The 72,089-nt window shown below is 39.6% G+C and overlaps 1 protein-coding gene across 2 annotated transcripts; it reads right to left on the reverse strand.

Annotated features, from left to right (window-relative positions):
- Positions 1-22,920: 22,920 nt before the first annotated feature.
- On the reverse strand, positions 22,921-52,765 carry LOC143887071 (protein phosphatase). Of its 2 annotated transcripts, XM_077391180.1 has the most exons (5): positions 52,561-52,759; positions 52,366-52,512; positions 52,127-52,211; positions 24,211-24,332; positions 22,921-23,156 (listed from the first exon to the last, which is right to left on the reverse strand). In XM_077391180.1, exons 2-4 carry the CDS (start codon positions 52,440-52,442, stop codon positions 24,225-24,227), a joined length of 270 nt encoding a protein of 89 aa, XP_077247295.1. In that variant the 5' UTR covers positions 52,443-52,512; positions 52,561-52,759; the 3' UTR covers positions 22,921-23,156; positions 24,211-24,224. The 2 variants fall into 2 exon arrangements, with proteins under 2 accessions (XP_077247295.1, XP_077247293.1); XM_077391178.1 differs by having other exon boundaries at positions 52,366-52,765.
- Between the last annotated feature and the right edge of the window lie 19,324 nt (positions 52,766-72,089).

Raw genomic sequence — 72,089 nt, forward strand, 5'->3', positions numbered from 1 at the left:
CGGCCCTGATCTTTTGCCAGCTCTTCTATACGATGATCTATTTCTTCTATTCTCCGTAGCATTGGATCAGCCCTCCGGTCTGCTCGGTCCAACGACTTGTTTCTCTTCACCGATGGGCTCGCAGCAGAGCCGGACTGACTTTCCGGACTCCTTCGATGAGGCCGGGATTTTTCCTGCGGTGCGCGGTCTTCCTGGGCTTGGTGCTTTCGCGCGGAGCTGGACCGTGACCTCCGACGATGGTGAGGCTCTGTATGGGCATGCCTGGTTCTGGAGTGATGGACTCGCCTTGTGGAGTGGTGGGTCCAGTCTCCACTGGGGCGCGTTGGCTCTCCCCTGTGGGCATTCGACCTTTCCTGTACAGGTCGTGGAGCTTCTGGAGGATGTTGGGGAGGAGCTTGGATCAGGTGTTGGTATTGACCGACAAGAGCCGTCATCTGTTGAAAGAGAGCTTGAACTTGATCCGGAGTGGGCGTGGGATTGAGGTGTTCCGAATGAGCTGGGCTATGCTCTGCTGTAGCAGAGGGAGCCACCTCCTGCGAGGCGATTCGCTCGCTCCGGGTCCTGCGAGGTATTACGGCTCGGGTAGTTCGTGCAGTTGGTACCCGAGCACTCTTCCGCCCTGCCATTTTGTATAGGGGATTCGAACAGCTTTTAGTTCGGAGTCCCACGGATGGCGCCAATCTGTTAGGGCTAAAATCGGTAACAGATACGGCAGTGACGTAAGAGCTGAGCTGGAGGATCCGAGGAGCCGAAGTGAAGGAGCTGAGTCCTGCACAAGAGCACACGAGGTCAGAAGACCAACCCGGAGTCGTTGCTCCGGACGGGCCCTTCGACACTCAAGTCAGTACGAGCAGGAGTGCAGAGCCAAAAATTAAGGAGTGGTAGCTTAGAAGTTATCACCCCTCGCTCTGAGCCTTGAGAGGCTTTTTATAGAAGGAGACTTGGGGTGGTTGGATTACCTACCCCAGGACAGGTGTCGGACCTTTTGTGGGTTTAGGTTCACCCACTCTTAGGCAATTACCGAATTGCCCCTGCGCAGCAATTGGGCTTGTGGTGGGGCCCTTCCGGGGCCATGTGTCGACAGCTCATTAGTTGCTGTTTTTCGTACCCCATCACACTACATATATGCTAATTCCACAAATGGAAAAAAAATTCAAGCTGCTTTAAAAAATGCCAAGAACACATATAGCCTAAATGGGATATAGTTATTTAGTTTCTCAAGACAACAAGTTTAGGGTCATATTCAATTGAGTTTTGCAACCAACTGCAATAAGAAACGTAATTGGAATTTCCGAGTCTGGGAAAAATGCTTATTAGGTGGCTCAAAACGAGATCATAAATCTGGTTTGTAATTCTACCATTTTGCATAGGAATTTCAGCAACTAAAATGTAGAGTAGAAAACTAACCGTCACACTTAATGATCTGGGCTTTCACCTATCCAGATGACATGGGCTTAGTCTACTTTTCAATCCAACCACACGAAAAAGACAAGAGGAGAAAATGAAAGTCTTCCTTGGTTTTTTTTCTATGATGAAGATAACAGGGCACGGTGAGGGGACACCGGGCACTTCGAAGAACAACTATTCTTGCAAAGTACAAGGAAGAGAGAGAGAGTTTGGGAGAGAAGGGGCTGCATTCAACAGTCCCAAAACCCTCTTCCCAAAGTAAGAGAAAACCAAGAGAAATCTCTCTTGTATAAAACCCCAAAAAGAAACCCTAAATTTTCATTTCATCAAGTGCCCAAAAGACAAGAAAAATGGGCTTATGTAATGCCCTATAGGGTAAAAAGACTTAAACACCCTTCTATAAAGCAAAAATGACTAAAATGCCCTATCACTTGAAACATGACCAAACTATCCCTACATAAACCAAAAGACATAAAAGGTCATGCACAAACACCAAAATGACGAGGCTACCCTACAGTACACTACCAACCATGACTAAGAATACAGTAAACCAAGTCTCACGAGCAAACATAAGCCAATGTAGCCCCAACCCTAACCCGAACCCAACCAGACCCGACCTAACCCCAGGAGCACTCCAGACAAATGCCAAAAATTTATTTCATACATGAAGCTTTCATTCACCCATTGGTATTCCTACATTGGAATTCACTCTTTGGGAGTTAATGTTTTAGATACTTTATTTCTAGTTTTTTGAATTGTGTAAGTGGGATTTGGTAGCTTAGGGAAGGCAAATATAATTATGACATGTGAATCTCGGATTTACAATGTAGCCTATAAATTGGGCCTTGTATCTTCTTATTTTGTAAGCAATTTTAGTAAAATTTGAAGGCTCTTGAGTAGTATAACAACTTGGGCTTCTTTCTATGTTTGCCTGGCATCAAGAGAACAATTTTCTTCTCTTGAAGCTCATCTTCTCCCTCCATCCAAGTTGGTTTCATTCCAGCTTGAACATGATATACCATTTGTTGGCCCCAATTACAGGGATCGATTATATCGTGTTGTAATCATAAGAGAAAGGTAAGGGAGCTTTGGAGATACACGGCCAAAGGGCACGTGTAGAGCTCCACCAAAAACACAAATGTAACATTAAAATAAGAACTCTTTATATATATCATAACAACTTACAAGAGATTACGACACTTGTTCTCCCTTAAGCATTCACCTTTGAAGCTTCTCCGTAAACTTTCCCTTGAAGTTCTTAAGCTTTTGTAAATATATCCGCAACTTGATCTTGAGTTTTGCAAAAACGAAGTTGATAACTTCATCCTTGACAATAACTCTTTGTAGAAAACTCTGATTGATGATCCGTTTTTTTTGTTGGAAACTAGACTCAAAAATCTTTGAATTGGTATATTATAAGCCATGTTTTGACTAAAAAAAGTTGCTTGGAAAAATAGAATAAAAACGTGCAAAAATCTTGCACTAGCGTTTCAACATAACACGCCCTATGCTCTGATACCACCTATTGGCATGAAACCAATTTCGATGGAAGGAGAAGATGAGTTTCAAGAGAAGAAAATTGTTCTCTTGATGCCAAACACACATAGAAAGAAGCCCAAGTTGTTATACTACTCAAGAGCCTTCAAATTTCACTAAAATGGCATACAAAATAAGAAAATACAAGGTCCATTTATAGGCTACATTGTAAATCCGAGATTAACATGTCATAATTATATTTGTGTTCCCTAAGCTACCAAATCACAGTTACACAATTCCAAAAGCTAGAAATAAAGTATCTAAAACATTAACTCCCAAAGAGTGAGTTCCAATGTAGAATACCAATGTGTGCATCAAAGCTCCATGTATGAAATAAATTTCAAGACATTGGGTAGTCCAACGGTCAAGTCTATCTTGCAAGCTCCCAATGAATAAGTAAATGAGTAGCAAAGTTCAAGTGGTTAAGCTTAGAATTCCAACAAATCTCTTTGTGCTAGGGTGGTGAAAATATCCAGATCTTGACAAAATGCAATTTAGAAGTACCAGGATCTGTGAAGTAATGGAGATTTCAGAAATTGAACAGAAATGAAATATGAAATAACCTCACCGGGAAAAATCAATGGAGCAAGTGGGGTTCATCACGCAGTCCCGCTATCGCCACCTGCCTCCAGGCACGCACATCCTCTCAAAGATCCAAAACTTAAAAATCTCTCTTATTTCTTCGTCGATTTTGGGGGTTCATTCATGACTGAGGGTGGAAACGGTAAAGAGATGCATTTGGAAATGAAGAAGGTGATGCTTGAATCGGTGGTGCTGACCATCGCTAGTGCCATTGCGTCGGCGCGCGAGAGAGAGAGAGAGAGAGAGAGAGAGAGAGAGAGAGATTTAATAAGCATGGGTCGAGGGGTCATAGTAGTCATTTTTTATTTTATTTTGAAAATTTGACACAGGGGGGACAAATAAATGACATAATATCACAGGGGTCAAGTGTTTGTTGAAAATCACAGAATGGGGTCAAAACCCGGTTTACGAAAATTCGAATGACGAGAATGCCCCTCTGGCAGAAACAGAGTGATTTGACTTTGAAAAATAAAAAAACATTTAAGTTTTCCCTCTTCTCTCTTCCCTCTTCTCTCCTCTCGTCTCTGTTTAATTTTTTCTCGTCCTCTCCTCCGGCGATCTCTACGGCAATCTCTCCGGCGATCTCGACGAAGGTGAAGCACGTATCAGACCTCGCATTTGAAGGAAACCCTACCTGGTACGTCGTTTCCTTCCCTTCCTTTGTTCAATCTCATTTTTATTTATTTTTTAAAAGGAAAATCAGGTTGAGAGAGATGCAAAAGGGGGGGAAATCCTTTTTCATGCAATATGTTTTTTATTTTTTTCAGTTCATATACATGTCAGTTACTGCATTTCATCCTACAGAGTAAAATAGTTGTAAATGCTTGTAAATGCTGTTTGTTGCTGCTAGGGTTTTATGTTTTACATTAATTTGTGAAATGGATAAACGTTCTACTGTTAATTTATTCTGGGGTTTTATTTTGTACATTAATTTGTGAAATGGGGAGATGGTATTTCATTTCATATATGCGTATCCACCTACAGAGTAAAATAGAGTTGCATGCTATGGTATTTGTTGATGCTAGGGTTTTATTTTTTTACGTTAATTTGTGGAATGGAGAAATGCGATTTCATTTCATGTACATATCACTTACCGCATTTCCACCTGCAGAGTAAAATAAATGCAAATGCTCGTCTGCTATTTGTTTATGCTAGGCTTTTATTTCTACAATTTGTGGAGTGGAGAAATGGGATTTCAAAAACACCTTCTTCAATACCATGTAGAGCTCCCTTATATTGCCATTCAAAACCCTCTTTAGGTACTAGTAACACCACCTAGGTAGCTGAAAACCTTTTTTGTGAACTTGGGGACCATGGTGGGCAGTTGATGGCCCCTCTATGGGGACTTCTTCTACCCCATTTAAGGACCCATAACACCTTCTTCAATACCATGTGGAGCTCTCCTATATTGCCCTTCAAAACCCTCTTTAGGTACTAGTAACTCCACCTCGGTAGCTGAAAACCCATGAGAAGCCCCCCTTAGGTACTAGTAACCCCATTTATGTAGCTGAAAACCCCTGAGTTTGAATTTGAGGACCATCTTCTGGATTCGATGGACCCTCCATGGATTCTTCTTCTACCCCATTTGAGGGCCCATAATCCCTTCTGTAATACCATGCACAGCTCCCCTATATTGCCCATGAGAAGCCCCCCTAAGGTACTAGTAACCCCATTTTTGTAGCTGAAAACCCATGACTTTGAACTTCAGGACCATCTTCTGGATTTATGCTAGGGATTTATTTTTTACGTTAATTTGTGAAATGGAGAAATGCGATTTCATTTCATGTACATATCACTTACCGCATTTCCACTTACAGAGTTAAATAAATGCAAATGCTCGTCTGCTATTTGTTTATGCTATGCTTTTATTTTTACAATTTGTGGAGTGGAGAAATGTGATTTCAAAAACACCTTCTTCAATACCATGTAGAGCTCCCCTATATTGCCCTTCAAAACCCTCTTTAGGTACTAGTAACCCCACCTAGGTAGCTGAAAATCCTTTTCTGTGAACTTGGGGACCATGGTGGGCAGTTGATGGCCCCTCTATGGGGACTTCTTCTACCCCATTTAAGGACCCATAACACCTTCCTCAATACCATGTGGAGCTCTCCTATATTGCCCTTCAAAACCCTCTTTAGGTACTAGTAACCCCACCTAGGTAGCTGAAAACCCTTTTCTGTGAACTTGGGGACCATGGTGGGCAGTTAATGGCCCCTCTATGGGGACTTCTTCTACCCCATTTAAGGACCCATAACACCTTCTTCAATACCATGTGGAGCTCCCATATATTGCCCTTCAAAACCCTCTTTAGGTACTAGTAACCCCACCTCGGTAGCTTAAAACCATTTTCTGTGAACTTCGGGACCATGGTGGGCAGTTGATGGCCCCTCTATGGGGACTTCTTCTACCCCATTTAAGGAGCCATAACACCTTCTTCAATACCATATGGAGCTCCCCTATATTGCCCTTCAAAACCCTCTTTAGGTACTAGTAACCCCACCTTGGTAGCTGAAAACCCTTTTCTGTGAACTTGGGGACCATGGTGGGCAGTTGGTGGCCCCTGTATGGGGACTTCTTCTACCCCATTTAAGGACCCATAACACCTTCTTCAATACCATGTGGAGCTCTCCTATATTGCCCTTCAAAACCCTCTTTTGGTACTAGTAACCCCACCTCGGTAGCTGAAAACCCATGAGAAGCCCCCCTTAGGTACTAGTAACCCCATTTATGTAGCTGAAAACCCCTGAGTTTGAATTTGAGGACCATCTTCTGGATTCGATAGACCTTCCATGGATTCTTCTTCTACCCCATTTGAGGGCCCATAATCCCTTCTGTAATACCATGCACAGCTCCCATATATTGCCCATGAGAAGCCCCCCTTAGGTACTAGTAACCCCATTTTTGTAGCTGAAAACCAATGACTTTGAACTTCATGACCATCTTCTGGATTTATGTTAGGGTTTTATTTTGAACGTTAATTTGTGGAATGGAGAAATGTGATTTCATTTCATGTACATATCACTTACCGCATTTCCACCTACAGAGTTAAATAAATGCAAATGCTCGTCTGCTATTTGTTTATGCTAGGCTTTTATTTTTACAATTTGTGGAGTGGAGAAATGGGATTTCAAAAACACCTTCTTCAATACCATGTAGGGCTCCCCTATATTGCCCTTCAAAATCATCTTTAGGTACTAGTAACCCCACCTAGGTAGTTGAAAACCCTTTTCTGTGAACTTAGGGACCATGGTGGGCAGTTGATGGCCCCTCTATGGGGACTTCTTCTACCCCATTTGAGGACCCATAACACCTTCTTCAATACCATGTGGAGCTCTCCTATATTGCCCTTCAAAACCCTCTTTAGGTACTAGTAACCCCACCTCGGTAGCTGAAAACCCTTTTCTGTGAACTTGGGGACCATGGTGGGCAGTTGATGGCCCCTCTATGGGGACTTCTTCTACCCCATTTAAGGACCCATAACACCTTCTTGAATACCATGTGGAGCTCCCCTATATTGCCCTTCAAAATCCTCTTTAGGTACTAGTAACCCCACCTCGGAAGCTTAAAACCCATGAGAAGCCCCCCTTAGGTACTAGTAACCCCATTTATGTAGCTGAAAACCCCTGAGTTTGAATTTGAGGACCATCTTCTGGATTCGATGGACCCTCCATGAATTCTTCTTCTACCCCATTTGAGGGCCCATAATCCTTTCTGTAATACCATGCACAGCTCCCCTATATTGCCAATGAGAAGCCCCCCTTAGGTACTAGTAACCCCATTTTTGTAGCTGAAAACCCATGACTTTGAACTTCAGGACCATCTTCTGGATTTATGCTAGGGTTTTATTTTTTACGTTAATTTGTGGAATGGAGAAATGCGATTTCATTTCATGTACATATCACTTACCGCATTTCCACCTACAGAGTTAAATAAATGCAAATGCTCGTCTGCTATTTGTTTATGCTAGGCTTTTATTTTTACAATTTGTGGAGTGGAGAAATGGGATTTCAAAAACACCTTCTTCAATACCATGTAGAGCTCCCCTATATTGCCCTTCAAAATCCTCTTTAGGTACTAGTAACCCCACCTAAGTAGCTGAATACCCTTTTCTGTGAACTTGGGGACCATCGTGGGCAGTTGATGGCCCCTCTATGGGGACTTCTTCTACCCCATTTAAGGACCCATAACACCTTCTTCAATACCATGTGGAGCTCCCCTATATTGCCCTTCAAAACCCTCTTTAGGTACTAGTAACCCCACCTCGGTAGCTGAAAACCCTTTTCTGTGAACTTGGGGACCATGGTGGGCAGTTGATGGCCCCTCTATGGGGACTTCTTCTACCCCATTTAAGGACCCATAACACCTTCTTCAATACCATGTAGAGCTCCCCTATATTGCCCTTCAAAACCCTCTTTAGGTACTAGTAACCCCACCTCGGTAGCTTAAAACCCTTTTCTGTGAACTTGGGGACCATGGTGGGCAGTTGATGGCCCCTCTATGGGGACTTCTTCTACCCCATTTAAGGACCCATAACACCTTCTTCAATACCATGTAGAGCTCCCCTATATTGCCCTTCAAAACCCTCTTTAGGTACTAGTAACCCCACCTCGGTAGCTTAAAACCCTTTTCTGTGAACTTGGGGACCACGGTTGGCAGTTGATGGCCCCTCTATGGGGACTTCTTCTACCCCATTTAAGGACCCATAACACCTTCTTCAATACCATGTGGAGCTCCCCTTTATTGCCCTTCAAAACCCTCTTTAGGTACTACTAATCCCACCTCGGTAGCTGAAAATCCTTTTCTGTGAACTTGGGGACCATGGTGGGCAGTTGATGGCCCTCTATGGGGTTAGAGACACGATACATATTTTCAGCTTAGTATGAGAATTGTAATAATTGTTGGTTTGCTTGCTAGCTTTTCTTCATAATAGTAGTGATTGGGAATATGAGTTTATGCTTTGGGTTGGATTTTATTGATTTTCTTCGTAATTTCTTTTAGAGATGATGAGGATCAGAATTTTAATGATGGTCAATATAACTGAGTTTTTGGGTTATGAATTGATCTCGGTGATTTTGATTTGGTTGTTCATTTCCATACAGTTTTTATCCGGTCAGGAGGCATTGCAAAGCCTTGAAAGATGTTGATGCGAAAGAGTGATAGACGGAAAGTAACAAAGCCTCCAAGAAGGTCAGAAAGGAGTTTAAAAGGGGAGGAGACGAAAATGGGAGCTGTGAAGAAGAGACAAGCACATGTAAGTGTGTATGTTGTTAATTGTATCAATCATAGTAAGTTAATTCATTTTTCACATATATTTTGGCGATGTAATTTGTTTTGTAGGCTCCATACGTCCCAGCACGATGTTCTCTAGCTTCTTTCAAATCGGCAATAGACAGGATAAAGTTCAAGCCAGTCCATTTTGATGCCATAGAAAAGACTCCTTTTCGACATCTGTTTGGCATGGAGGACATTATCATGCACAAGCCTCTCGTAAGAGCTATCCACGATAAGTGGACTCTTGGCAGTAAGACGTTCACATTAGGGAGTATAAATGTCCCCTTCCTTCCAAGAGATGTTGCATTGGCATTAGGACTGCCACTTACTGGAGAGAGAATGGAGGTGGTGAGGGTTCTGTCATTCGACAGGACAAAACCCCAACCTAAAGTGCCTGGGTGGCCATTTCCAGAGGCCAATGTGAAGGCATCGGTTATCAAGAATGAGATTACAGCAATAGTTAGAGAACGAAATCAAGCTTCGATAGAGAAGACCTTCAAATATGTTCTCCTGCATCTTTTTGCCTCTGTCCTTTTCACAAAAAGCGCACATCGAGCTGATGAGCTGTTCTGGCCCTACATCGACGACATAGGAAAGATTGGGAAGTATAATTGGGCGATGGCAGTGTATGACTGGCTCGTAGATTACCTAGACAGAGTCAGCAAGGGTGGCAGGTACCTTGGTGGCTGCTCGTTGGTGATTCAGGTAATATGGACTCGTGACGTTTAATATTCTAACAGCGCTGTTTATAGTATGATTAACATGGTGTTTCATATGTATGCAGGTATGGTTATACGAGCATACCACATTTTGGATTCCCACCAATCCAACTGCTCATCCACGTGTGCTTAAATGGGACTAGAAAGCAAACGAATCAAAGACATATCAATTAGTGGAGCAGAAGCAGTTAAAGAAATCGGAGGTGAGATATTAAAAATTTGTTAACATATATATCAATACTACTATCTTGTTAACTGACTATGTTTTCCAAATATTCAGGTGCTGGTGACATTGAAAGTATCTCTGTTAGAGAAGTCACAGTACCTAAAGGATGAGGTAATGCAGTCGAGCAGGACTATGTTGCGTACGTTATTTTATTTTACTTGTTGATATTTAAAATTTGATCATTGACTGTCATGTTTAAACACTAGGATGTTGAGGAGACAATGGAAGCCGATAAGGAACAGTTGGAGTCCGAGGGGATACTTTTGGGAGTAGAAAGTGAATTGAAGAACGGAAGTAGTGAAGATGACTGGAAGCATATAAAAATTTTGGCGAGGGAGAGAGATGTAGTCGATAGACAGTGGCAGATGATTAGAGCAGCATGGGAAGAAATAAGAAAAAGAGAGGAAGATGTGGGAAAGATAGAGGAGGAAGCGAAGGGGCACCCATCCAAGTAATTTCCCCACCGGTTGAGGCTAAAATTCTGCAAGAGCCACCATGCAGTTCCCAAGTACAGAAGTGCTGCTATCAGGGTACCCACCACCTGAAATTTTCATTCCATTCATCTTCATTGTCATTATTTACAACGAAAAAGATATTGTTAGGATGACATATTTGGTTATTAATTTCTTCAATTGGGTAAAGAGGAAAGGTGGAAGAGGAGAGGCACAAACCTGACCCATGAACATTGTTATTCGAGGAATCTTCATGTAATGACCAAGCTTGAAGTCTTGCAGAAATGTGACAGCCTGTGACATACTGATATACCCAAAAACCTTGAAGCATATGTTAGCGACGGGGTATCCTCGGTATATACTCTTTTTGAAGACATCGTATATTTTGTTTTAGGATTCTTCCCTGCGAAATAGACTCAAACCCAATAAAAACTAAGATTCAAGTACATTTTTTGAATTACAGTACACAAAAAAAGATACATATATGCACACCACTAATTACAGTATACCAAAAAAGGGTTTCACGTAACAAAAAATTATATACATGAACTAATTACTATGCACACTTTCAATTAATCCACTTCTCCTCCATCCAAGTGGAGCCTCCAATGCATTGTCTGCGGAGTAATTACGTGAAAAAATGAGCTGCACAAGGTACACCCGACCTACAAACACCACCACCACACCGAGTAAGTATGGAATCGGGGATGTTTTATACTACTTATTCACCTCCATAAATTACGTATCACGTACATATTGAAAACGGGGGCAGAGGGTCCAATGGCAGATTCATCAGGCAGTTGTCTCTCCATGGGAGGTTCTCTGCAAGTCCTTTTGTTGTGGCCAAGTTTTCCACAGATCGTACAGTTGCGATGTACTCCACTCTGCAATTCGCGGTCAGATCTTCTCGTACGAGGCCGTCCAGGTGGTATTTTCTCTATAGGAGGTAATACAGTGTTGAGAGGTTCTTGAGGCACTTCCCATTGAGTGCGATCTACTGTAGGGTGAAGCACCTCAGCGTACGTTTCCCGATACATCTCTATACGAAACCATTTATGGCAATAATCGTACTCATCAAAATCCGTGATGGCAATGGCTGCCATGGCATGTCCGCACGGCAGCCCAAGCGTTTGGAACTCACGACATGTACAGGTTTGTTGCAGCAAGTCTACGACATCATGATGATCACGGGACCATACTTCAAATTCGTGCACACCTACTCGATAAGCATCATATCCGCGACCCTGTTCCCTGGCCACACCCAAATGTTTTTCTGCATAATGCGTGCACTTTGTTTCCCATTCATGGCCCATCGCTTGACGTTTTTATATGTATTCGGAGCTCTTAAAACGAGTCAGCTCCACCGCAGCTGCAATCGGCAATTTTCTGGCATCCTTTAGCACTGCATTGTAACACTCTGATCTATTGGTGGTCAACACATCATATCTATCCCCCTTGAAGTAGAAACTAGCCCAGTTTTCCTTGGGAATAGCGGCTATCCAGTTGTGTGCATTTTCACTCCTCGCCTTAATTTTTCCCATTGTGTCTATGAAAACACTCTCTCTCAAAGCCCTAGCAGCTCTCCAGAACAATTTCTTAAGTAAAGGGTCTTTGAAGTCGGTGTACAAATTGGCGGCGAGGTGACGCATGCAGTAGCTATAGTTTGCAATAGGCATTACTTTAGGCACTGCTTGCATCAACCCCTTTTGTCGATCGGAGCATAGGGTCAATGCGCCTATCCCCTCTGGAAATACGTGCCACTTCACCAAATAGAGAAACCAGCACCAGCTATCTTCGTTTTCAGTCTCGACAACTCCAAAAGCTAATGGAACTAATCTGTTGTTCCCGTCTACCCCAACTGCGATAAGTAAGATTCCAAGATACTTTCCACATAGATGCGTCCCATCGACCAAAACTATCGATCTGAGTGTTCGCTGGAAAGAACGTATGCTGGGACCAAATGCCCAGAATAAGCAAGCAAATTTATCATCTCCCCCTGGACGTAGATCTCTCGCTCGAAAAACACGCATGTAGGTGCCCGGGTTTGTTCTCATCATCTCAACTATCAGTGCAGGCAGCAAGCGGTACGAGTCCTCCACATTTCCACACTTTATTTCAAGGATGATGTTCATCGCAAGGTGTGCTCTACGGTAGGTCATGGTTATACCCCAGTGCGACTTGATGTACTGTCTTATGATCCTTGTCCCGACATCTTCTAGACGATCAAATAGGGGTAAGCATGTCTCGGCAACCCATGGTGATGTAACTAGATGATTATCATTGCCCTTTAAGTGAGATGTACACGTATGGTCGCTGACAAACTTCTTCACTAGCACATAAGTCATACGGTTAATGCCTGATATACGCCACTTGCAACCTGGTTCCTTGCATACAACGGCATACTTCTTGGGAGTTGACCGTGACTTCTTGAACATGAATCGCTGCCGAATTGCATACTCCTTAACGGCCTTCTTGAACTGCTTCATATTTGGATACGTAGCCCCAACAGTTAACTCATCGAACTGAAGATTATCTGCATCTACCTCATCAGCCCCAACATACATGTCGTCTACTTCGACTGCCCAACATGTGCCAGCAGGTAGAAACGGCCGACCATTGCCGGTAGGAGGAGCCGCTTCTGTTGGCCTAAGGTTTTCTCCAAAATCTTTGTCATGAATTTCATTTCCATTATCATTTTCAGGATCATGGGCGGCCTCATCACCCTGCTCATCCTGAACCTCAGCCTCAGCCTCAGCCTCAGCCTTGTCATCATCCTCATCATCATCCTCTGCAGGATCATCATCATTGTCATCTTCAGTTCTAAATTCTTCCAAATCACAACCGAAGACATGAAAATCATCCTCGAAAACATTAATATGCTCCAACGGCACATCTGCATCCTTCCCGGGGAGAATGATATCTTCGGAGATATGGTTCCCATACATATCGTCCGAGAAGTTTTCATTTAGGTCAACTCAAACCCTACACAGTTGAACAATATAAAATCAGGATAGTAGATTTAGTACTTGAATATAAATAAAATTCTACAAGACATACCTTGAACTAAATTGTGCCGAGTCACCTCCTATGCTTGTATTACCCAATTCTGTTTCATATTCTCTTTGTAATTCTACTTCAAAACGGGAGTCGGGAGTGACAGTTACTCGTTTCGGTGGATATCTTAGGTGTGGAATCGGTGGAACAGAAGTATGAGGTATGCATGCATTATTAGAGGGATTTTGAGAGGGAATCGGTGGTACAGAAGTCAAAGGTATGGGCAGGTTATTAGAGGGATTTCGCGGTGAAAAGGAAGTAGAAGGTATGACATTGTTTAGGCCATTGTCAATTTTTGTTATGTATAGCATCACAGAGTTGAAAGTATCTTTCTCAAGCCCCTTAACCAACGTTTGGAAGATATCATCGCTATCGACGTCGATTAGAGTGCTTATATATGGATCAACAACATATCGACATTTGATGGATAGTGACACCCGTCCTGCAATACTCCCAATTCGACTTTGGATTAGAGCATCCAATTCTTTAAGATTCATTCGCGGACTTACCAATAAGAATTTCTTACTCCCACCAACATATTCCCAATTAACTTCATCCTTCAGTATGCCATCATAGTGTAACAGTAGAGAAAGCATTGTGCGTGCCACTTTACGAAGACCTGCAAAGGGCCAACAAGATATCATAAGAACCACTATGTAAAGGGGGCTTCTGAAGGCGAATAAGTAGAGGCCGGCTTAACCAAAACCTTCGGAGGCACACGTTGAGGAGGTGAACCAGACAACTCTGGTTTTGAAAGAAGAAAATATGAGCTTCCTGATTGAGAACTTGTCTGCAAAAGGAGTATATGATATGGTTAAGACTTAAACATAACAAGAAGATGATAACATTTTTATTTAGAGTACATTTAATACCAAACTAAAGCATGCAAATAATTGCACATAAGTGAACATTGCATTTCAAGTATACAGGTCACAGTACCAAATCTAGTTTAAAGACGAAATCTACCAGAAATTAGTTTAACATGTTAGAACTGGCAAGGATATAATATTTTCTTAAATAAATGACACCAGAAGGGATTATGGGCTCTTAAATGGGGTAAAAGAAGTACCCTTGGAGGGCCCATCAAATCCAGAACATGTTCCTCAAATTCAAACTCAGGGGTTTTCAGCTTTATAAATGGGGTTACTAGTACCTAAGGGGGGTTTCTCAAGGGCAATAGAGGGGAGCTGCGCATGGTATTACAGAAGGGAATATGGGCCTTCAAATGGGGTAGAAGAAGTACCCTTGGAGGGTCCATCAAATCCAGAAGATGGTCCTCAAGTTCAAAGTCATGGGTTTTCAGCTAGCAAAAAGGGGTTACTAGTACCTAAGGGGGGGCTTCTCAAGGGCACTAGAGGGGAGCTGCGCATGGTATTACAGAAGGGATTATGAGCCCTCAAATGGGATAGAAAAAGTACCCTTGGAGGGTCCATCAAATCCAGAAGATGGTCCTCAAGTTCAAAGTGATGGGTTTTCAGCTACAAAAACGGGTTACTAGTACCTAAGGGGGGCTTCTCAAGGGCACTAGAGGGGAGCTGCGCATGATATTACAGAAGGGATTATGAGCCCTCAAATGGGATAGAAGAAGTACCCTTGGAGGGTCTATCAAATCCAGAAGATGGTCCTCAAGTTCAAAGTCATGGGTTTTCACCTACAAAAAGGGGTCACTAGTACCTAAGGGGGGCTTCTCAAGGGCAATAGAGGGGAGCTGCGCATGGTATTACAGAAGGGATTATGGGCCCTCAAATGGGATAGAAGAAGTTCCTTGGAGGGCCCATCAAATCTAGAAGATGTTCCTCAAGTTTAAAGTCATGGGTTTTCAGCTACAAAAATAGGGTTACTAGTACCTAAGGGGGGCTTCTCAAGGGCACTAGAGGGGAGCTGCGCATGGTATTACAAAAGGGATTGTGAGCCCTCAAATGGGATAGAAGAAGTACCCTTGGAGGGTCCATCAAATCCAGAAGATGGTCTTCAAGTTCAAAGTCATGGGTTTTCAGCTACAAAAAGGGGTTACTAGTACCTAAGGGGGGCTTCTCAAGGGCAATAGAGGGGAGCTGCGCATGGTATTACAGAAGGGATTATGGGCCCTCAAATGGGGTAGAAGAAGTACCCTTGGAGGGCCCATCAAATCCAGAAGATGTTCCTCAAGTTCAAAGTCATGGATTTTCAGCTACAAAAATAGGGTTACTAGTACCTAGGGGGCTTCGCAAGGGCACTAGAGGGGAGCTGCGCATGGTATGACAGAAGGGATTATGAGCCCTCAAATGGGATCGAAAAAGTACCCTTGGAGGGTCCATCAAATCCAGAAGATGGTCCTCAAGTTCAAAGTGATGGGTTTTCAGCTACAAAAAGAGGTTACTAATACCTAAGGGGGGCTTCTCAAGGGCAATAGAGGGGAGCTGCGCATGGTATTACAGAAGGGATTATGGGCCCTCAAATGGGGTAGAAGAAGTACCCTTGGAGGGCCCATCAAATCCAGAATATGTTCCTCAAGTTCAAAGTCATGAGTTTTCAGCTACAAAAATGGGGTTACTAGTACCTAAGGGGGGCTTGTCAAGGGCACTAGAGGGGAGCTGCGCATGGTATTACAGAAGGGATTATGAGCCCTCAAATGGGATAGAAGAAGTACCCTTGGAGGGTCCATCAAATCCAGAAGATGGTCCTCAAGTTCAAAGTGATGGGTTTTCAACTACAAAAAGGGGTTACTAGTACCTAAGGGGGGCTTCTCAACGGCAATAGAGGGGAGCTGCGCATGGTATTACAGAAGGGATTATGGGCCCTCAAATGGGGTAGAAGAAGTACCCTTGGAGGGCCCATCAAATCCAGAAGATGTTCCTCAAGTTCAAAGTCATGGGTTTTCAGCTACAAAAATGGGGTTACTAGTATCTAAGGGGGGGCTTCTCAAGGGCACTAGAGGGGAGCTGCACATGGTATTACAGAAGGGATTATGAGCCCTCAAATGGGATAGAAGAAGTACCCTTGGAGGGTCCATCAAATCTAGAAGATGGTCCTCAAGTTCAAAGTCATGGGTTTTCAGCTACAAAAAGGGGTTACTAATACCTAAGGGGGGCTTCTCAAAGGCAATAGAGGGGAGCTGCCTATGGTATTACATAAGGGATTATGGGCTCTCAAATGGGGTAGAAGAAGTACCCTTGGAGGGCCCATCAAATCTAGAAGATGTTCCTCAAGTTCAAAGTCATGGGTTTTCAGCTACAAAAATGGGGTTACTAGTACCTAAGTGGGGCTTCTCAAGGGCACTAGAGGGGAGCTGCGCATGGTATTACAGAAGGGATTATGAGCCCTCAAATGAGATAGAAGAAGTACCCTTGGAGGGTCCATCAAATCCAGAAGATGGTCCTCAAGTTCAAAGTCATGGGTTTTCAGCTACAAAAAAGGGGTTACTAGTACCTAAGGGGGGCTTCTCAAGGGCAACAGAGGGGAGCTGCGCATGGTATTACAGAAGGGATTATGGGCCCTCAAATGGGGTAGAAGAAGTACCCTTGGAGGGCCCATCAAATCCAGAAAATGTACCTCAAGTTCAAAGTCATGGGTTTTCAACTACAAAAATAGGGTTACTAGTACCTAAGGGGGACTTCTCAAGGGCACTGGAGGGGAGCTGCGCATGGTATTACAGAAAGGATTATGAGCCCTCAAATGGGATAGAATAAGTACCCTTGGAGGGTCCATCAAATCCAGAAGATGGTCCTCAAGTTCAAAGTCATGGGTTTTCAGCTACAAAAATGGGGTTACTACTACCTAAAGAGGGCTTCTCAAGGGCAATAAAGGGGAGCTATGCATGGTATTAGAGAAGGAATTATGGGCCCTAAAATGGGGTTGAATAAGTCACCATGGAGGGCCCATCAAACTCAGGGGTTTTCAACTACATAAATGGGAATCCTAGATCGAAACTTGTGCAAAACAGGAGCCGATTCATGGGTTTATCTTGTGCATAAACAGAGGTAGGCTGCTCACTCCTCTTTCCCTATTTGCTTTTTCTTGCCTGGTTTAAGCTCGGAGAAAATGGTGGGAATGATGGCTGTAAATCTGTTTCGTTTTTTTTTCTCTAAAATCTGCAAATGCAGCTCCTTCATCATCCTCTAACAGGTTCTAAAAATAGGCAATGTTTAACGACCAGAGAGAGAGAGTGGGGTTTTAAAGTTTGATGAAATTGGAGATAAATAAGACCTGATCATTGTTAGAGGGCTAAAAGGTTATCAAAGCAATAGAGGTGATAACTGTAGTATAATGAAAGCCTGATATTGAAATAGAAAGATCTCGAATTGCTCTAGGCAATAGAATTGCAGATGCAACTGATGATGGAGTGCAGAAATAAAAGGGGCTGAAATTGGAGTTCTCAAAAATTAAGCTCTCAACAATAAATTCTTCATCCAATTGGAGCATTGCCACGACCCACCTGCATATTTTCTTTGCCTATTTTGATAGAAGCGAACCATAGACTTGGCTTCCTCAATCTCAAATGACTTGAATTACCGTCATACTTCAAATCGTGATGTTTCTCCTACACATTGAATCTACTCTTTTTCTCTTTTCAAATCGCCACATGAGACTTCTAATATGAGTTGCAAGATGAAATCATTGCCATTTGTTTTACCCAATGCTCAATAGAGAGGATATTTAAAAAAAAACAGGGACAGAATCTTTGATGTCACTAACAAATCACAACATGAAAAATTCAATCCCTACACTCATCAAACTCATGTCTGTCTTGTTTTCGCAGGCACTTTCACATTTAACACCAAAGCTAAATGGGATAGCATGAGTTTTAAATTACTAATATTAGCAATATCTTATGGACCACAACCACCCTTTGCGCATTATCATATCACACTGCGAGAATTGTCTTAAATAAGATCTTTGAAAATTAAATATTTCAGATAGTAAAGAAAATAATATGAAAGATAACAAGGGGATGAAGGCAACGGACAAAGATATGTGATTGTATAAGAATGACATCTGGAAACATGTACCCCAACTGTAAGAACGGTGTGTTTGCCACAAATGGTTTATTTTTTTTCTAAATATACACTCAACCCCTATTGTTAAAGCATCAATTTCCTTAACGTTAATCTTTATTTGTTAGTTTGAAGAATTTGATGCTCAAGATAAATGGATCTTAAGAAAGCTTTTATTCATGGAAAGTTCAAAAGCATAAATGCAACTAATTAGAGATTGATGTCATTCGGACGATGTTTGCACTTGAGATGAAGAAGTAGAAGACATATGAACCTGCTTTGATACCTTTTTTTCGTCAATGGTTGTTTTCTTTTGATACCTAATGTGGCCCAAAGAATGGTTGCCCTCGTAGCATAGTTGAATGTTCCCCTTTTACACCTTTTTTTTTTTAATGGTTGTTTTGTTTTCATACCTAATGTGGCCTAAAGAGTGGTTTCCCTCATAGTATAGTTGAATGTTCCCCTGTTAAAGAATGTTTCGAAAGTAAGATTTATGTTTAGTGATAACAACTACTTTCTAAGGTAAGATTAATAGCTCTTGGACAAAATTCTGTTCACACCGAAGACAAATCATGAAAAGGAACAAGAAGGAAACTTGGTGACATGTTTTATTGTGAAAATTTTGTGGAAGATAAGATATTGCTAAGTCACAACTTTCATCAAACACTAAACAAGCAGAACTGTTGGAAACTTTAGTCATTTCAATTGATTCAATCCGACACTCATCACAGTTCAAAAATTTTATATTTCAACCATGAAAATCCTATCACAAATCCAAGCACGAATTAGCAGAAAAATGGTTACAAATCAAAGATTACCCATCAAAAAAAGTTCACGGTTACATAGGTCAAGAAAAAAAAAAAAAAAACATGGCATGGCAGTTAGGAAAGGGAGAGAGACGAAATAACTCACATTTTTTGAACCGTAACCGTGTATATGCTTCACCTTCGTCGAGATCACCGGAGAGATTGCCGTAGAGATGGCCGGAGGAGAGGACGAAAAAAAATTAAACAGAGACGAGAGGAGAGAAGAGGGAGAACTTAAATATTTTTTTATTTTTCAAAGTCAAATCACTCTGTTTCTGCCAGAGGGGCATTCTCGTCATTCGAATTTTCGTTAACCGGGTTTTGACCCCCTTCTGTGATTTTCAACAAATACTTGACCCCTGTGAGATTATGTCATTTATTTGTCCCCCCTGTGTCAAATTTCCTTTTATTTTTTATTTTGAATGGCTGAGTCATAGCTGTCATTAATCAAAATAAATAAAGTAACTTTAATAAGCATGGGTGGAAGCTTCACAGCTGTCATCAATCAAAAGAAAGAAAGGAAAGTTCGAGACACCTAATCTATTAAAATAATAAAAAACTTAAAATACAAAAGGACCCGCATTTGGGAGAAAAGATGAAAGTTTTTTACCGAGGGAAAGCGCTTAAAGAAGGGAAAGTAAAAACATTTTATCTTTTTCAAGTTTTGGTCAGGTTTTGTGTCGGGTTCCTAATACCCCAACCCTAACCTAACCCGAATTCTGGTCGGGTTAGTTTTTGCCTGAAGGAAGGTTATCCCCTTCCGGCAAGATCGCTATGCGCAGTGGAACAAAAATCGCATAGAACTTTAAATTTTCTTTTCAATCTTGCTATTGCCCAAGATCATAGGGTCTAGATTAGTTAATTATGTTAATTAAACATAAAGAAATACCTCTTTGAAGAAGAAATCAAGGAACCACGCTGCTTGATCTACTCTTCGAATGGTTGCGATCGTTCTCAACGCCGCGAACCCCGCAAGTTGAACCGATGGATTTTTTTCTTTGTACCATTGATTGTGGATGTGAATAACATTTATTCACTTCAGTAAGGTCCGATATAATCAGTACCTTTGTTGAAGAGATCAGAGAATTGAATTGGAAGCCTTTCTCTTTGAAACTATGGAGTGAAATTCCAACAATAGGAAGAGATGAAGAGAGAGAGAGAGAGAGAGAGAGAGAGAGTGGAAACGATTTTTCCAAGAAGGGGTGAAGGGGATAACGAATTTTGGAGATCACAAGCTCTAAAATTCGTTCAACCCTTTCCCCTATTTAATCAAAAAGAGTTTTGGTTTGGTTTGTCCTTACTTCTCTCTCCCAATTCATATCCAATACGAAGACTAGTCACATTGAAACTCCTCGGGCAATTGGGACTCTCCCAACCGACCATGGCTGTGTGGGTCCAGATCAAATCTGGAGATGTGTGGTTGAGTCATTCTCCAGCCCATTATGATCTTATCTAACAAGAGTTAGTGTTAGAAACGAATTGCTTGCTTTGTAGATCCTACATTTTAGCAATTCCGATCCAAAGAGGAGTTTGAGTGCAACTCAAAGTCCTTGAGCAATTGGAAACGTTTTCCCCAGATGGAACTCCATCTGTGATGGGCATGTGGTGGGCCCCAAAAACCTTATCCAAATGTGTAGTCCTATCCCAATTCACAATTCCATTCAATTCTGCAACTTTTGCAAAACCAGTTTGGGAATAACTATCCTCATTTAGATTTCACATTATTATACTTATTATTAATCCCATTAATAATATATAATAAATGAATAATTAATTATCCACTTAATTAATTGCTAACTCGCATCCAATTGGAGTTATTTCTACTCCAATTTGTTTTAAAAAATTCTCTTAATGTCTCTTGTTACTTAACAAAAACATGTATATATACATATATCAACACACACACACACACACACACACACACACACATATAATATATATATATATATATATATATATATAATTAATATCCACTTTAATCTAACGGATCGTATCTGTTCATGCAATTACATAAAATGTGGAACCCTGATCCGTTGGATGCTACTGGGTCATTTGAGTTATGAGTGGGGATCGTCGCAGGGATCCGACGGTCGATCCTGCAAAACTCTATGGTGGGCCCCACTGTGATCTCGCTCTGTAGTTATACTACACTCGCATTAGGTCAATGGCCTCCATCGAGACGTAACCCTGAAGATGATAGTCAGATCATCTTACCCCTAATCACATCTTGTACATGTAAGTCCTTTCTGCTTGACTACATCCATTGATTTGAGTCATACGGGGGGTGGACATCTCTTACCTCCTTGGCCCACTCTTAGTATACCATTTTGGTCAAGCGATGTTCGACATCTAAATGCATTTGTAAATTCCTTTGAAAACACTTCAATGTTTCATAAAACATTTCGATAAACCTTTTATCAAGTCCGCTTGGCCAAGCTATTTAATAGGCCTACTGCTCTGACAAAATTGTAGATGTCAATCCCTAAATTTTAGGGCGAAGAATCCTATATTGAGTGATATAGCTCTATTCGAATGTGACTCTAAACTAGAATCACTATGAGATAGACTAAAACCCTAGAACGGGCCCACAGACCAATAAAATCCCTCAGGTCCAAGGACATGTGAAGGATCCTGTCTGGAAGAACAACTTTATACTTTTTCTTGTCCAGAAGTTGTTCTTTGTTTGATCTGGTTCAGTTGCGCGATCCAATCATCGCACCCACTCTTCTTGTTTAGAGTTCACTACCCAGATGACCGAGATAAGTCACCTCACGACACGTGCATGTAAGCAAGACTGGTACTAGTAGTATACAGAAAGAGATCTCCAGTCGCTCCCAACTAGCAACTATTAAGGCTTGCATAGAACCGAGATGCCATAGCTCCTTGCTCCCTTAGATCTGTAAATCCTTTGAGCATGGCATTTCTACTGTGCTGCCTAAGGACAAACATGTGTCAAACAACAAACACATCACACAGTCATTAATATGATTACGGATTTATGTCGTGAAATAAATTTTTATTGATTACTTAGTGTCATTCTGCTGGCTTTTCAGGGCATATACTCTAGCATTGCCAACCCGAACCCAATCCGAATTGTGTGAGGTTCAACCCAACCCGTCGAGTTCGAGTTGAACCCGACCCAAGTTGCACGCCTAAGGGAAATGGCATTCTCCTTGTTTTTATAATATTAAATGCTTTTATGATTGGACGTTGACAGTTTGATAGAATCTTTTGGGTTATTAATATTAGACACTAATAATGTTTGGTTAGACCAAGTTTTTTTTAAGGGCAGTGATATCTCCCCTGCGTAACAGAAATCGTTAACTTTTAAGTATTTTGGAGTTAACAGTGGCTCCTCCACCCCTTTGTATCCCCTAACGATATCTGTCAAAACGGGGGGGGGGGGGGGGGGGGGGGGGGGGGGGAGGGATATCACTGCCCTTTTTTATTCATTAAAAATTCCACAGAATATTTGTTGGCTCAATTGTGAGATCAGAGGTGAGGGGGAGGAAGTGGGCAGAATTGAGAAGAAAGGAGTGGAGATAGCACAGAGACAGCATGAGAAACCCCTAAAAACAGCGAAAAAATAGCTACTTCAAATTGAGTTTTTTTCCCTGTTTTTCAGGGGCGTTTTATGCTCCCCTCTCTCACAACCTGGAAGTCTCTCCCTCTCCACCCATCTCTCACAACTGGGCCTACTAATATTCCATGGAATATTTATTTCATGTTTGTCCCTAAGTGTTCCAAGTTTTAGATATATAGAGTAAGAAACTAAGTGTTCCTCTAAGATCTTAGCAAATTGTTTGACCCCCTTCATATAGGTGAGTCATCTCAATTTCAGTCATAATGACTTTGATATCCCTAATCAGGGTTACCCTTATTAGTGAGATAGAGTTATTGAGGTAATTCTTCTATTCTCTATAATCACATGCGAGTTTAAATGGGACTTAGCCAATTTCCAAGACATTCTAAAAAATAGACTAAAATACACCAATCTTGAGTATAATATAAACCATACTAAGTGTACAGATTGAGTCTCGCTTAGTTGGATCCCAAAAATAATGTTTCCTAAATCCCTTGCATGATCTGGAGGCTCCAAATATCTTCAATATGTGAGATCTGCATCGCCCCTTTAAACAAAAATTCAAGGTTAAAAATAGATTCTGTGCAAGCTCATTTTCTAAAAATTCCCAATTAAATATATATTTATCTAAATTAAAACAAAAAAATTCCAATTTAAATGTAAATTTGAAGAATAATTCATCAATTTCTCATATAGTATTTGTAAACATCATGGAAAATTCAAAATTAATGACAAAAACATTGTAGTGAAAACTGAACTCACATCCTAATCTAACAAACCTACGTACTTAACCAAACAGAAAAACATTCCCGAATCTTTCCAATATTTCCTTCGCAGGTCTCCAATCCGACGTTCGTAACTAACACAACTGTCCACCAATGGTCGGTCCCCTTTTCAAATCAATTGCATTTTGGGTGTAATTTGTGTATTGCAACCTAAATATGGTTCCTAGTTTGCAGTTTATACAAACGTTGCAGCCATAAATCAAGAGGGCTGCACAAACAAAGAGGATCTTAAGGGCCACCCATGATTCCATCAAAACTGGTCTTTACTTGCAAATAAGAGTATTTTAATTTGACCATATTTGCAAAAGGGACATTAATACCTCTTTGGAAGCCATTAAGAGTATCATTTCTAAAGCTATAAGAACTATTATTTGTAAATAATCGTATTTAACTTCAAAACCATTTGCTCATAGATTATAATTAATTAATTTTTAAAGGTATCCAAAGAGGCCCTAAAGCTCAGCAAAAGGGTGGTAGCCAACTCTAGTTCCCATTGGTGGGAGCAATGCAAACCCCAACATAATAATATTGGACTTATTAACCTATAATTTGGTGTGGGTCCCATTGCTACAATGAGAACAAATATATTTCAATTTGGTGAAGTCTCATGGATCAGTGAATGGGAAATCAAGAATACATTGATAATGTTCTAGGTTTTTCTCAGAATGGAGAAGACAGAACCAGAAAAAAGATTCAAGGGAATACGAAAATCAAGCAGGAAATTCATGCTAAGATCTACAAACATTCACTCAAAGATAACAATCAAACTAAAACTGGCCACAAATAATTGACTGAATGAAAATTAAGAAAAAACACCTGCTGATGACCAATTACTGGGAAGCACCATCTGCATCCACTGGATGGCCAGAATCATCTTTCCAAGAGTACGTAGCGGCCTCCTCCAACAAACGGCTCAGATGCTTGTCTTCCATATGTTGCTGTGAAAGAGAATTATGTTATCAGTCACATTCACAATGCGGTCGAAGGTTTCAACCTTTTAAGGCAATCCAACACCCACCAAGAAAAAAGGGTCAAACTATTAGCTGCCATGTTTCCAAAGGAATAGGCAATAAAGCTACCAAATTCAAAGACATACTCTTTTTTCTATTTTTATGTTCGCTTCGATAATAGATGGCTTTTTTCCAAACAAAGCAATCATCTACGGACAGATCAATAGCCAAATACCAAAGCTCTATAAGGTCCACATTTTGAAATCAAAGGGGTCATTTGGATATGCGGATTTTAGAATCTTGCATTTCCTCAAAGTTTTGGATGGGAGACGAGAGGAGACTGTCCGTCGTTTTCAGATTTCTTGCCCTTCTTTCCGTCAAGCAAGAGAGTAGGAGATCGTCATGTTTCTAGGTATTAGAAATCTCAGGATGGGAGAGAGAATTCTAAAACCTGGATTTCTTATTTAAAATCCAGGGCTAAATGTCAATTTTCAAAAAATATAAATATTTTTAAAATCCAGGGCTGTTTAGATACCAGGATTTTAGAATCCAGGTTTTTGAAAACCTGGACTTTAGAATCCTAAGAAAACCATGGCAGTCCTCTGCAGTCTTAGTTTCACTTCTCTTTAGGGCCGTTTGGATACGCGGATTTTAGAATCTTGGATTTCCTCAAAATCGTAGATGGGAGACGAGATAAGAAGACCAGCCGTCATTTTCCGATTTCTCGCCCTTCTTTCCGTCAGCAATAGAGTAGGAGATCATCCCATGTTTCCAGGTTTCAGAAATCTCAGGATGGAGGAGAGATTTCTAAAACCTGGATTTCTTACTTAAAATTCAAGATTCTAAAGAGAAGTGAAATCCAGGTTTTAGAAATCTCTCCTCCATCCTGAGATTTCTAAAACCTGGAAACATGGGATGATCTCCTACTCTCTTGCTGACGGGAAGAAGGGCGAGAAATCGGAAAACGACGGCTGATCTCCTAATCTTTAACTGAAGGTAAGGCTTCACTAATGATATCCCTGGTATGAGTTGAGAATGTCAGAGGAAGTCTCCTCTTCTAGGGCCAACTCTCTGTGTTATTGTAGCGAAGCTTTTCACCGACTGATAATACCACCAAGTCAGTACCAGTCCCAATAGTGGAATAGTCTATCCGATTAGACCTCTAACCACCCTGATCCTTTCCCTAGGTACTACTCCGCAGTACCAGATGTGAGTGAAAGAAGGGCTTTGCTCTAGCTCTATCTGCTCTAGAGAAAAGAAATGTATGGACCCGGTCAATGATTAAATTGTAAACAAATATAGTCGCACATGGAGATACCCTATCTGAAGGGTTCTCAGCTTCTTCGCTAACCGCTCTCTCTTCGCACTCTTTATAATCTCAGCTCTCTTCGTCCTCGGGGACTCTTCCGTTAACTGCGGCGACAATGCGTTCTTGTACTCGATTCTCAAAGGAATCTCGTCATCTTACCTCCGGAAGCCGTCGATCGGAGCTTCATTCCTGATCTCCTCGGTAAGCTTTTCTTCTTTCTCTGGGTTCCGTTTCTTTGATTTCTCTACTTTTGAAATGGATGGGTTCTTTGGACAAGAAGAGTATCAACTACCTACTTTAAACTGGCCAGATGAGAACATATTGACTCCACTCACACCCAAGAAGAGAAGCTAACCATCGACTTCAGTGCTTGAATTAGAAAGAGTCGGAGATTGCAAAGCCTAACATATCTTATTGAACGGTTGGGGCTCTGGTTTCAAGTGGAAGCTTCAACCGCCTCTGGAGAGGGGTTTTTTTAATCCGGTAGACCCACAATTAAAGGAGAAGGTTGCCAAAAATAGCTGGTAGAATTTGGATTGAAAGGCCCTACCAGTCCGGTGGACCGGGCGTAATCAGACTCTGATGAACCTACGGGCCCTTTGATTTGAAGATAAGCTTTACCTACCCCAACGTTGAAGTCAAAGCTAAGGCACGACTCACCCTTTGATTCGAAGAGGCTTTCTTGTCCATAGAGGACCTAACAGAATCCCTCTTAAGTAAGGCTCTGAAGCTATTGCACTGATAGTTTTGTTTTAAGAACACTTTACCTTACCCTTCTATTGAGCCATGTCTAGGTGGAATCGGCAAGATTGAACCAGGGCCCACCCGGCCACCGCCCTGAATGCGGAAAGTATGGAAAAACATCTCATAATGTATTTAACCAGAAAATCGGTTATGGTCCTGCGGAAGTATCTACTCGTTACGGAAACTCAGGTGTCTCAGAAAACGACAGCTGGTCTCCTCTCATCTCCCATCTACTATTTTGAGGAAATCCAAGATTCTAAAATCCGTGTATACAAACGGCCAAAGAAAAGCTCCTTTGAGGGAATGGAAATCACAACCATATGATTTATGTTAATTCAAGTTACAGTTGCAAAGTGCCACTTATTCAAATGAGAAGCATGCAATATTTAGAAACTTTAATTTTGATATTGTTAGAATACATGTGCAATGCCTAAGGGCATAGTTGACTTTGTACTCATTCTCTTTTATATAAATTCTAACGTGAGGGGGAGGTCTCTCCCAACTCACTCTTTTCTTCTCTCATTCTCTCATCTAACAGATATAAAACTTCAATATTATTATATTATCTATGCTGCACATTTTATAACCATAAAGCACGTTAAAAAAAAATTGCAGCCTGCTCTTGGGGGCACATGACATAATCTACTAAATTCAACCATCACTGCAGTGATATATTATATTTTGAAGAAAGTAAGGGTTAAGACTAGGAGATGAACGTTGAAACATCAATCTGCTACCCAAATGTTTACAGTAGCACACGGACAACAGTCCAATCAAAGCACAATAGTCCATGAAAACTATAGCGGTTCATATCACGAAACAGCAGTTTGTATGAAGGAACATCAGCCCACAAAGAGAGGAAGGGGCCGCCCTCGTGCAAAGCAAAAACAGTCTACAATTCTTTGTAGAAGAGACCCACATCACAATCCTCATTACGAATTATATTGTTTTTATTTTTTAATGCATCCTCCCTGAATGGCAGGAGCCTTGTGCACTGAGCCGCCCTTTTTTTTTAATGCATCCTCCTTAAATCAGCACTTACGGAGGAAGTGGGATGTGAACACTCAAGGGACAACAAAGCACCCCATGGATGGGCAAAGGAAAGAGAGAATAGGCAAGGATTATAAAGAGAGATGGGGCTTAGGGCTTTCAGGGTTTTAGGATTTTGAATGATTAAAAGTAGGAAAATTTGGGTTTCATATCTGGAAAAAATTGGGTTGTAGGGATTCAAATGGGGAAGAGGTGAAAATTAGGTTTTTTTTATGGATAGAGAAACAATAGGTTTACAAATGGGTATAGGTGGGTTTTAGGGTTTTGAATGGTAGAAAAGTAGAAAATGGAGTTCGAATGGGGAAGAGATGAAATTAGGGTTTGGTATGGGATATTTTGAGTTTTAGGTTTTCGATTGGGGAATAGATAAATAAATAGGGTTTCGAATATGGTAGAGGTTAGTTTTAGGGTCTTGAATGGTAAGGGTGATAATTTGGGTTAGGGTTTCAAAGGGTAGGAGTTAGGGTTTTGGGTTTAGAGTGGAGAAGAGATGAGAAAGTAGGGTTTCTAATGGGAAAAAGGTGGGAAATTGAGTACTGGATTTTCTAAGGGAAGGAATTAGGGTTTAGAATCATTAGTTTAAAATGAATAATAAAAAAATCTTTCAAAAAAAAATTAGGGTTTAGAGTGTTCGAAGTGAGAGAAATTGGGTTAAGGTTTTTCAAGTGGAGAATTTGGCGTCAGCATTTTGAATGGCGAAAGTAAACATTTGGGTTTTGAATGGTCAGAACTCAGAAGTATTTAAAGGTTTGAATGGTGCGTTAGGGTTTTCAGGACAACAAATTGATTGGCTGGGAAGGGAAATATGTCCAAGGTCTGAATGAATCCAATAGTGGAGAGCATAAGATCCCCAGTAAACAACTCTAATAGCGAAGAAGACAAGATCCACAAGACAAGAAGAGATCAAAGTAGAGAGTTAGTGATGCAGTGTCAACATGGCAGCCAGGTCATGCATGTTCTTATTTCTCTTCTTCTTCCCTCTTAAGCACCCGCATTAGTTAGGGTTCTATAATAAACACACCTTGGATGATGCTCTAGTGCCATGTTAGTGTTTAGAAAATCATCACCTAATTCATATGAAGGAGATAAAGAGAAAAAGAAGAAGAAAAAGATGATTTTTCATGGAGGTTGAATTCCAACCCACAACTAGCTTTTTTATATAGATTTCACTTAAGATGTTCACATTTATGCTGTTAGGACCATCCAAGATGGGCCCTATCTAATTAACATAAAATAAGTACTACACTTAAAGAAATTGCACTTAATGAAAATCTAACTTTAACAGTATGAACTCTCAACAAAAACAAATAGATGTTCCTTCACGTCCGTCACAGAAGGAAACATGAAGAAGTCGAGGCCAAGGAGCTCTCCTAACGTTGCAAAGAACCTTGAAGAACTTCCAAGGCATGGTGGTGTGCCAGCCTATGGCTCGCTGCGAGAGAGCTTGCCTTGAAGAAATAGTCATAAGTAGCTAGACTAAGTCATTAGGGCACTAATAAGTGCAATTGCACAAGACCAATTTGAATTTACATTTCAATTAGTTGTAATTTTCCAATTTTTTCCAATTGAATTTCAGTTGTGATGGGGCTATATAAAGCCTTCAATCCATTTGTTTTGGGAACTTTTTGCAACTTTTCAATTATAATTTGGAGAAGGGCTTTGTAAGAGTTTCTTTTCTTCTTCCTTAGAAGAAAATTCACTTGCTGAAATCGTGTACAGAAAAGGGGGGGTTCTTAGCTTGAATTTCAATCTCTCCTGATTGCTAACATCTAATCCTTATTTAGCAAGGACTTCATCTGTGAAGCAGATCTGAGTGTCATCTCGCTCAGCAATCTCCTTACAGATCCAAAAATTTGAGAGGAAAGACAGAATATAGCCCTCTCTGTTCGTGAATTCTCTTACGTGCATTTGCTTGAATTTATCTTATGTCAAGGAATTGATGTCTGAAAAGAAAGAGCCGAAATCTTCTCCATTGACTGTTTTAGTTTAAGTTTCTTCAAAGGAATTCGATCAACTTAAGAAAGAAACGATCTATCATCTATAGACAGAGCCGATTCTGGTGATTGTTATAATCAAGATCTGGAGTTTTGACGAGTTTCCTCTAGTCTTGACCATCGATTCTATCACTTTAATTTTCTTGGACAAGGCTCAGTCAATTTGATTGAGATAGCAAGCAACATTGGATTTTCTTGAGAGAGATTGTTTGAATCTGAACAAAGTTCCAATGCTAGGCATTTACCAACAGTTCTGAATCTCTATGTGGTTCGGCTTGTGTTTGACCTCTGATTAGTGTGCTAACGGACCAGATCTGGGGGTTGAATTTCTTGAATCATTACCTGAGCACATAACAAGGAATTCTAGCTCAGATCCACATTACAAGCAGCTCTAGCAAGCTGAATTTGAATGTGATCGTTTGAAAGTATTTGAATGGTATAGAATACCTCATTTCAACCATTCTAATGATAGGAATTGAGAATTTGAATGGTATAGGATACCTCATTTCAACTAGTGTGGAAGACCGGATGAATCTTCAACGTGGGGAGTTGAACTCTAAAGGAGACTTCCTCAACTCGTCCAATGATTGGAATCGAGCATTCATACTTTCAAATCAAACCATTGTGAACCTTCTGAGTGAACTTGAATTAGCTCGAGTTAAGCTTCACTAGCACCAAGTCTCCAAACTCCAACTTCCAAGTTTACCTAGTCTTCGGTCTTGGTCTAACAAAATTCTCAAAGTAGTCTCTTGCTATATTTGCATTCGCATGCGACATTGATCAAGCGATGAGCAAAGGGGTTGCTTCTTACATATCCGGCATCAAAGGCGTGTGGCATGGAAGGTTGTTGACTGGTTGCTAGTTTGAAAGGGCTCTAGTGTGATGTATAGCTCCTTTGCTAGTTTTAGCAAAATCGAGCCAAATCGAGCAAGTGCACCCAATTTCATTCGTACTTTGGTAGATGCACAAAGTACCTCAAATATTCTTCAAGAAAGGCGTTAACCCTTTTTTTGGGCATTAACTTGGAGATGTATGCTAGTTGAGAATTTTAACTGTCCCTAGCAATTTAAGAACTTCAGTTCATATGTGACCAATAAGTTGAGTCTCGATCACTGACAATACTTTGGAGCACACCCCAATAATTCACACATGCTGGTAGAACAATCCGACCGCCTCTTATGTACTATAATAAAAGGTTGTCGGGATAAAGGTTGTATAACTACCACCACCAAAACAGAGCAAAACACCCCCACCTTTGGCAAGACCACAATGAAATTCACAGCAACACTCTCCTAGGGCCTCTTTGACATAGGTAACAATTCCAAAAGCCCCATTGGTCTTGTCTACCAACCTTATTGTAAGCCCAATGGTTCCCACCTTGGCATTACCTTCTTGTTTTGATGATTCCAAACACAAGTTGATTTGTGTTGTTTATCTAATGTGTTTGATGTTTCAAAGTGCATGATTGGAAATCAAGAAATCAAACACCAAAGTCAAGGAAGCATGGATCGTGGCATGAACCAATTGAAGACATCTCATTGGAAGCCAAAGGAATTCGAAGGCTTGGAGAAATCAAGGAGACATCTTGAAGAGCCAAAGAATCAAAGAGAAGATCCATGGAAGTGACCATTTAGAGGCACAATCAATTGAGTTTTAAAGGCCTTAAAAAGTATTTGAAATTAACTTGAAAATATATTTGAAATGAACTTGAAAATGTATTTGAAAATATATTTGAAAGCATAGGGAAAAGCCCAAAGACCTTGGCCCAAAAGACCCTGAAGTTTTAAAGTTAAATGGAATTTTTACCAGGGCCGGTCGACCGGGGTTTGCCGAGCGACCGCGGAAGCAAGTCTGGAAATCCAGACTTGGCTTTCAATAGCGGGTCAGTCGATCGGCGGTGTTTCAGTCCACCTCGGATGTGTTTCTGGAAATCCAGAAACAATCCAGAAAGGTCGGGCCGGTCGAATGCCATAGGGCCAGACGACCGCGGATATAAATCTGGACAAAAATAAATATGTCCAGGTTGCTCTCCCCGGACGACCGTCATGGCCCGGTCGACCGTTGCGGTTTGAAATTTGAAAATAAAAGATATGCCCAATAAGGGTGGGCGACCGCCATAGCTCGGTCGACCGCGACAGCCTGGCAATATAGCTATTGGAGCCTGCGGGGCTTGACTTTTTCAACGTAGTTTTTTACCCTTTTGCCCTCAAACGGTCATATTTTCAAATGAGCTACATATACCTCATTTAAGACCTCTTAAGAGACAACTCTTATATTCTCAAACATGTTTTAATCTTGTGAAGAGTGATTAAACACCCTTGTGCCTCATTTGGGATATATCTAAAGGGATTAGATCAAGAGCTTCAATTTGTACATCTTTTGAGCAAGTTTTATTTGTATAAGCTTGAGAGCTTCATCCACCCTTGAAGAGGGTTTTGTATTTTCATTTTCTTTTATATATTTGTATATTCGGCTAGTGCGAAGGGACGCGGAGCCATCCCAAAAGCGAGTGTTGGAGACGCGGAGCTTTCTCCGGGTCGTGGCGAGTCTTGCGAGGCGTAGCCGAACCAAGTTGTAATTGGGTTGATTCCTCGCCATTAAAGGAATCCGTAGTGAAGCCATCAACGGTTTTGTTGGTGGAGTGGAGTAGGTCCGAGGTTGGGACCAAACCACTTAAAAATCTCGGTGCATTGTCTCTTTACTCTTGCCCCCCCCCCCCCCCCCCCTCGCCCTCTTGGGTTGCCATCTATCCTGGGATTTCACTTATCCTGTTGAAAAGAGGCATATTCTTCCATGTTAACTCTCATCATGGGCCTATAATATCCATCTTCCAACAAGGAAAACGCGTGTTGAATCCTTAGGTGCCCAGTCTGCAACGTGTCATACGCTTTTTCTGAAAAAACCCTGATTACAGGATGTATAATTGGTTTCTCTTGGTGACTAGAAATCCCTCTTGGACCCAAAATCAGCGAGTCTTCTCCTCCAAAAGTTGTATTAGGGTCTATTGCAAAAGGGGTCATATCTCTAGCCCTTCGCAAATCCAGTCATGTAGGTTGCACTTGAGTCTTCCCACAGCGACTTGTTGCTTGCTCCAACTTCAGAGATGCTAACTACCTTCCAACTTACCGCTTTTTACCACTTGGTTCGATTGATCTAGCTAGTTGCTGAAGTACAACCTCACATTGAGGCTGAGGAGGAAGTGGAGCCAAGGTTTTAAATTCCGGTGTCAATCGTTGCAGAAACAAAAACATTTTGGTTCGACTAGAAATTTCGGTGGAAAACCTGTAAAATCATGGAAATGCATGGAAACATATGCAAATGATAAAATTTTAAGATGAAACTTCAAGAAATGGTAGAATAAGCACAAATACACACATAAGCAAGTCAACCATCCTTAATGGTTTAATAACAACGAACACCTAGTGCCATGTGATGTACATGTTTGATAATTCAGTGCATACCATATTTCACATGTAACTCATATCAATCAATATGTAACACACACTGATGTAGTATACCAATAATACACTTACAATTTTGGTTTCATGGGTGTTCCGATTTCAGTATCGGTTTCAGTGGGGTCGGAAACGGAAACATCTAGGTTGTTTCGTGTCAGTTTTGGTGGAAATTTAAAACCATGAGTGGAGCAGCATATGAAACGGTGTTCTAATGCTGAGGAGGACGTGGAGCAACATTTGCAATGGTTAGAACAGCCAATGTACACTAAAACATACACAAGAAGTAAAGATGTTATTCATGATCTAGAACATATACGAGCCAAGGAAGAGAGAAGTTGATGTTCATAAGAGGGATTTTAATCTCGTTGGGGCCCATTCCAAAGCTTATGTGAGGCAGAATGTTGTTTGGCACAATCGGGGCCCATTTTTAGGTGTTGCATTTTGCAGATTTAGTTAGTTGTATTTATATTTCTGGTGTGAAGGTTTATGTTATCTTTAGTGGGGACCATCAATGTTCTAGTTTATTTCTTCAACAAGAAGTTTTGATTATATTGGAACTCTAAGTGGACAACACTAAGGGAGTTTATATATGTGAAACGACCAGTTATTCCAAAAGCTTAAGCTGTTGGAGAAGGCGTTATTTAATCTTTTAAACTTTAACACTCCCCCTCACGTGTGGCCCCTCTTTCTAGAGTTGGCCTACACGTGGCACATGTGGCCCCTCTTTTGGGTTTGGCCATTGCATGTGGATTTTTGCTATCAAGGAGGTTTGAACTCTAGAACTTTGGCTCTGATACCTTGTGAAACGACAGTTACTCCAAAAGCTTAAGATGTTGGAGAAGGCATTATTTAATCTTTTATACTTGAACAATATTAGTTGTAGTTATACACACACACACACACACACACACACACATATATATATATGAGAAAAGTGTTGGTTATAACGCCTTCCATTGGTTCGCTTAAGCGGGACCCAAACATATAAACGAATGGGAGGCGTTATAACCACTTAAGCGCACCAACATATTTCTCTCTCTCTCTCTCTCTCTCTCTCTCTCTCTCTCTCTCTCTCTCTCTATATATATATATATATATATATATATATATATATATATATATATAGCAGTAGAGAAAATGAGAGAATTATTTGAATTTCTCCCAAAATTCTATGAGAATTACACATCACTTTTTTTTTACTTTTTTTAACAAAGGCACCCATTCAACCCACATATTTTCAATCCTACCCCCTCCTTTATGCTTTTTAACAAAGGCACCAATTAAAGCCACATAATTTCAATCCTACCCCCCTCCTTAATGCTTTTAAAATTATGGAAACCTCTATAGATTGGAGGGCTAGGATCAGCCTATGGAAATGATTTTACGGGCACAACCTATTGATGTTGTGTCACATCACATGGACGGTTTGGATCAACCTATGATTACAGTTCTTTGTCGGCCCATACATCGCACGGGGTTTTTTACTAGTTTATATATATATATATATATATATATATATATATATATATATATATATATATATATATATATATATATATATAGGGAAATGATTTCAGCACTCCAATGTTTCGATAAACATGCGCTCACTTGTTTGTCGTGTAGTATTTAAGGGTTTTAAGAGCTTTTTGAGAACCGTAATATCCACTGACATCCCTTTAAATACTACACAACAAACAAGTGGAGCGCATGTTTATCAAAACACTGGAGTGCAGAAATCATTTCCCTATGTGTGTGTGTGTGGTGGGGGGGGGGACTTTCTTTTTAATGATTAAAAAAAATGGTGCATGGTTTTCTAGAGGTAATTGTTCATGGGGTTCCCTTGGGAAAGAAAATTCCTCATGAAAATTTCTGCAATTGTATTTTGCAAGATTTTCATCAGATCTGATTATGGTTGTAATCAACCTAGTTTATGATCTATTTTTGCAACAGTGCATCTCTTGGATTTGTTAACAAAAGTTGAGTTTCTGTAATATATTTTCTGTTGAGAATTATTTCTTAATTGAATTAAGATCTGGATTATCTTCTTAAAATCTGTAACCAAAAGCTACCCATCGACTTTTGATCCTTATTCTTGGTAAAGTTTTATCACTAGTACTCTAACACCATGCCAAATTCAGCTAGAAAATCTTCCCAATATTTCACTAAAGTTTCTTTTGTGTTTGAAAGTAGCCTGTGGCAACATTGTCTATTTTAATGACAAACTTGGAGCGTAGGAAGTAGTGCCTCTGGACCCCGTCGCTGCACAACCTTGACATCTCTTGCATCAATGTATTGTGCAACTCCGCAACTTTCATCTTTTGAAACTAATAGGATGCCCCTCTTGCATGAATACTCAGCCAAGGGAATAATTTGAGGCATCCGTTTGAGGCTCAAATGGTTTGAAATGATCAAGTAATGGTAGCAATGGTTCTTCCACCAAGAAAAATATTCAAGTCCTCAAGACCCTTGTCATTGATTAATGGTTGATTCAAAAATATTACATAATATCAATGATTTGCACAATTACTATAACGCCATTGTTCACTAATAATGTCCTCTCAAACACTCCCCCCTCAAGCTAAAGTGCCTTTGTTAACATTTCAACCACCTAATCTTTACTTGGTAGTATCACCTCTTTACTTTCTACGTTCTCATGAACGAATTGAAAATCTATCTCAATGTGCTCGGTTAGGGCATGAAAAACAAGATTATGTGAACCTAAAATAATTGGTAGATCTTGCAGTTGTCTAACTCAAGTGAGTCCAGTTCCATGTATTCCGGTTCGGCCTAGACGTGGCCAGAGTCCTTTGTTCCTTACCACTCGAAAAAACAAGGCATCATTTTATAACTACGCCGAACATGGGATCAAATCTAAAGGTTCAGCGACAGATCTACGAAACTAGTGGTCAGCTCTTATGGTTTTGGGGTTTCAAATGGCAAGAGGGAGTAGATCTTGAAAGGGTTGTAGATCTAGGGTTTCCTGGGGTGAAAGAATTGGATCCAGGATATATATGTGTGTGTGTGTGTGTGTGTGTGTGTGTACACACACACACACACACACACATACACACACACACACACACATACACACACACACACACACATATATATATATATATACTGGTAAAAACACCCGTTCGATGCACAGGGCGAGAAAAATATAAATGGTTAATCACTTTCCCATTTGATGCGGTGGAGTATTTCACACTCATGTTTTGACAGGTGGGTCTCATGCACCATCTATAGTCAAACCTATGCATTCGAGTGGGACCCGGAATATTTTGAAAGGTGGCCAAAATCCGTAATATTATGTACTAAATGAACAGGTTCTGCATTAAAAAATTATCGGGTTCGTCAATATTTTGAAAGGCGTCCTGAATTCGTAGTATTATGTAATATGTTCAGAAAAATCCGTTGTAGTATGTAACATAAGTAACAATCCGTAATTTTGCAAAGAAAAAACGTCAATGTGTTGACTTTGTACACTTTTTTTATTAAAAAAGCATAAAGGAGGGGGGTAGGATTGAAATTATGTGGCTTTAATTGGTGCCTTTGTTAAAAAGCATAAAGGAGGGGGTAGGATTGAAAATATGTGGGTTGAATGGGTGCCTTTGTTAAAAAAAAGTGATGTGTAATTCTATTAGAATTTTGGAAGAAATTCAAATAATTCTCTCATTTTCTCTTCTGTTATATATATATATATATATATATATATATATATACTAGTAAAAAAACATCGCAATGAACTGTACGGACCACATCATAGGTTGATCCAAACCGTCCATGTGATGGAACACAACATCAATAGGTTGTGCCCGTAAAATCATTTCCATAGGCTGATCCTAGCCCTCCAATCTATAGAGGTTTCCATAATTAAAAAAGCATAGAGGGGGGTAGGATTGAAATTATATGGCTTTAATGGGTGCCTTTGTTAAAAAGAATAAAGGAGGGGGTAGGATTGAAAATATGTGGGTTGAATGGGTGCCTTTGTTAAAAAAAGTCAAAAAAAGTGATGTGTAGTTCTCATAGAATTTTGGGAGAAATTCAAATAATTCTCTCATTTTCTCTTCTGCTATATAGTATATACTAGTAAAAAAACCCGTGCGATGCACGAGCCGACAAAGAACTGTACCGACCACATCATAGGTTGATCCAAACCGTCCATGTGATGGAACACAACATCAATAGGTTGTGCCCATAAAATCATTTCCATAGGCTGATCCTAGCCCTCCAATCTATAAAGGTTTCCATAATTAAAAAAGCATGCAGGTGGGGGTAGGATTGAAATTACGTGGCTTTAATGGGTGCCTATGTTAAAAAGCATAAAGGAGGGGGGTAGGATTGAAAATATGTGGGTTGAGCGGGTGCCTTTGTTAAAAAAAGTCAAAAAAAAGTGATGTGTAATTCTCATAGAATTTTGGGAGAAATTCAAATAATTCTCTCCTTTTCTCTTCTGCTATATAGTATATAGATCATAGTTGTAAATTCCGTTTCGGTCGCCATTTCGTTTTGGCCACCGAAACGGAATTTCGGTGGGATTTCGGTCATTTCGGTGCATTTCGGTCGAAACTTTTCGTTCACACAAAAAATATATTAAAAAATATGAGAAAAATCCAAAAAAATAAAAAATCAATAGAAAAAGATGAAAAACTAATAAATAGTCCAAAATATGTGTCCCAAAAGGCATATTCATTACTTAAACACATAAAGTCTTGCACAAGTCCAACTGATAGTCTGATACATAGAAAAACATAAAAAAAAAAGATACATGAAAGTGAAACATAGACAATAGCTAGTAGCAACAACTCTCAGTCATCATAACCCGGATGATCATACTCAATGTCTTCTTCTTCGTCGTCGTCGCCGCCGCCGTCATCACCACCTGGACCACCAGTAGGGACATCTTCTTCAAGAGGCATGAGAAAGTCGTCTCCGTCGTCCCCGGCCCCAACCACAGTAGTAGGTGCTTCAAGATTTTCCCACCCAATGTCTTCCGACATCTTAATCTCCTCCAAGTAGTTGTTTACCTCATCCACTGTATTCTTCAAAATGGGACCCCTTAAAGCATGATAAGTAGGTGCCTTATAACCCGAACCCACGGCATTCACAGCATCAAACATAGGTTGCCAGAAAGGTGAATTGGCAACGTTGAAAGGGAGATTGGCATCGTAGCAAAGCATGCTAACCGCAATGTCTGCTCTATCCATTGTTTCTTTAGTAGCCAAAGCACTTTTAATGCTTGGCTGGGCTCCAGGGGTTGTTCGTGCTGCAAAGAAATTCCTGATCCCTCCTGTGATTCCCTTCTTCTTCCTTTTTGTACCACTCGGTTCTACAAGAACTTCCTTACCTCTTCGTTGAGGAAATTGTGTGACAATGTCTTCTTCATCCTGCTCTTCTTCTTCATCTGGTGTGCCATAAAAACCTCCAACCTCTGCTCTGGATAGGCTCATCCTAGCCCTTTCTTTTCTCTTTGCATCTAAAAGTTGCTTCATTCGATATTTTACATCTTCAGTCACTTTTTTGCATGATGCTACTTCATCAGGAACAGCCGCTAAATGTACTTTCAAGCGGGTTATACCTCCACCCGATATGACTTTACCACAGAATATGCAAGTTACTTTATTTTTTTGACCCGGAACCAATGTACCGTAAGCCCATGCCGGGTCATCCGATCTAGCGGGTGCCGAACCAATAGAGGATGCTCCTGCATAAGGTCCCGAGCCCGACCCACTCATTCTGAAATGAAGTAGAAGAAGGGGAAAAATGAATTAGAAGAAAGAAAATTGAAACAAATTACAAAAAAATGAAGTAGAAGGGGACAAATGAAGTAAGAAATAAAAGAAAGGAAATGGAAAGAAATAAAGAGAACCTTGAGGTTGAACTTGAGTTGAAGAGAAGAAGAAAAAATTAGCTTTCACTCACTTGAAATAAGCCTTTGGAAATAGTTCTTGACTTCTTGTAGTGGTAAGATGAATGTATGCCTTCCCTTTGCTCCAAAATAGACTTGGATTGAGTTGAAGAAGAGGGTAGACTTGTAGGAAATTTAGTAGAATAGATAATGTAAGTGAAAGTAGAGAAAGAAGGAGAGAAAGAAAGAGAATCACTTATGTGAAGGTGGAGGATAAGAAGATAGGGAAAAGGCTATTTATAGAGTTTTTAATTGATTGTGCATTTAAAAATGACTAAAATACCCTTCCCAACAGCTATAAACGGTCACATTTTGAGGTTAAAATGGTCAAAAACCAAAAAGAGCCGTTCCGGGGGCATTATCGTAAATTCTGCAAAATCCGGTCAAACTAGCCGTTATTTTGAATTTCGGACGAAATTCAAAATTTCGTCCATTTCGTCCGAAATCCGGAATTTCGGTCAATTTCGAACGAAATGACCGAAATTTCGGACGAAACGAAATTTTGCAGATTTCGTTTCGTTTTCGAAAACGAAATGTTTCGTCCATTTCGGACATAACGAAACGAAATTTATAACTATGATATAGATATATATATACATATATATATATATAGGAAAAGGTTTCTAAGCTCGAGCTCAGCCTGAGCTAGCGTTCAGAAACCATATCTCCTATAGTTGTTTGAGTGATCCAACCCATTGATTCTATAGGTTATAGTTAGTGTTATAGTTAGGGTTATGGTTAGGGTTATAATTTGTGGAGGTTTAAAATGGATGGCTAGAAATTAGGCTCCTATAGATCGAATGGTTAGGATTATGTATATGTGTGCATGTAGTGCCATAAGGGCATTGTAGTCTTTTTCCATCTTCCTCTTTAATATAAATACTTGAGTGAAGGGGAGAGACCCTAAGTCACTTTTCTCTCATCTTCTTTCTCCTCTAACATGGTATCAGAGCCCTAGGGTTAGTGTGCCCTAGGGACCAAAGTGAAACCCTCATTTTCTTCTTCTTCTTCTTCTACACCCCCCCACCCCCCCCCCCAAAAAAAAAAATCTTCCTCTTTTTTTTTGTTTTTTTATTCTTCTTCTCTCCCCAGCTCTCTCCCTCTCTCTCTCTCTCTCAGCCGTCCCCTACTCAGAGTGGATTCGATTTGAGCGCGGTGATTTATCCCTCGCCGACCATTACAGCAAGTTCATCTCTCTATACCAGCAGTTGGATGTGTTTATGCACCTCACTTCAGATCTGACGGTTCTTGCTCGTCAGCGGGATCAGCTTCGGGTTTTCGACTAGCTTGAGTCTTTGAGGCCGGAGTTCTTACCCTTTCGTCAGCAGCTGATTGGCTCAGGTTCCATACCCTCCCTCACGGAGATCTACTCCTGCGCTCAACAGTGTGTCCCGGGTGGCTCACCTACTACACTTCCTGGTGAGGGTTCCACCCTTGCAACTTATGATACTGGGGCTTCTTCTGGCCACGGCACTGGCTCTTTTGGTCGCAGCACTGGATCCTTTGGTCGTCACACTGGCACCTTTGGTCGTGGCCGTGGGCGCGGCCGTGGTCGTGTAGTTGGCGGTGGCCGTGGTACTAGTGGTCGTGGTCGGCCATATTGCACTCATTGTCAACGGGATGGTCACCGTGTTGAGACTTGCTTCGTGCTCCATCCTGAGCTCCGTCATTCCAGAGTTGTCCATCTCTCTGCTGCATCCCCTGCTAATGGCACACTCCAGTCTTCTGGTTCGGACCTTCCAACGAATCGTTCTGAGTTCACCAGGGCTGATTATGAGGAGCTTTAGCGTCTCCACCTCAGCAGTCGAACACCCTCCGTCGGTGTTGCCCAAACAGGTAGTGCACCTGCTTCCCTACTCACTAGCTTTAGCTCCTGGATCATTGATTCTGGGGCATCCAATCATGTGACGGGTAACTCTCAATCTCGTTTCAGTCATTTCCTTCTCATTCTCATTCTATTACTCTTGCTAATGACACCAAAGCCCCTATTTCTAGTATTGGATCTCTTTCACCCCATGAGGGCCTTACTCTATCATCTGTCTTATGTGTACCTACTTCTCCATTTAATTTGTTATCAGTCCGTCAGCTTACCAAAACTTTCAATTGCTCTGTCTCATTTTCCCTTCGTATTGTGTTTTTCAAGATCTCTCAACTGGGGCGATGATTGGAACGGGTCGTGAGCTGGGCGGCCTCTATCACCTCCAGTGTCATCCCTCTCCCACCATTTTGATCAGCTCTGTTGATGCTTATCCGTGGCATTATCGTTTTGGTCATCCATCCCTTCAGTGCCTCAAGCAGACCTCCATTGTCTCCTCTAGCCTTCAGTCATTTCAGTGCGAGTCTTGTGAACTCGGGAAACACCATCGTGTGTCCTTCCCTGCTAAGCTTGATATTAGAGTTTTGAGACCTTTTGAATTGGTTCATTCAGATGTATGGGGTCCCACGAGGACCAAATCTTTTTTTGGATATACATACTTTATTGTCTTTGTGGATGATTTTAGTCGAATGACATGGGTTTACTTACTTAAAAATCGTTCTAAAGTATTTACTATCTTTCGCACCTTTTATGCTGAAATTACTACCCAATATGATTTCCCTCTTAAGTGTTTATGGACAGATTAATGCTCGAGAGTATTTTTCCTCTTCGAGCGGGTTTCAGCCACTCACAGAATTCTTCATCATCAGTCTTCGTGTGCATACACCTCTCAGCAAAATGATGTTGCTGAGAGGAAGTTGCGCTCTCTTCTTGACATGACCCGTACTCTTCTCGCTCAGATGCATGTTCCCGAGGTATATTGGAGTGATGTCATTCTTACGTCCTGCTTCCTCGCTAACTGTCTTCCCTCGTCAGTATTAGGCAATCAATCCCCTTTTCAGGTCCTTCACCCTCAAGGTGAACCATTTCCTCTTACCCCCCGTGTGTTTGGTTCTGTGTTTTGTCCACAAGCTAGGTCTAGGTGTGGACAAATTGGACCCCCGGGATGAACGGTGTGTCTTTCTGAGTTACTCATGTACCCAAAAAGGCTACAGATGTTACAGCCCTCGTCTTCATCGGTGTTTTGTCTCCGCCAATGTTACCTTCTTCGAGTCTGTTCCGTATTTTGCTAGTCCTACTACTACTCCAACAGTCTCTCCGGTTCCACTTCCTCTTCCAGTTCTCCCTGGTCGGTTCCCCTCTCTTCCTACACCCATGCCGGCCCCCACTGCTTCCCCACCAGCTCCTCCTAAAGCTCCCGGCCCCGTGCGGTTCTATCAGTACAGATCCCGTTCTCGACCACCCCCAGCTTTCCCTGTGCCAGTCTCGCCGGAGCCTGAGATCCCGGCGCCCGCTTCCCAGGTATTGTCTCCCTCAGGTCCTCCTCTAGATTCTCCTATTGCCTCCCGTACACGCTCACATATTACTGCTCATCCTATATCTTCGTATGTATCTTATGATCATCTTTCACCTACATTTCGTAGCTTTGTGTCTTCCTTGTCTTCTGTCTCCTTGCCTAAATCCTTGCAGGAAGGTCTGGCACACCCCGGGTGGCATGCTGCTATGGATGATGAAATGAGCGCCCTTCAAGCGAATCATACTTGGGATCTAGTTCCTCCTCCTCCTGGAGTTCAACCTGTTGGATGCCGATGGATCTATGCCATCAAATACCTTCTTGATGGGACAGTTAAGCGCCTCAAAGCGCGCTTGGTTGCAAAAGGATACACTCAGACTTATGGGATTGATTATACTGAGACTTTCTCCCATATTGCCAAAATCCCATCTGTGGATGTTCTTATATCATTGGCAGTCAACTATGGGTAGCCCCTTCACCAGCTTGATGTCAAGAATGCATTCCTCCAAGGAATTTGGTTGAGGAGGTGTATATGGAGCAACCTCCAGGGTATGTTGCTCAGGGGAGTTGACCACCTCAGTATGTCGTCTTTGCAATCATTATATGGCCTCAAATAATCCCCCCTTGCTTAGTTTGGCAAGTTCAGTGATTCTCTCATAGGATATGGGATGAAGCAATGTGAGGTAGACCACTCTGTGTTTAGCCTCAAGTCTGATACTGAGTATGTCATTCTCATAGTCTATGTAGACGACATTATCATTATTGGGAGTGACTCTTGTGGCATACAATTATTGAAGAAGTTCCTTCATAAACAGTTCTCTACAAAGAATCTTGGTTGCCTTCGATACTTCTTAGGGTTGAAGTGTCTTATTCAGGTACAAATATTTCTCTATCTCAGCGAAAATATGTGTTGGATCTTCTGGATGAGACTAGACCATTGGGGATCAAACCTGCCAATACTCACATGGAACCAAATACAAAACTTCTTCCAGAAGAGGGGGACTTATTAGCAGATCCCAGCAGATATAGGAGACTTGTTGGGAAGCTGATATACCTTACTGTCACTCTCGTCCTGATATTTCTTATGCTGTGGGAGTAGTCAGCCAATTCATGAGTGATCCTCGCACTTCTCACTGGGCGGCTGTGGTGCACATACTTCGCTACTTGAAAAGTGCTCCAAGAAAAGGGCTACTTTTCAAGAAACATAGTCACATGAAGCTAGAAGCCTTTTGTGATCCCGATTGGGCTGGCTCTCCAGTTGACAGACGATCTACTACCGGATATTGCACATTTGTTGGGGGAAACCTTATGTCCTGGCGTAGCAAGAAACAAAATGGCTTGTCTAAGTCAAGTGCTGAAACAGAATACAGGGCTATGTCTCACACTTGTAGTGAGCTCATTTGGCTACGCTCTCTTCTCTCTGAGAATGGGTTTCCTTCATCTTCTCCTGCAAAGTTGTATTATGACCAATGTTGAGAAAATCGGACGATTTGCGATTTGAATCGTACAGTTGACGATCCAATTCGCAATCCCGAATCGTTTTTGTGAAAAATCGTACGATTCAGTCTTGAATCACACAATTCAATTTCACTTGTGTTATTTTAATTAAAAGTGGGCCCCACCACCCAGGAAAAGACTAAATATGTATTCTCTTAGTCTCTTACGACATTCTCTCTCTCTATCTACTCGGTTTTTCTTTCTTTAGGGTTGCGATAGAACCCAAAACCACAAAATTCGTTTTAGGGTTTCCGACGCTGCAAAATCTTGGGTTTCTTCTCCGATTTTCCACCCTCCAAGCAAGAACAACAAAAGAAGAATAGGAGAAGCAAAAGAGGAAGAAGAAGAAGAGAAGAAGAGTTTTCCACCATCCAAGTAAGTTTATTTTTAGTTTTTTCTCCCCCTCCTCTCCTCCTCCTCATTCGGTCTTCATCTCCTCTTCCTTTCCCTTCTTTTTATTTTTTCCTTTTGTCTCCTCAACTGGGCAGCAACTCAGCGCTGTTTGTTTTGGATTTTGAGAACCGATTGGACTCCAATCAGTTCTTAAAATCGAAAATAAATAGGGATGGCTGAGGCTCTGTTTTTTTTTGGATAATACTTGAGCTGCAATCCAAACAGGGCCTTAGGCTCTGTTTTTTTGGATATTGAGAACTGATTTCGAGTCCAAAACTGATTATTAGAGCCAAATTGACTTTTAAATTTGGGTCAAATAATATGTTGTGGACTCACAATCTGTTCTCAAAATCCAACACAAACAGAGCCTTAATTTTGAGTCTAATATTCAATTTTGACTCACAATCTTAGATATAAATTCCGTTCCGTTCCGGCCGGAACGGACCGGAATTCCGGTTCCGGACCGGATTCCGGAACGGAATGGGCATATTTTCCGTTCCGGTCGGAATTCCGGTCCGTTCCGGCGGAATTCCGGCCTGAATGGCCGGAATTCACTATTCCGGCCGGAAATGCTGAAAATTTCAAAAAAATTCGAAAAAATTCAAAAAAAATTCAAAAAAATTACAAAAATGCCATTAAGGCCGTTGGAGAGTGTATTTTACAGATTTACCCTCGTTTTATGACCGTTTTATAGTTGTTGGGAGGGCATTTTTCGTCTTTTTCCAAAAAATTCGAAATAAAATAGTAAAAAAATCCAAAAAATTACAGAAATGCCATTATAGCTGTTGGGACTGTTTTTTTACAGATTTGCCCTCGTTTTATGACCGTTTTATAGTTGTTGGGAGGGCATTTTTCGTCTTTTTCCAAAAAATTCGAAATAAAAAAAAAAAATCCAAAAAATTACATAAATTCATTTATGGTTGTTGGGGAGTGTATTTTACATAACGGAAAGTTTCGACCGGAACGCCGAACGAAACGGCCGGAATACCGGAACGTTCCGTTCCGGTAGCCAAAACGGAACGGCGACCGGAACGGAATTTATAACTAAGCTCACAATTGATTGGCAAAATCTTCAAAATCATGTCAGTTATCAAAATCTTCTTCTCTTTAGTCAATAGTAAAAATCATTTGAGCTCAAAATTGGTTCTCAAATTCATTTTTTCTTGTTTAGTTTCTGATTACATGCCCAGTTAGTTTATGTTAGACTTTTTAGTGTATGTTTTTAGATGTTACTATTTCTGATTACAGCACCTTTTGTTTTAGATTTTGAGAACCGATTGGACTCCAATCAGTTCTTAAAATCCAAAACAAATAGGGTTGGCTGACCCCTTAGGCTCTGTTTTTTTTTACTGGAATGGCCTTTGTTTGTTTTGGATTTTGAGAACTAATTTCGAGTCCAAAACTGATTATCAGACCCAAATTTACGTTTAATTTAGGGCAAAATAATCTGTTATGGACTCTCAATCTGTTCTCAAAATCCAAACATACATAGCATTAATTTTGAGTTTAAAATCATCATTTTTGTAACTTATTGTTTAGGCTATGTTTGTTTTGGATTTTGAGAATTGATTTCGTGTCCAAAACTGATAATCAGACCCAAATTTATGTTTAATTTCGGGCCAAATAATCTGTTGATATTGGATTGCTTTAATGTGGGGCTATTTTTCCTTTAACTTTAATGTGTCATGTATCATCATTCTTTTTGTCATCTGATTTTTATTTCAGGCATTGAATTTACAAGTTTCAAGTTTGTATTTCCTTGAGAAGTTTGAAGTGTGGTATAAAAAAGGTTAGAGAGGTGGATGTGACATGGGAGCATTGTACGGCGGTCGTTCTCAATAACAACATAAGATTACGATGTAATTATTGTGGGAAAGAGTATTCTGGAGGTGTATTTAGATTGAAACATTATTTGGGACATGCAAAACAGAATGTAGCTGCTTGTACACAAAATCCGGATGAAGTTGATAAATTTAAGTTACTATTGAAGGAAAATGAAGAGAAGGAGAAAAAAGATGATGCAAAGTATGAAGTAGGGCGGCCGGACTTCTATTATCAAGATAGAGAGGAAATAGAGGATGCAGGTGTTGCTAGAGGGAAGAGGAAAACGGATGATTTTGTGGTGAAGGGGGGCAAAAAAAACGGCAAGCAAGCAACTATCAATCAAATTTGGAAAAAGGAGGATAGGGATAAAGTTTGCCAAAACATAGCAAGGTTCTTTTACTCGAATGCATTGTCTTTCAACCTTGTTAAATACCCGTTTGTTGACGTCATGGTTAAATCCATAAGCCATTTTCAACATGGATTAAAAGTCCCAAGTTACCATGAGATGAGGAATACATTCCTTCCTCAAAAGAGAAGTGGAGAACATAGAGTCTATGATGGAAGAATATAAGAAAGAGTGGAAGAAGACGGGTTGCACGCTTATGTCAGATGGTTGGACGGATGGGGTGAATAGATCCATTACGAATTTCTTGGTGAATAATCCAAAAGGGACAGTTTTTTTTAGATCAGTAGATACTTCTGATATCTCAAAAAATGCAGATAACTTGTTTGCTCTACTTGACTTGGTTGTGGAAGAAGTGGGAGAGGAAAACGTAGTCCAAGTTATCACGGATAATGCGGCTGCATATGTGAGAGCAGGGGAGTTGTTGATGGAGAAGAGGAAAAAATTATTCTGGTCTCCTTGTGCCGCTCATTACATAGATTTGATACTTGAAGATATTGAAAAATTATCAACCCATGCAGAGACCATCGCAAAGGCCAGGATGATCACAGTGTACATTTACAATCATAGTTGGGTTTTGAATCTAATGCGTAAACATACGAATGGGGAATTGACAAGGCCAGCTGTGACACGTTTTACAACGTGCTTCCTGACATTGAAGAGTCTAAGAGAGAGAAAGGCGGGCTTGATGCAGATGTTTGCCGCAGATGATTGGCAAAAAAGCCGATGGGATCAAGACGCAGAATTGTGTTGGGCAATTCCACATTTTGGCCTAGTATGTATCATTGTTTGAAATACACATCCCCTTTGGTGAAAGTCCAACGCTTAATGGATTCTGATGAAAGGCTTGCCATGGGGTACATTTATGAGGCTATGGACCGAGCCAAAGAGGCCATTGCAAAAAATTTGGGCAACATAAAGAAGAAATATGAGCAAATTTGGAATATCATTGATGAACGTTGAGACAGGCAACTTCATAGGCCCTTGCACGCAGCAGGTTACTTTTCAAATCCGCGGTTTCAGTATGAGACCTCGAATGACGTGGACATTGAAATTAAAGTGGGGCTATTGGATTGCTTAGAAAGAATGGTTCCAAGTTCAAAAGAGAGGGTGTTAATTGGTAACCAAATTGATAAGTTCAAAAAAGCAGAGGGTCTCTTTGAACAGGAAATGGCATAGTTAATGAGGAAAGAATAGCGACCACGTAAATTCTTTAACTAAAAATTTTAATTGAATTCTTATCTTATGTATTCAGAACTTATCATAATTATTTTTTGGAAAAATAGGTTTATGGCGGGACCTTTGGAGATGAATGTCCCAAGTTGCAAACATTTGCAATTCGAATTAAAAGCCTGACGTGTAGTGCTAGCGGTTGCGAGCGCAACTGGAGCATATTTGAGCAGGTAAACGTTAACAAGTCTACTTTTTTTATTCATTATCTTTTTATTTGTATCCCTTTAATTTTTATTATTAACTTTTTTTATTTTAGATAGATTCAAAAAGAAGAAACCGACTCGAACAAAAGAGGTTGAATGCACTTGTATTTGTCAAATACAATCTTCAACTTTTAGCTCACAATACAAAGAGGAGGGACAACAAAGGATTTGATCCTATTTCATTATCTGACATGGACTCGGACGATGAGTGGATAACGGAAAAAGATAGACATGTGCTTCCAGAAGACACGACTTGGCTGGATATGGGTGAATGTTTTGTGGAAGAAGCTGCACGAAATGAGACGGGCGCTGGCTCCAGCCATGCTCCTCAACAAAAAAAAAGACGTAAGCTATTTGTAATTTCTTTTCTTAGTAATAAACACATGATTTTTTTATATTCATTCTTGTAAATGTAACAAGCGTTAGAAACCTCAACAAAAGGAAGGACAAGCGCCAATTGCAAGATGAAGAAGAAGAAGTTGGCTCTGCTTCCAACACAGATGATGGAGATGAGGATGTTAATGTTGAGGGAGGAACTACTGATGCCGATGACAAAAATGATGATGAGGATGTGAATGGGATCGACGACATCCACGATCTATATTTTATACAATCATGATATGTTTCATATTTTGTTTTGTGGTTCATGTGTGAGACTTTAAAGTTTTTTTTGTCTTTTTAAGATCTTTATAGAGAGAATGAATGGATTTTGCCATTTTGGTAATGAATGGTTAATTAATTTTAATTATGACAATCGGTTAAGTTGTTATCAAGCATTTCATGTTATTTATTTTAAAGGTTTTGAATGGAAAATTGATAATTACTCTTTTTATTCTTATTTATAATTTTTCCTATTTTTTATTATTTTTTCTGATTTTTATATATAAATCTGAAAAGATCTTACGATTTACGATTCGACCCCTCTTACGATTGACGATACAATTCTGATTTTCAAAACATTGATTGTGACAACAAGGCAGCTATCTATATTGCAAACAATCAAGTGTTTCATGAGCGTACCAAACATATTGACGTGGACTGCCACTTCATTAGACACAGGATCCAGCAAGGTATGTTGCGTAGTACGTTCACTAGATCTACCGAACAACTAGCTGACACCTTCACCAAACCATTGACCAAAGCTAAGTTTCTTGATATTTGTAACAAGCTAGGAATGTGTAATATATACATTCCAGCTTGAGGGGGAGTGTTGGATATATGTATGTGTGGATGTAGTGCCATAAGGGCATAGAAGTCTTTTTCCTTCTTCCTCTTTAATATAAATACTTGAGTGAAGGGGAGAAACCCTAACTCATTTTTCTCTCATCTTCTTTCTCCTCTAACAATATATATATATATATATATATATATATATATATATATATATATATATATACATATATATATATAAAGGGTGGTTTTAGTTCTAACATTAAGTGTTGTAGACCTGTGGTATGGGGACATAAATCAATGGTTTGGGATTGTAGAACCAGGGATTAGGAGCTTAGATCTATGGTTTTAGGTAGTAGATCAAGGGGTTGGGGATGAAGCGACCTGTGCACTTGGATATTGACAACACCTTTACTTTAAAAGACATTCTTCGCTATCTAAGCGTATCAAGGAGGAGTTCTTCCAAAGGAGGAGGGACTGATATACAATATCATACACGGCAAGCAAGAAGAATGCAAATAATACACAGCAAAAAGAAGAGAAAAAGGAGGTTTATTTATGTGCAGCCCAAAGTTGTAAAATCCGTTTCGCCGTTTCTTTTTGGCGACCATAACAGTACGCTTTTGTGTTTCGGCCATTCTGTTCCGTGTTTCAGTCAAAACTTTTCGTTCTGTTTACCAGAGGGAATTTTGTTTTTAAAAAATAGTTAAAAAAAATGAAAAAAATGCAAAAAAATCATAAATTGTTAGAAAATTAGAGAAGCTTGAAGAGCTTAAAAGAAGATTAGAGTAGATCTTAGTTGGTGGGAAAGTGTGTAAATGAAGTTTGTAAGATAAGGGTAAAAGAGAAGAGCGTGGAAAAGCAATGGTTAATGGGGTATATATAGTAGTGTGAATGCTTGTGGATGCGAAAAGACAGAAAATACCCTTCCAACGGCTATAAAACGGTCATAAATAGTCATAAAATGAGCGTAGAATGGTCCAAAAACAGTCCCAACTGCTATAATGGCATTCCCGTATTTTTTTTAATTTTTCTGCCTTTTCAGACAATTTCGGTCGAAACGGAACGAAATCCAGAACGAAACGAATTCCGACCAGATTTCGTTCCGGTTTCCGGACTGAAATCGAAATTTCGGCCCGTTTCGGCCGAAACGAAAACGAAATATACAACTTAGGTGCAGCCCCAAAATCTGACCTAACTTCATATGACTATTGTGGACCCCACATTTGAGCATATTAGTTGAAACATGGCAAGGAGGATCATCATCTAGTTAACTACTCATGGTTCAAATTTGGTGTAAAACAAGTTGTGCTTGATATGGTTTTGATAGCTAGAAGTGGACTGTTTTTTTAGTGTCAACTAATATGGGCAGATTAATCATTTTATTTTAAATATATTATGGATATTTTGGATACTGCTTTGTTTTCTATTGAAAATATTAAGGCGTACCCTATTTCTTTCCCTTCTACCTGATCGTCTTCTTGGTATCATTGTTTGCATAGTTTTTGTCTTCTTTGATACCAATTTACGGCATTAGATATGTATAGAAATGCAAAATTTTATGAATGCTATGACAAGGTGGTTCTAGTTTGGGGGTGGGACAATTATAGGAATCTTAAAGAAACTGACTTTATATGTCCAATTAATCTATCTTGCGCTCTTGAAGAGTGTTTGGGATCTCAGGTTCTCATGGTTGAAAGATTACGCGGCCCAGACGCAAGGGATGATTTCTCGATCAGATCATTATTTGGGTTCCTCATCCCCCATAAGGTCACATCCTTTCCATGGAAGGTGGTGTGGGATATGCAAGTCCCGAGCAGGGTACAAGTGTTTGTTTGGAGAATGGTGTTGTAGAAAATAAGTATGTTAGACATGCTGAAACAAAGGAAATCCCATATGACTAACAGGTGCATCATCTGCAGGGAAGAAGAGACGGCAAACCATCTATTTATTCACTAGAAAGGAGTTGTGCCTTCATCTGGCCGAAAAAAGTCCACAAGTGGTTTGGGCTGGAGTGGATTCATTCAAACTCGATGGGGAAGCTATTGCCTATTGGGAGGTTGGTGATGCTGTCATCTAGGCCCTATGGGGAGGAAACTGTGGTCCATGGCCTAATTTGCCGTTTTGGGGGATGTATAGAATGAAAGAAATGAAAAAACAATTGAAGATGGTTCTATCTTCTATGCCTACTAGCCGACTAGAATATCAAACCTTCGATGGTAGTTGGCATTGATTAGAAAAGAGTTCTAAGCCTATCCATTTGAAAGCATCCTTAGGAATTGCAGTGAGCACTTTGTGGGGAGAGTCCCTACGCAGATAATTAAGTTCACATGGGTACCCTCCACCTCCCAATCGCATCAAGATGAAACTTCAAAGGCTGCTCCATTGACGATCTGCCAGCTTTTTTTTTCTTCTTTTTTGGTTTGGCTCGAGGAGGGGGGGGGGGGGGTTGAGGTGATTCATCGAATTATGAATTATGAACTTTCACTGTAGGGCTCTTTAGGAATCTTTGGGTGGAAGGTGATTCATCGAATGTGATCACCTTTGCATCAAAATCAAGTTTTAGTTCATGGAGGCTTGCAATCTTCATTTTAGATTTTCTTAAGTGGGAAGATGTCTCCTAAGTTCGTTCACATTCCACGGAGTGTGAACATCGTACAATTTTTCGGTCTGAAACATGTCGTTTCAGGCGAAATGTTTTGGATTCTATGAAAGCAGAAAAGAATTGCACTAGACTTGAAAAAAAAATTAAATTGGTCAAAATTTCAGCTATTTCGGTTTTGTTTCAGTCAGCTCGACCAATGTTCCATCAATTTGTTAATTCCCATTGCATTCTCCTTCACTTCTCAGTTTTTTTTTTTTTTTCACAAAGACAATTAAAGTCAAACTCATTTCCCATTCTTTGAAAGCCAGAAAGCTTCAAAAGAGAAGCCAGTCAACAAACTTTCTCAATCCAAGTTGGAATTTTCTTTTGTGTTCCCACTTCCCAATGAACTCCCCAAAAGGGGAATGCCATTAAAAATGCTCTATTTTCACCACCCCTGGTGCACATCACTTGCCCTGGACTCTCAAGAAAACAAAGCCAGAGACCTAAAGTTCTCTTTCTCCTTGAAAAAGAATCTAATCTAATCAACTTGCAATTACCAGATTATTTCAGCTGGGTTTCATCAAATTAATAAGGACCCAACTCCAATTTATTGAAATGCTTTGAATTCAATAGAATCATCAATAATCTCTCATAAAAAAATGGAGATTTAAAGAGCATACGTTAAGGCAGGCCCTGTATTTGTCCCACTCGGAAACGCATTCTTCCTTGTCCCATTGACCCTTTGAGAATTTCTCCGAGTACCACCTGCCATTAAACAAGAAACCCATCTCGCAAATAATCATTACTTTGATAATATTATGGTTATCAAGATGAGGAAATGAACACGGAAAGAAAGGAAGAGTTAGAAATGACAAGTAAAAAGCAAATAAATAAAGAAAATAACAGGAACTAAACCTACCTGTTGAAGCAATCATGATATGCAGCTCTGAGATTAGCACAAGGGGATGTAGTAGAGACCCTCTTCTTAATCCCCATTCATGCAGACAAACGCTCCAAAGAAACCCCAGTCAATCGCAAACCAAATCTCTCTCTCTCTCTCTCTCTCTCTCTCTCTCTCTCTCTCTCTCTCTCTCTCCAAAGAAACCCCAGTCAATCTCTCTCTCTCTCCAAAGAAACCCCAGTCAATCTCTCTCTCTCTCTCTCTCTCTCTCTCTCAGCCTTTGCTAAATTTGTTAAGCTCCATATCATGACTTATTCCAACAGATGAAAGACAAATATAGGCCCAAATAGCCCAGCACATATCTTCATATATTCAGCTTTCAAGTCATATTACCTTGCCTACGATTACAGACCTAAAAAAATGATATAGGTTAAAAATTGTAAAGCATATTTAACCAATGATCTTATGGCTTACAACAATATTCATAAGCATGCAAATAATTGTAACATACAAATGGAGTTCAGTTCCAAAAACATTAATCATTTCTAATAAGATCTTGGATAAAGCAACATTTCAGATATGATTATCATGTACCTCATAATAGAGTAACTATATAGAGAATATTATAATCCTTTCTACTTATTCCTCATTATCATCACAATGGTGTCAACAAAGTTAATAACCCAAAATAAACCCTATTTCAGCTCACACCATCAAGACACCCATTGAAAATATTTTGACTTTATTTAATCAACAAGAGTATAAAGATACAGAATTACACAAGGACATGTGCATGATCCTGAGTTAAAGCAAGCTAAATGAACATATACTTGTTCCTTATATATAAACAAACCTTTAACCCATGAAAAATACTGTATCAATATAAATGATAACATATGACTACCTAAGCATCACAATAAACAATGCTTCACAATTTCAATTTTCCAAGCAGAATTCAAAATATTCTACAGATGTATATAAAGATCATAAAAAAAATTAAATCATAATCTACTGATGAAGATATTAATGCTACCTTATTTCTAATAAAAACAAAGGACAATACTCCAGATCGAACAACCAAAAGAATTCTAATATATGTGGTCAATATCAGCCCACCCGAATGAGTCATTATCATTGTGACTTGACTATGACACATGCTTTTACAAAACAAAGGTTCAATTATCAGCCCTCCTACTACCTTATTAGGGGAATCATATCATTATAACCAAATACACTAATTCCTCTCATTTTCCAGGTCATGACATTTAATTCTATGCAACTACCAAAACCTTATTGTTTTGTCATCCAAACAAGATATAATAGAATAAGCCATAGCAATTAAATGAGCAAATATACAATTCTATCATAACCAAAAGGTATATAAAAATTAGATTCAAGAAATAAATCAACTCACATTCCCCAATTGAGGACATGTTCATTTTCTCAACACCTGTTACCACACTTTCCTATTCTATTCATCCGTCGTTATTATTATTTATTTTTTTAATCAAGTTTCATTCTCATTATTCTACAAATGTTCAAGTTAATAGAACCCATTTACACCCATGACAGAGATAAACTCTAGTTTATCCACTCGAATAAGACAAAATCTTAACCATTTAGCTCTGTATATGTGTAATGCACTGAATATGTGACACACAAGGCATGGGTTTGAACTAATGCCTCTAAAATACGAAACCATTCGAGTGCTCATAACAATTCAACAACCATATCAAAATAACCCAAAGGGGTTCTTTTTATAAACAACACTCAATTAATGACAACTGTTCAAACATATTTAACTCACTGATACTAGACCCTATTCAATTCACTAATGCTTAGATGATCATGGGATAAGAAGGTCCATAGAATTTAGCCATGAAGAGCCAACCAAAATAAGCAATATGAGATAATAAAAACAAAAGTGATTTTATACAAACACCTGACTATAAAAAAACGCCAAGATTAGTAAATACCAACTATCATTTTACCACAATTAACACAAGTCATTGGTTTTATACTCCTATATGATGAAATTAAATTCTTTAAATAACAATGCTAGCACTTCAACAAAACCTTTTTTTTACAAATCACCCAACTCATGACAACGAATGAAAGGTAAATTGTCATATGACTTTTGTGTTAAAATGGAAAAGGCAGCAAAACCAAGAGTAAACAAGAGTAAGTAGGTATCTGTTGTGAACTCATTGAAGCATACATTTGAACAAAAGCTCAAATTAAAGTTCTGAACATCACTACAAGTTATTATATTTAGCATAGTGTAGACACCCCATTTTTACCGAACCCTAAACCCTTGCTTTTGTTAAAAAATCCTTTAAATAGGTGAATTTGATGTCCCAAAATCAGTCCTAGCATAGGTCAGGGTCCCATTTAGGTCCTTCTAAAATTTTAAAAAAATCCGTCGCGGTTTGCATAGCAAACGAGAGGGGTAAGTAGTGTTGTGTGAATATTAGTGTCGCAGAAGGGGTGTACATTATCCTGACCAGGAGGTGACCTGTTGGGAATAAAATAGCGGTAATTTGTTGCAGGAGGTTGTCCCTGGGCAATCAAAAGAGTTCGAATTTATTCTTTAATTTTTCACTTAAACATTTTCTCCATGGGTCACTCTATACAACTAAAACCAAGGCAAAGCATATAGAGAGGGGGTTGTCCCATGAGATTTTGGGTCCAAAAATTACTACAAATGCCTATAAATATGAGGCTATCAGTTCATTTTTTATAATTTGGGGATCTCATTAGAAACCAAAGCAAAGTTAATTTTGAGAATTCGAGAGAATAGAGATTTTTTGAGAAACCCTAACCCAAGTTCTTCTCAATTTTCGTCTTCTCCGGTCAAATCCTACCGGATTTCAGCCATCTCCAATCTGCGGCAAGCTTTTCTTAACCTTGTTTTGTCATTCTACTATTGATTTGTTGAGATAAAGGTTTGATTTGCTTCTTCGATCTGCAATTGAGCACGGCAAATTAAAGAAAAGAGAAGAGTTAAGATCTAAAGGAGAGACTTTTAATTTCAGCAGATTCAAGTGTTAATTTTCCTTCGATAAATGAAGTTTTTTTTTTTAGCCAAATTTTAATAGGAAGTAAAGAATTCGATTTATTAAATCTTATTTTCAGATTTCTTTGTTTTCTTCATGTCATAGTTGATCGATTCATAACCTGAGTAGCTTGCATGATTTTCTTAGAACATCGTTTTGTGTGATTGTACTGTGTGATTAACGATTTGGATTTGCCAATTGCAATTTGTATTTCATAGCATCTCTTAAACTGATTAGCTTTACAAAATTTGAGGAGTGAAGCGAAACTTTAGTTCAGATTTTGGTTTTGGTTGAGCTTTCTAGAAGATCTCATCAAAAAAATAAATAAGTATAGAGCTCGGAATTCAAGCTTGATTTTCTTGTTGTCTCTTGTACATAATTCTAAGCTAAGATGAACTTGTTCATGATTCTGACCTAGAGAGGAACTTGTTCATGATTCTGAGCTAAAGAGGAATTCATTGATTTGTTATCATTCCAGATTTTCATGATACACTGTAAGGTAGATTTTTCTCATAATGACGCAGGTGTAATTCCCGCGACAAGTTTCTGGACTGTCTTAAATCATGTTTTTAGGCTCGTAAATGACAGAATTAGCAAACATGGTAAACTGTGAAGTTTTAGGTCTTTTCAATATCTTTCCAACAAGTACTCCTGGTCAAAATTTGGAGCTGTAGTTAAAAAGTTATGCCTGTTTTGGTAGACTGTGTGTTAGTCCTAGGCAAGTTAATGACAAAATCAGGTTTTGACAGAAGCATGGTCAGTTTGTATGCTCTGTTTTGAGGTTTTCTTTAGAACTATTTGGAAATGTTAATGATGTTTCATGACTTGTTTTTATAGCGAATGACAAAATGATTTTTAGTGGCATAGGGTCAAGTTCCATCCAATGGGCATGCTCATTTTGTTTTTTATCTTGATTAGCTCAACAGACATAGTAATGTTAAATAGTGCAAGTCAAGTTGTGAAAATGGAGAAGTTTCAATTTATGCTATTCTCTTATGACAATTGCCAAAAAAATTTCATCATTTATAACAGGCATTTGGGTAGAATAATGAATACATAGTCCTGTCGTAGTAGTTTGTGATATTACATCCATTTTGCGAGAAAGGATCATTCCAATATTTTGTTCCAAAATTTGTTTCGCATATTTTCTGTAAAATAATTCTGTTTCAATGTGCATTGTGATAGTCCAAAAATCCTTTTTTCTCTATATGTTATGCTTGTGAGAAGTTCGCAAGTTTTTTGAACCAGTGATATGCTTTGAGTAAACCAAATGGTACTTTAGGCGATTGTTATCCCTGCTTATGCCCCTGTACTGGCTCTAGTTTAGTTTAAACAGCAATAAAAGATTAACTTGTTCATTTGGTTACCTTCATTTGAAACCATTCCAGATATTTTGTCATTTTTTAAAAGAGAAATGAGATAGGAATTGAATGACTGCAATGAATATATAATTTTGAATATTTTGCTTTGAAGAAAATTGTTTCGGGTTTTGGTTTAAAATGGGTTTGTGTATAGGGAGTGAATCAATATTTATTATGGTTTGAGGGATGATTAATGAATTGAGTATTGAGTTATGCATGAAGTTTAATACTCCTAACATTAATATATTTTTAGCTAGAAGTTCTAACAGCTATCATTATCCATGTTTCGACCTCCATCACCAGCAGCCTAATTCCTTTGCTATTCGAACCCAATTTCACTATTGGTAGACCAATTTCCTCCTTATTTTCATTAAATTTTGTCTTGTTAGCTGTCATCTCATGGAGATTCGATCATCACAGCTATTGCCCTTTTTCAACATGAGTAACTCTTTTTTTTTTTAAACCATGGTAAATAAGTGGATAATGCTGGCTGAAATGATGGGGTCTGTAATATTGCTTGAATGTTGTTAATTAATGCATGTACTTGACTCATTATTTCATTTACAGCTCAACCAGAGAGATTTGAAAATTAGAGTCCTATTTGATTCGATTTCTAAAATATTAGACATGGGTTAGTAAGAGACCCATTTTTTTTTTAGGCTGATTTTAATATAACCAAGTTTTAGTCGTGTCCAAAATTGGTCACAATCCGCTTTTGATTCGATCCCTGTTTGCATTTGTAATTAATTTATGATGACTTCAATGGTTGTGCTTGGTAGTGCAATGGGTTCCTTGTAATGTTGGGAACATGGTAGTGGTAGTGTCAATTATTTTAGCCTCATCATATAGTAGTTAATAGACATTGCTTATCATCAACTCCGTATTAGTATTTCAAAGTAGGAAGAACATTGCATCAGGCTGAGTTCCTTCAACAAGTATTAGATGCCTATGGGCAGTCCTTACAAATGAGCAGAACGGAAACATAGTTCAGTCATCTATTGAAATTTAAAGACTACAGATTACTGTGTTTGAATATGTCTTGTATGATACATGAGTTAACGTTTGCATTGAACTTGATACTTGCACTAATTTGAAAAGTTCATGACATTATATGTGTCATATACCTCCTCTGTGTATGCAGTCGTACTTATTGAAGATTCCTTGGAGGAACAGATTTGGATTTTTTTATGCTAAAGTGTCTGTAGTGGCATTAGATTCATAAGTAATATCTTCATGATTTATTTTGGTAAAGAGTCTTAATTTGATTGACTATGTAATGGTATGTCCTGTTGACTCATTAGGTCATAAGGAAAGGTTGACTAACAAAAGAATATTCTTTTCAATTGAATTCAAATGTGTTTTACATTATATGATAAGGGGTTTTCTTTGACCTGATTCCTTATCTATTGCTTTTATTGTCAATATTGAGGGCATTTTTCCTTAATTGTAGGTTACAGGTATCTTCCTCTTCGTCGTGGTATATGTACCATAGAGTTTTTTTTTATCACTTTCTTAACTGGTTCATAGTTAGTATTAATGCCATGTGCCCAAATTGCCATCTTAGTTAGAGGTTAATCTCACGACAAGCACATCTTGTCTCTCTTGTATGAGAGCCTTGAACATAATAGTAGGTAATTGAACTTTCATTATACCATAACCCATTTCATTTTTGAGTTCCTCATATTACTCATCAAGTGTTTTTCTGATAGATGTTTGAATATATATCGGAAAATATATCATTAGAGTATCATATAGGACTGTTTGATCTCTTTAGTTTATGATTTTTACTATTTTCTTAGTAGGAATATGATTTTTTTTTTTTAAAAAAAAAGAAAAAGAGAAGAAGGTTAGGTTTTCATTAGAGTTAGACAACTATATGTTCTTCACTTTTCTTTTATCTTGCCAATTTTGATCTTAAAAATGAATTTTATGGCAATATTATAGTTTGAGTTAGGTCATGCACACCTTCTATTTGAAAAACAAGTAAAAGTTGCTTTAGACTCGACCTGATTTATGAGAAAATCTTGGCCCAACTTTCTAAAAATTAACTCAGGTTATGCATCATTTAGTTGAATTGCTATAGCTACTTTGTGATACTTACAATGATATAACCTGCATATCTATTTTACATTTATGAGGAGAATCATGAATTTAGCACGCATGTATGTTTGATGAGTATGTAAAAATTGTTGTTCCTATTGTTTCATCATTTAAAGCATAATTAATGTAATTAGGTTTGTTGGTACAGTTCTTGAATATCTTTCATGATATTAGGTTATTCATTAGAGGTTAATTTCTTGAATGGTTGGATCATTTATATATGGGAAAGAGCAAGTTAAGTTTATAGAGGAATGTAATGTGTTCTCATAGAAGTTATCTTCTTCCCTTTGTCTTGATTAGTAGATAAAGGCGATGAAGGGGCTAGTCCAAGCCCATCCTTAGGGGACTTGCTCAGTCCAAGTAGAGCTCCCATCCTTTGCATAGTCGACGTGCCTAGTCTTTTAGACGCGACCATTAGATGGTAGTTTCTCTTCCTCATTGCAAAGGCAATGAGAGAATTATCTAGAGCCCCATTAGGAGACACACTCGGTCTCATTAAGGTAATTCTCTTCTCGAGACAAGCCTTATTTAGAACCTACCCTTAGGGAGTTTACTTTCGTTTCATTTCTACAATCTTTCCTAAGTTGTATTCCAGGTTGTACCCCTATTAGTTAAAGACCAATTCGGTCTATTAGTTGCCCTACCTATTCATCACAAGGGCGATGATAGGGATACTTAGAGCACACCTTTGTATATAGGAGACATGTTCAGTCTCATTTACCTCCCCCCCTCGTAGAGTGTTAGAGGGTCTTTGACTCATAGTGTTATTAGAGAGCCTTTGACTCGTCTACCCCGTTTTGGTAGTGTTATTAGAGAGTCTTTGACTCATTCTTCTGTTAGGTAGTATTATTAGAGAGTCTTTGACTCATTCTTCTGTTAGGTAGTATTATTAGAGAGTCTTTGACTCATTCATCTTTTAGATGGTATTATTAGTAGGGCTGCAACTCGAGCCGGGTTTTACCCGACCCGCATCGACCCGACCCGAAAATAGCCTGGGTTGGGTTCAGGTTTCATGGGTTTCAGGTCGAGCCAGGTTGAGCATTCAAAAACCCGCATGAATCTCGGGTCAAGCCGGGTTTGAAGGGGCCCGACCCGACCCGACCCGAGTTACATAAGTTATAGTATGTACATTTTTTTCTATTGTTAGTTAAAAGTTAAAAGTGAAAACCCACGCACCCAATGTTACTGTATGTGAGTGTAATTTCTGCTTCTATGAGTTGAGTTGATTCAAGTGTTTGATTCAGCATTGTTTGATTGTAATTACAACATTGTTTGATTACAGCATTGTTTGATTCAAGTGTGATGTGAGTGTAATTACATCATTGTTTGATTCAAGTGTAATGTGAGTGTAATTTCTGCTTCTATGAGTTGAGTTGCCCTGCCAAACAAGAATTTTCCTTAAAAAATTGCGCAACGTGAAAAAACCCGAACCGACCCGAGATTCATCATGGGTAGGGCCGGGTTTGGGAATCGTGGGTTTTTCGGAAAAAAACCCGACCCGACCCGACCTGAGATATTTCTCGGGTAGGGTTCAGTTCTCCAAAACTCGACCCGCCCGACCCGAGTTGCAGCCCTAATTATTAGGGAGTCTTTGACTCATTTGTCTTTATCGGAAAGTCTTTGACTCAAGAGTTTTCTTTAGCAGTTTTATTAGAGAGTCTTTGACTCATTTGTCCTGTTTATGGTTTTATTAGAGTCTTTGACTCATTCATCTTTTAGATAGTATTATTAAAGAGTCTTTGACTCGTTAGTTTTATTAGAGAATCTATGACTCATTCATCCTTCTGTATAGCATTATTAGATAGCCTTAGACTTATTTGTTCATCTCCTTGGTTTTATTAGTTAGGAGTTTCTCCTTTAAGAGTTGTTACCTCTTCTTTAATAGAGACTGGCATAGTCTCACTAGAGCTTTGTTTGTTTAGAACCTTAGATTGTTTCCGGTGTCTTTGACACTAGCTTATTCGGTTTAGGGGTTTCCTCTGTTAGCCCTAGGGTTTGGCCCTAGGGTGTTGCTTTGCATATTTTCTTAGGTTTTTGACCAAAAGGGTGAAATCAGAAATTTAAAATCCAAAAGCATTGGAAAAGCTTTAAAATCTAAAAATCATTTGAAACATTTAAAAATCTCAAAAACATGTTAAAACACTTAAAACTTAAAACATTAGAAATTTAAAACATCAAAAACATTCGCAAACATTTAAAAATAAATATTTCAAACCTTCCAAAAATACAAAATTTCTTCAAAACCTTTTCAAAAGATTTTCCCCTAGAGTTAGGAGTCCGCCTTAGATATTTGGGGTGTTTTAGAGTTAGGAGGCTGTCATGTTTGTGTTGATATGTTGTGTCTTGTCGTGTGAGTGTCCCTAGAGTTATGAGGCCTCGAGTCATGGTGAGTTAGACATTTAGTCGAACTGATGGCTAGACTAGGAAGCATTTAGTCAGCCCATGGTTTTCCTTAGGATGCACAGCCTAGTTACACATAGGATGTAGGGCCCACCTACATTAGCTTAAGGCCAACCAACTTGCATTAGTTAGGGCATATAGAGAGTCCTAAAAATTACAATTCACTTGAATTTAAGCAATCATACAAAAAGCTTTAAAAATCAGTCGAATCTAGTTGATCGAGTCTATGATAGCGGTTCTAGTTGGTTAGGCATTGTAGTTTAGAATAGGTCATCGAACTACGTTGATTCCGATTCTTCCCGAGGCCGAAAAATGTAGAGCAGCCAGGATGGATGGCCAACCTGGTCCTAGTCAAGTATTGCATCAGAGTTTTAGGGTTCGTCGTGTCGAGTCAAGTTGTGCTATGTGTTTTGACATGTTTTCTTACTTTCGTGTGTAGATTTATACATTTAGCTGTAGCATGCATGTGTTTGCTCACTTGAACTTAGATACCAATTAGGCAAGACACTCATAACCTAGCTACTCTTAGGTAACACTTCTTTCATTTATTTTGTGTGTGATTGTTATTTCATCTCCGAGACATGCATGATTAGATAGACGTCTTCTCGGAGATATATGTTCCCATTTCACATGATTTTGCCCAAAGTTCTTTGGAATTAATAAAAAAGGCATAAGAGACCAAGTGTTTGCACTTGGACGAATTGGGGTGCTCTTCAAACCTTCTCCATTAGTAATCAGGCACGGACCCATATATATTTCTGGTTATCCATTGCACAGAGGATTTGGTTTTTGGTTCCATGGCCTATCCATGGATGGCGACTCTGATTTTGTTTAGATACGTCTCGAATCTGGACTTGTCCCCGAATCTAGAGGTACTTCATTTATATCGTCACTCGTGTTTGCTATGATGGTGGCATCCGTTTCGAGAGTTCTTTGGTAGAGCTCTCCTTCATGTGGAGATCTAGAGGATGTAGGGACTCATTTCCTCATCATCTCTTGGATCGGGGTCCACAGGCTGGCGACTCTGCTGGGGAGTTCTTGAAACATTGCCTAACTCTGTATAAATGCCATTTTAATTAATTCTGAAGAGATTTAAGCCAAAATCAAGTTAAATGGGAACTCTATCGTGAGAATCCAGGGGCACCAAATAAATGCATAAATAAAATAAGGGTTCACACACCACTTTCATCCATGCATATATTATTTATTTTGTGGTTACTTTCTGCTATGGTTTGCTGTGGATATACTATCAGATGACCTATTCGAGATACTATGAGTAGGAGCCGTGAGGGCTATACCCGCCTTCTAGTGCCAGCGCACCAGTAGTATACTCAGCATCTGGACACTTCGTGTGTAAAACGGACATAGTTTGTACACTGGACTCTATGTCACAGTGTACAAGTAACTATGCACCCGGCCAAGTGGACCTCGCAACGGTACCCCTTCTATATATTGCATTGTCCTCTTGTTTGCATATAGGGGCGAACATGTGTTGCTTACACATGTGAAGCCTAGAGTTAGGGGCCTTATCCTATTTATAGACTAGGGTAGCTCACTTTATGTGGCTACAGGCGTAGTCCTAATACACTCATCAGTCTGTCAAGAGTCAAGATTTCCTTGACTCCGCTAGACTAGACTAGGGATGGTGCCCCTGGTTAGGGTATATATATATGTGTGTATGTATATATACCTATATTCATTGATTATTAGATTATGGCCTACTTATTTAGTAAGGTTCTTTATTTAATCCAATCAATTATATCAATCGATTTTTCAGATTTAGACCTACCATGTGGCTCTTTCCTTGTTGCCCTTGTGGCTATGGTCTACCTTTTGATTCATTCATGGTAAATTTGATCCTTATAGACTCGGGCTTACTCATCTTGTGAGGTTTCCTTGTCTAAATCTATCCTTGATATCAGTTCATCTTTCATATTTGGACCTGGTCAATGGATTCTATTTTGACACTGTAGACACCCCATTTTGCTCTACCTTAATCGATAAAGAAATTAGGGTTTGTTTTCCGTCGGTTTTCCAATGTCTTTCTTTCCCGCATCCGTTTGTTACATTTCTAAATATTTTTGGTCGTTTCCGTCGTGTTTCGTATTTTCCCGCTAAATGTTGAGAAGGATTATTCAGAAAAATCTAAACCAGAGAGAATTGGGACCCGTTTGGTGGGCCCGCATTGGGTGCTTCGATTAAATTTGGATCGAGAAAGTTGGACCCATTTGGTGGGGCCGCATGATGCATTTTGATTAAATTTGGACTCGTTTGGTGGGCCCGCATTGAACATTTGTTTAAAATCGAATCAACCGAGGGCCCACATTGTGGGGCCCGCGTTGTGGGGCCTCAGTGGGGCCTCTTGTGAGGCCTCTTATGAAGAGCAATGATGGTAGCTCTCCACTAAGACAACATGATGGGCCCTCCATGAAGAGCAATGATGGTAGCTCTCCACTAAGACAACATGATGGGCCCTCCACTAAGAGCAATAATGATGGACTCTCCACTAAGAAACATGATGGGCCCTCCACTAAGAGCAATAATGATGGACTCTCCACTAAGAAACATGATGGGCCCTCCACTAAGAGCAATAATGATGGACTCTCCACTAAGAAACATGATGGGCCCTCCACTAAGAACAATAATGATGGATTCTCCACTAAGAGGGACAACATGATGAGCTCTCCACCAACATATCTCTCTCTCTCTCTTTCTCTCCCTATATATATCTCTCTTCCCATCCATAAGAAAGGGAGGAAAAAAAAAGAAATTTATCTTCCATTATCTCTTTCTCTTCCATTATCTCTTCTAATCACTCCCTCCAATCCCTTTCCTCAATATATTCTTCCATCCCTCTCCCTAATATTCTTCTTCCATTATCTCTTCACTCCCTCAATCACTCCCTCTAAACACTCCAGAGAAAGCGAAAGACGGCGGAGCGGATCGGCGGCGGCAGGATTTTTTATATTTTTTGGATTGGGCGGAGATCTTCACCACAGGTAGGTGCATTGTTCTCAAAATATTTCTGTATTTTTCCGAATTTTTCTGATTTTTTCCGCAAATTGTGTTTTAAAAATGGAAAACTCTTCAAAAAACATCTTTTGACGAAGAAAAATTAAATTATATACCAAACAGATTCTAAAATTAATGAAATTTCGTGGGAAAATAATATGTTACTGATTCATTTTACCATGAATTTGTAAAGATTTTTGGAGTTTAGTTGGTATATTAGTTAATATTTTCTTTGAAACTTATCAGATTTTAGGAGAATTTTTACTAACATCAGATCATCATTAAAATTCATAAAATTTTTACAGTAGTCTTATCTTCCATATTACTTGTTACTGTAAACTTTTCGTGTGATTTGGATCTGTTTTAATATGGGATGTAGTGTTAATTTATAATCTGGTCTGGAAATTGTAAAATCCGAAATTGGTAGTAAATAATTTCTAAAATTCATGAAAATCTCCCTGCATGCTATTTTGATTCATATAGTATTTCTGTAGAAATTTCATAGAATTTAGAGTTATATTTCTACTAGTTTATGTGTTAATTGTGCAATCTGGACATTTAATGGTTTAATCAAGATTAAATGTGAATTTAATGTAAAAATATGCAAAACTCATCCTGTAAGCTACATACATTTTCATCTTGCTGCTGTAGAAATTTCAAATCATTTCGAATTTATTTGCAACAATTTCACTTGTAAAACCGCTCATATGCTTAAAATTGATAAAATCCATGGAAAATTCGAAATTAATTGAAAATCATATAAAAATTCCTAAAGAACTTTAAAATTCTGTCACATGTTCACTCTTTAATCCATTGAAACAGAAATTTTAGGATCTTTAGATTTTCCTGGAAAAATGGCCCGTGCATCCATAATCGTATCCCAATTGCAACTTGATCTTTGACAATTTAAATATTTAAGTTATAGCATGTTGTTGGCTCCGAGGTTAGTGTCCACGGAAATCCTGAGATTCTGCCAGGCAATAAGATGCTATAACCTAAGTATTAAATTGCACAAGGAAAGAGCGCACGATTCCCTCCTTTGGATGCCATTCAAGGCCGAAATTGGTGAACCCTAGAACCATTGGTAATCCTTAAATGTCTAGAAACTGAAAATCTTCGAAATCTGAAACTCATTAACCTCGAGAACTTAAATCGATTTATCTTGTGTCTTTCGGAACCATTGGATTATGGTTTCCAATCTAAGAACCATTAGAGCCCAATTTAGGAACACTGGTGTCGTGCCGTGTCCTAGGTTTTAGGGAGTCCTAGAGTTAGGAGTCCAGCCTCATCACGGACGCTTGCTATGAATAGCAACCGTACCATAGGTCTAGTTACACTAGTCACCCAATCTTTCCTTAAGACAAGCCTAGTAAACTAGGATGTAGGCAAACCTGCATTAGTCTAAGGGACAACTTGCATTCAGATAAGAATCATATAGCATCTTAGATGAAATCCTAAGATAATAAAATCCTCAACTTGAATTAAATAATTCCTCTTAAAACTGTTGAAACAGTCAAATCCGTCTAAGTCGGTGTCCTAGTTGAGTTAGGCATATGTAGCTTAGCTTAGGTGCACCGAACTACGTCGACTCTGATCCCAGTGAGGCTTGGGTACGTAGGCAGCTTGGATGTCTGACGGCATACCACCCGCGAGTCGGCACCACAACAAATTGTGGTGTTTTGTATATTAATTTTCTTGTAAATGCTTAATCAAATCACTTAGGACTTTCCATGAAATTAGAATTTTATGAGAACTTTCACTTCGATTGAATCCAGACAAATTAATAAATCAAGATACACATTTAGGATTCACATTGAAATTAGATGTTAGGATGCATGTCACTTAGTTCGCACTTTAACATAGAGTTGAATGAGCCATTTAAAATAAATTTAAAAGAGTTAGCTTTTGGAATCGAAGACCGATTATCGGGCAGGAATGGTGCATGTGGTGGATAACTCCCCATACCTTCCATTCTCGTAACCAGGTAGCGAGTCTAGATTTCTGGTTAATTATGGGTCCTAGATCCCATATCTAGGTGGCGACTCTGTCAGTCACTTTCGTGTGGAATTCAGATTGCCTTAGTGATCCCAAGTTCACAGGAAAGATGAATTCAAATCAATATTAAAATGCACACGCCAATCGCGTGGATACGAGAGACCAAGAGAGAGAGCGCGGCGGCTCGCGCCCCACCCCTCTCGCGGGATCATGTCCCACAGTCTGGCGACTCTGCTGGGGACCACCTAACTTCATTAAAATTTCAAAAGATAATTCATTTGAATTTAATTTAACCGGCTCATAAAAACTCTATACTTGTTAGATTAGTTTGTCTCGTTTTATTTTCTCATCATATTTTACTCGAACTTAATTTAATAAAACCTGAAGGCATCATAGATTGCGCGAACTTATTGCACACACTTACATCACTTGCATCTAAACCCTTCATCTCACATGCACACACATCCTATTTTAGGAACCCGGAGTGTTATCTAGCATGGTTGACTGGGATTTCATCACCTGGTGCCTCTGTGCTAGAGAAGCATTCCACCCTTAGCCTAGTACCTTTATGGTACGTAAACGGATCTCTTGTTCACGTACTGATACGCCGGACACTGGTACAGTATATCGAACAGGGATTCGCGCTAAGGGAACTCTTGGCCTTACCCCTAGATTAACCCACACATGCATGTAGTCTACGAACACATGTGCATCACGTGTGTAAGCCTAGTTTAGGATATCTTACCCATTTGTGTCTAGATTAGGCCGTAGTCCATTTTCCAATGGCTACGATCGGTCCTTAGATACACGAACAAAGTCATGAGTCGAGATCCTCTCTCCACTCCGCTAGATTAGGAGTAAGGTTGATGCCTTCAGGTAACACTGATAAAATGTGTGAAGATTAAAAAATTTTCCCTTTTGGGTTAGGATATAAATCCCATCATTTTCAAAGATCTCATAGGATTAGTCATTCATAATCTATCCGTTGAAAATAGTCCTATGCAATCTCACATTTTGATCATGTGTCTATCATTTGTCTCTTGTGGGATTCGATTGTGTCTTCATTGGCGGAAATTGTGTCTCAATCATTTGATCGTGCAATCTTGATGATCCAATCTTGCCTGTACCCTTGGTCTCTTCCTCCTCTAAGGGCAACCTTTTTCAAGAATATTTCTGCTAAATCCTTCAGAGTTTACTCTCATAATCCTTGAACTAAGGGCATTCCCCTATGCGAATCTGTCATCATTGTCATGTCTTGGTCCTTTAGGATTCATTCTATTGTCCCAACTACTTGTGAACCAGCTTTCGCCGAGCCTCCGAAGCTAGACAGTTGCAGCAGTTAAAGTTTTAGTCATTTATTATTTTATGTTGAGTCAGTCACCATGGTCAGTACAATTGTTGAGTCCGGTCTTACAATTAAAGGTCAATGCCTAGTCCAGGCAAGTTATCTTTTGATTTTTCTATTTTAGGGTCGTGAATCCTGAGCATGTTCAGAATAGGTTGTCAGATGTAAGAGCTTTCTCTTTAAATGAAATTGGAAGTCCCAATAATTCACTTGTGTCCGTTTCTTAAGTGTGCTTCTGATCTTAAAATAAGACTCCCTCCTCGAATGAGGACAAAATTGACGAAACTCCACTTGAGTCACAACGATTACTTGAACAAGAGGAGGAGCGCCAATCTCAGCCTTTCAAAGATGAAATTGAAGTGGTAAACACTGGCACTGAAACCCTGATCCAGTAAATGCCGATTGAAAATACATTACCCTCTGAAGAGTGTAAAGAATTGGTAAACCCATTTTGAGGATAAAAAGATGGTCCGGTAAGCGTTACCATTAATGCCAAGAGAAAGACCCAGATAGAAGGTTCAAGAAAGAATGAAGTGAATATCATATGCTATGCAAGGGGCATGGAGTGGAAACAACTTTCATATTTCCAATCAATGACCTTGGTTCTCAAATTCATAACATGAAGCCATCAAATTCGAGATAAGAAGTTCAAGAGCAAGCATTGAAAAGTGATCATCAGATATCAAGAGTTACAAATCCATAGATGGAGGATGTCGAAGAACAAGTTTCGCTCTATGAAAGTCGAAGGCACGTATTAGAATCTTGAAAGAAGAAGATTTATTATCTCTTACCTGGAAATGCCGTCAAACTCCGTAAAAAAAAGAAAAAGAAAATAAAAAAATAAATAATCAGTACCAGAGGGACTCTAGTAAACTAGATCGACTCCCAATCTGAACATCGGAAGGCCTCCTTTGGCCGAATAAATCCCAAAATCAGAACCCAACGTCAAAAGAATACTGGTTTGCAAACCCTTCGAGCCTAAATGAAATTTTCTTGAAAATCCATCAAACTAGGGGCATTCGCCCCGAACTACGCGAGACCTGATCCCTACACTGGGGTACGTAGGCAGCTCGGTTAAACTGAGTTCGGTCAATTCAAAAAAGAAAAGCAATTCAATCAATCCAAAAAAAAAAAAAGAAATTCAATCCTTTCAGAAAAAAAAAGGGGACAAGTTCCTAAAGAAGAGAAGTCAATTATTCCAGAAAGAAGAAAAAAAAAGAAAAATCAATAAACTTTCGAACAATTTATCTTCAAACTAGGGGCATTCGCCCTGAACTATACACGACCTGATTCCTACCTTGGGATATGTAGGCAACCTATTCACAGGTTCGGTCGAAATCTTTGTTGAACCTTAAGCCATTCTTTGAAAAGCCCTATCCTACCTATAAAGTCCTTCCGGTGTTCAGAACTAATGATCTAGGTCCCGAAACAAAAAAAAAAAAAAAAAAAATGATGATGAATAAAAAAAAAAAAAATGGAGTTTGAAGATCTGCTAGACTGAAAACCTGAAAGGGCGGTTTAGGCAAAATTTAAGATCATTCCCCTGTTAAGTTGAAAACCCGAAAGGGCGGCTTAGGCAAAAGCTAAGGGGATAGCCTGCTGAATCGAAAACCTAGAAAGACGGTTCAGGCAAAAGTTAAGGCTACCACGGTCCGCCAAGTTAAAAACCCTGAAGAGGTGACTTGGTCACGGTAAGAGAATCATTATAAGAAGGCTACAGCCAGTATCAAGACTGAAGATCAACTGAAGTTCAAGCAAATTTATAAGAAGGTTACAGCCGGTATCAGGACTGAAGATCAATTGAAGTTCAAACAAATTCAAGTGACATCCTCAAAACTGGGGGCATTGGAGCTAAGCAATCCTAGGAGTGGTAATTAAATCCTTGGGGCATTACTATTTTAAAGAAAAAGTCCAGTGTTTATTAATTGAGAAACTACTCTTTGAAAAGATAGACTTATCGAACAAAGCGTTAACTAAGTCAGAAGCATTACTGTGTCTGTCAGTGTAGTTAATCAATCGTTGTTATTCTATGTTCACTCCTTTAGAGCTCCTCAATCCTTTGAGTAGTGCCTTTTATCTAAGTTTTCTATTTAAAAAGAGTCAATCGTCATCCATATGTCCAAATGATGCAACTGTCTCGGTGAAGGAGGCCCGGCCTCGTCAGCTCCCTACGATTGTACCTGAAAAAGTTCGAGAATCTAGTCAAACAGCTATATTTCAAAGATGATCAACCCAGAAGAATTCAGAAGTAGAAACATCAGAAAGCCCAGCTTCCGTAAAAAGATCATACCCCAGGAAGGCATCTTAAGCTTGGAAGAGCCTCAAATGCAATGATGGTCGAGCCAATTTCTCAGAAAGATGAACCGTTAAAATTCAGAATTTCCTTCCAGTTAGTTAAATACTATCCTGGTCAAGAAATGTTTATCAAGAGGCAAGTCCCACTTTTCCATGATTATATCCAAGAGAGCCGTTGTTCTAGATTACCAATTTCAAGTGTCTTGTTCAAGGTTTCAGTTATCCAAATCCCCAAAGACAGGACCAGCTGTCCCTTTGAGAAAAATCTTGTTGAAGTTTCATAAAAGTGTTCCTAATCCATTCTGGTTAGTAATGGTTCTTCGTTCCTAAGATTTGCCGTTTCATCATTCGTCAAAGTCCTAGTTTCCGATATCTTTGTCAAGCATGATCTGTAACATCCCCGATTTCATTAAGTTCAAAAAATCAAAAATTCATCAAATCCAATCCTATGTCAAATTCAAGTTCATGAAAAATCTCTAAATTCTTCATTGTTGAATTCATCAATCAAAGCTATCTTGTTTCCTTGAGCCCGTTTGTGAACGGTGCCTCATTTTCTGAGTCCATTTGTGAATGGTCTCGTGTTCTCCTTGAGCCCGTTTGTGAACGGCGCCTCATTTCTGAAGTTCATTTGTAAATGGTCTCATGTTACCCTTCATCCCGTTTATGAACGGTGTCTCATTTTCTGAAGTTCATTTGTAAATTGTCTCATATCCTCTTCAAGCCCGTTTGTGAACGGTGCCTCATTTTCTGAGTCCATTTGTGAATGGTCTCGTGTTCTCCTTGAGCCCGTTTGTGAACGGCGCCTCATTTCTGAAGTTCATTTGTAAATGGTCTCATGTTCCCCTTCATCCCGTTTGTGAACGGTGTCTCATTTTCTGAAGTTCATTTGTAAATTGTCTCATATCCTCTTCAAGCCCGTTTGTGAACGGTGCCTCATTTTCTGAGTCCATTTGTTTATGGTCTCATGTCCTCCTTGAGCCCGGTTGTGGACGGTGCCTTATTTCTGAAAAATCAAAAATTCATCAAATCCAATCCTATGTCAAATTCAAGTTCATAAAAAAAAAAAAAAAACTCTAAATTCTTCGTTGTTGAATTCATCAATCAAAGCTATCTTGTTTCTTTGAGCCCGTTTGTGAACGGTCCTCTTTTCTCGAGTCCATTTGTAAATGGTCTCGTCTTCTCCTTAAGCCCGTTTGTGAACGGTACCTCATTTTCTGAGTCCATTTGTGAATGGTCTCTTATTCTCCTTGAGCCCGTTTGTGAACGGTGCCTCGTTTCTCGAGTCCATTTGTGAATAGTCTCGTCTTCTCCTTAAGCCCGTTTGTGAACGGTGCCTCGTTTCTCGAGTCCATTTGTGAATGGTCTCGTCTTCTCCTTGAGCCCGTTTGTGAACGGTACCTCATTTTCTGAGTCCATTTGTGAAAGGTCTCTTATTCTCCTTGAACCCGTTTGTGAACGGTGCCTCGTTTCTCGAGTCCATTTGTGAATGGTCTCGTCTTCTCCTTAAGTCCGTTTGTGAACGGTGCCTCGTTTCTCGAGTCCATTTGTGAATGGTCTCGTCTTCTCCTTGAGCCCGTTTGTGAACGGTACCTCATTTTCTGAGTCCATTTGTGAATGGTCTCATGTTCTCCTTGAGCCCGTTTGTGAACGGTGCCTCGTTTCTCGAGTCCATTTGTGAATGGTCTTGTCTTCTCCTTAAGCCCGTTTGTGAACGGTACCTCATTTTCTGAGTCTATTTGTGAATGGTCTCATGTTTTCCTTGAGCCCGTTTGTGAACGGTGCCTCGTTTCTCGAATCCATTTGTGAATGGTCTCGTCTTCTCCTTGAGCCCGTTGGTGAACGGTACCTCATTTTCTGAGCCCATTTGTGAATGGTCTTTTTATTCTCCTTGAGCCCGTTTGTGAACGGTACCTCATTTTCTGAGTCTATTTGTGAATGGTCTCATGTTTTCCTTGAGCCCGTTTGTGAACGGTGCCTCGTTTCTCGAATCCATTTGTGAATGGTCTCGTCTTCTCCTTGAGCCCGTTGGTGAACGGTACCTCATTTTCTGAGCCCATTTGTGAATGGTCTTTTATTCTCCTTGAGCCCGTTTGTGAATGGTACCTCATTTTCTGAGTCCATTTGTGAATGGTCTCATGTTCTCCTTGAGCCCGTTTGTGAACGGTGCCTCGTTTCTCG

This window comes from Tasmannia lanceolata, unplaced genomic scaffold (genome assembly GCF_043159265.1).
Source record: "Tasmannia lanceolata isolate RefF3 unplaced genomic scaffold, GAP_Taslan_0.1 ptg000012l, whole genome shotgun sequence".
Taxonomy (NCBI): domain Eukaryota; kingdom Viridiplantae; phylum Streptophyta; class Magnoliopsida; order Canellales; family Winteraceae; genus Tasmannia; species Tasmannia lanceolata.

Bases quoted from the DNA above. Each gene is read 5' to 3' on its own strand.
- LOC143887071 (XM_077391178.1), bottom strand. From the start codon at position 52,442: ATGGGGATTAAGAAGAGGGTCTCTACTACATCCCCTTGTGCTAATCTC. The intron at 52,212-52,365 runs GTAGGTTTAGTT...GTTTAATGGCAG, and splicing joins TATCATGATTGCTTCAACAG to GTGGTACTCGGAGAAATTCT. The intron at 24,333-52,126 runs GTATGCTCTTTA...TCTCTTTCACAG, and splicing joins AATACAGGGCCTGCCTTAAC to CAACATATGGAAGACAAGCA.